This window comes from Amblyomma mixtum, chromosome 4 (assembly GCF_055824585.1).
Source record: "Amblyomma mixtum isolate Tamu chromosome 4, ASM5582458v1, whole genome shotgun sequence".
In the NCBI taxonomy this organism is placed as follows: Eukaryota; Metazoa; Arthropoda; class Arachnida; order Ixodida; family Ixodidae; genus Amblyomma; species Amblyomma mixtum.
In genome coordinates this window covers 78,235,715-78,298,553 of record NC_143015.1, presented here as the reverse complement: position 1 = coordinate 78,298,553, position 62,839 = coordinate 78,235,715, and the positions used below count along the sequence as shown (strand labels likewise).

General features: G+C 47.2%; 1 protein-coding gene and 1 pseudogene across 1 annotated transcript; one reads left to right on the top strand and one right to left on the bottom strand.

The window, feature by feature from the left end:
• Window positions 1-26,720: 26,720 nt before the first annotated feature.
• On the bottom strand, window positions 26,721-55,794 carry LOC149347138 (uncharacterized). The gene is made up of 5 exons (XM_089541500.1): window positions 55,687-55,794; window positions 48,935-49,089; window positions 48,744-48,835; window positions 42,526-42,613; window positions 26,721-26,838 (listed from the first exon to the last, which is right to left on the bottom strand). Exons 1-5 carry the CDS (start codon window positions 55,792-55,794, stop codon window positions 26,721-26,723), a joined length of 561 nt encoding a protein of 186 aa, XP_089397626.1.
• On the top strand, window positions 36,019-41,072 carry LOC149347139 (uncharacterized; annotated as a pseudogene).
• Window positions 55,795-62,839: the final 7,045 nt, after the last annotated feature.

Genomic DNA, 62,839 nt, shown 5'->3' with positions numbered 1-62,839 from the left:
CGTGTCCACTGGCGGCGCCGTTGCGGCAATCTTTGCTTTGGCGCAGGCATGCTTTCTCCTACCTGAAGTAAAGTAGCCAATCATTCTGATTACCTGGCTTATTTATTCAAGAGCACCGAGCCAAGCAGCACTAAGGTACTGCGGCACTTTGGTACACTTTGATGCCGGCTGTGCGCGTAGCTTAAACGGAGCTATGCAGCGGTACCTTCCGGCGGTTACGTCCGCGCTTGCTCCATGCCACTGAACAGATTTCGACGTACCGTGCAGCGCATGGCAATAGTTTTTTTAGTGTGTTTCCCGCTTTACAAAAATCATGATATTGTCTCGTTGGACCCGACGCGCTGGCAATAACTGGCTACCGCGCTCGTTTACTGAGCCGGAGTTCCCGGTTCGAACCCTGCCATGGCGGCCGCGTTTCGATGATGGCGAAACACAAAAGGCGCCCATGTGCTGTCCGATGTCTGTGCAGGTTAAAGATCCCCCGGCGGTCAGAATTACTACGGAGCTTTCCACTACGGCGCATCCCTTCTCCTAATCCCCCTAGCCCTTCCCTTACGACGCAGTTCAGGTGTCCGCCGAGGTGTGAGACAGATACTGCGCCATTTACTTTCTTCAAAAGTCTAAAAAAGCCTTCTCAATGGAAAATGACTCCTGCTCATCCTGCAGAAAATATTACCTCCGGAGGTTGTCGTAAATGGTAAAGGGTGGGGTGGGGGGCGGGGGGGTAATTGGTGCCCTAGAAAGCTCTTAAGCAGATGATATGACGTCAGGACTTTTTACCTACCGTCAATTACTTATCCGGCAACTAACATTCGCACGAAATCATATGATGCCAGGCATAACATTCTATTCGGGAGGACAATAATGGCGTTGTGTAAATTACACAATTGCGGAAACCTTGTCAATTTGGTCGCCATATTAAGAAATCTACGGAGCTGCCAAAAACCTTTTACTAACCTTTTGAGATAAGACGATTGAATAAGGCAATATTCTGAAATAACATGGGTGCATTGGACAGAGGTGATGACTGCGTAGCAGTCAGTTGTTATGAGGCATTTCTCCTGTTGTAGGCGTCAACTTACTGTCGACTACGATTAGCTAGAAACAGAAACTTGAAGCACCGGCTCACATATCAAAGGAAATTTGTTGAGAAACAGGAGGACTGTTTACAAGTGATACCGCAATGAACCTTTATTGTTCTCAAAAACGTGTTAGGACTGCAGATTCTTGAATTAGTCTTTTGGTTTTGGTACTATTCGCTTCGAAAGCAATTCCACGCTTAACAAAGGTAAGGTCACTGCCATCGATCATGATAGCGGACACCTCACAGCGCCGGCGTTGCTCCCCACATATGCAGGAACGCGAGTTCCACTATTAGGTCAAGAACATGGGTCGTATAAGCAATTCGCCTTTAAGACCGTGTAGCCTGTGTGCGAATTCTTTGACACCGAATTGCTCGGTTCTTGGATTTTCTGTCTAGGAATAGTTAGTTTTGTGTTTGATAACGAAGTTGACGAATGATATCTTTTGATAACCAACAGCAGTGCCGTCACAGGCTGTAGTGACATAGCAACGATAACAACTAAGCCAACATGGCGACAGGAGCATTTTAAGAATTCTTGATCATTTTTCAGCATGGACACGCTAACTACGGCGATTTCATGCAAATACGATGCGTTGATTTGGAATATTGCAAAAACAGATGAAAACAGCGCTTACTTGCACTCAGATGATGGCTGCTAGCATATAAAAGGAAGAAGCCAGCCGGAGCAGCCAGGACAGAAGCCAGGGCAGCATAAAATATGGCCGCTAACAGCCGGGGTGTCCACCGCCATGCAAGGCGGAAGGTGCTAGAAGAAATGCGTTGTTCTTTCAAGCAGCCGCAGTAACGTGATATGCCGCAGAACACATAAATCGTACCATCCTGTCAATACGCTAGTTTAGTCAGCACGCCTTCATGCATGTGAAGCACACTTTGAGAGCCGGCTGCTTGCTCCGCCATACGCTATGTAGTGGAACATTTTCACAACAAATAAAAATGTCCGTGACGGGCGCTGCTTATCACGGAGAGTCATTATGCAATCAGCAGTTCGTGATCTAAGATCCATGCATAAAATACAATTGGAAAACCAGTCAACAATAAGGACCCAATCGTGCTGGTGAGATACCGCAACGGTGTGAAAAAAACTCATTTTTTCCCAAAACACTTTCCTCATTTTTAAAAAGGCAAATAATGGTTCGAGGCGAAGGCAATTAGCTTTGTTTGCTTGTTGTCAGACAACATCGACGATGTCACTCCGAGAGGCCGCGGTGCACAGCGGTCGCAGTGAGTACGTCCGGTCAAAGTCACAGTGACAGATGCTGTTTGTAAGGACACGCTGCATTTCCATGGCACAAAGGGGAAAGGCGAAAAGCAAAGCAAGATAGGCTGCATGCCCTGTGAGGCGTTGTTTGTCACTGTGTACGCGTAATCAGATCACCAGGCATTCGCTCTCCTATGATTGTTGCAGTAATTTCAATCACGCATTGCGCTTTCCTGACGTGGTGTAGAATAGTTTTAGAGCTTTCGCCCGCTGCTTGATAACTCTGATTGACTAAGAACCGGCTCGAAATTACTGACATTGTCTCCCTTTCCTGTTCCTATCCTTTTGGTTTCTCGTTCACAGAAATTGGCGATTACGTTGCTGCAGTTCTATACGGCAATATTAACGGTGTTGCTTACGTAAACAAAAATTTCTTCAACAGAAATGGCCTGCTGTGATTTCCCTATCTGCACATTCTGTGAATAATCCTGAATGAGCGAGGCTTGTCTTTTCAAGCAATCAATATTGTTTGTGTACGGCGCCTTTTGTTACCCAATGGCAGCTTCGGTACATCAAAACCCCCAAAACACACCGACAAGTTTGGAGTGCGGCAGAGTACCTAACGTAAAAAGTCACTAAAACACACCGACAAGTTTGGAGTGCGGTAGAGTACCTAACGTAAAAAGTCACTAAAACACACTGAGATATACGCGAAAAATGCAGCGAAAAAGACCAAAGCTAAATATGAAGTTTAGAGATGAAAGAAACGGTGACTTCAAGCATTTTTTTTTCCTGTGACAACGAGTTTGCCATCTGGGGTAAGCAGCGAGTTCTCTGTCTGCGGTAGGCGGTTAGCAAATTCACGGCGAAAGCTACGAGATGGAAGCCGATGACACAACAGCGATTTGAAAATGAGTAGCAGCAACCGAGCTATATGTAATGGAATGGTTAATCAGGCATATTGTGAGGTAATCACGTGGTCTAAGATAAATGCGCGTTAATAAGGTGTTCGAAGCAGCACATTTCCGCGTATGAATTTGCGCATCTCTACCGTGAACTTATCACCACGTATCCGCATTAACCGCGCCCTTAATATAGCTTCAAATGTTGAAGCGAAGGTTGCACTTCGCTGGGAACAGCCATGCAGCCTGTACAGCTCTCAAGTTACTGACCAGAAACGTTTGGGAAGCACCGCGGTTGTATTGCTCCGTTGTAAAGGGCGTCTCACTTTAAGATACACCCCTGTGGTGAATGAATCAGGCTTGAAAGTACATGCCAATAAAATCGAGTCTGCCTAAAATCACATCCCAGAAATATTAATTGACAGGCATCAGTTTGAGATCAGCGCGATTGAGGGCAGATTATGCTCCCACACGGTTTCTACGGCAACGTATTCGGATTTTTGCGTTTAAGCTCTGCATTTGCTGCCTACGGGTTGCTCGAGCCGGATGCTTTCGTTTTTCGAAGATTTTAGGACGGGATTAAAACCCCCGCATTTTCACGGGGAAGAAAAATTATTCGATGATTAATTATTCTAATGCCGTAGTACAGAATCCATGCGACTTCTAGAGTTCGGTATGTCTGATGCAGAAAAACAAATTACTTGTGAACGAATATAACGCCGCTGCAATAGCCCAGGAGGGGCACCTCCCGTTGCATGACACTATGTAAAGTGCGCTGTTTTCAGCAACGAGAGAAACTCCTAGACTTAACGCTGGTGATGAATTCCTACTTATCGTTTACGTCTTGCAATGAACTGGTATTGCTGACGTGCATTTAGCGCGATGTGGCTACCACGTACGTTCGGAGAAAAAGCCGAGTGTGTTCTAACATTGATCCAGGACTGGACGAGACGGTTGTGATGTTACAAGCTGAGCTCTCAATTAAATATGATTAAAACTCGATATAAATTAGGACAATGAGGTCGTAGCATGACTGAAATCTACTTGTGACGTATAGAAGGTAATGTAATCTAATTATGCCGAAAATAAAAACGGAAAATTATTTCGCAATCGAACTCATGGTCCTCGGGTCGCGAGTGAGACATTGTACCCTTGTCCCACTGAGACATTCTCGTTCGTATTGGTTGTTTGTCTTGTGGTGTATCAGGTGGCGTATATGCCTATGTTGTATGCTAATGAGAGTGTGTAGTTAGAAACAGGTATTAATTTAAAAAGCAAGCAATTAACCAATAACGCTGTCTTGTTGCAGATTATATGGGGTTCAGCAGTAGATAGGAGCCCTGCAGAATATAGATATATAATAACCACAGCTTAAATACATGACCGAGGCCAACAGTCACCGATGCAAAGGTGCATAGGTATTGTTTTTATTTTTTGTTGTATTCATCAATAAGATATAAACACGGTAAGTATTCAAACATAATCGATTAGAAAAGCAGAAGAAAAAACAAACACATGCACCAGATGGGATCCGAAACCACGATTTCACAATTTCGCGGCCGGTGTTTCATCAGTTGAGATTCGGAGACGACTGTCCAGTCTTCTTCTTTCGGGGGTATTTATGTGCAGCGTAACCGAACCTTGGCAGCGTTCACCAGCGCCACCTTCGATTACAGCGCCAGACGAAGTACGTCCTGCATTACCGCGAGTTCCACGAGTCCCTGCTTTATAACCAATTATTTTGAATAAATTACCCAATAGTCTCCAGTGATGAGCACTACAAAATAAAAAAAAAATCCACTCTGCTCCTTTTTTCGTTGACTCTTGGCTTCCATCATGTATGCCTTAAAGAGCACCTCTTTTTCATTCTCTTGCCTGCTCCACATATTGAACAAAGCATTCAGTTTTTTTCAATTGTCGAACCCAGAGTATGAGGCAGATAGTGGGAGTTGGTTTGCGCTGCAAGATATTATTCGAGCCGAGTGCTTTGTTGATGCCTAAAACCTTCTGAACCGTATCTACTTACCGGATTTCATCTGAAATTTAAGAAAAAAAAATGCTTACAACAATTTTTCTGTTTGAAAAGCGGGAAATCTGAATTTACAGCATTTTCATTACGCACAATGAGTAGGTAAACGCCCAGAGGAAATGTCTGTGACCACTGCTCAGTTACTCGCAGCCTCTTGGCTGTTTTGTCTTGAAGCAAATAGTAGATGATTCTGTAAAGTGTAGTCACTAAAAACATCAATAATAAGACATGAAGGGAGGAGCAAGTGTTAGAAAAGGTTGAATTCGGCGCAATTGTGGTTGCAAGGCAAGAGCACGCAACGAGCTTTTTCTTAATGCATCCAAATTTCTCTGTAAGCTTAAGGGCAAGTTACGCGGCCAGCCAGGACTGACTACACCACGGTATCGCGTCTTTGGTAACAATGGTCCCTCCGTCGCTTTATGCACTCGCCGGCATGTGCAGCATTTTTTGTAGGAATGACCGATTGTTAATTCGCTCGATGCTCAAAGCGATCGAAATGAAACGCAAGGAGTTTCCGGTGCGTGGACGTTTTTTATTGTTTTTCAATTTCGCGCGTATTTAAGCATATGACGGTTCAGATAGCTCTCCTTACTGGACAAAGATGTAACTGGACCGTACCTCTACCTAGTCGCTGGTGTCGCAAAACCTAGTTTGGTTTGGTTTTTTGTGGAAGGAAATGGCGCAGCATCTGTCTCACATATCTAGGTGGACACCTGAACCACGCCGCAAGAGAAGGGATAAAGGAGGGATTGAGAAATGAAAGGAAGCATCGATTATCAGAAAAATGCGATGTAAGGACATGAGGCTCATAATGGTCAGAGATATTGTTCGGTGGCGGCCAGCCGAAAAATAAGACAAGATGATTGATGACAATAAGTCTATTTCAATGGCCACCGGCCTAGCTCGAGCGCTCCGTCCTGCGCTCCTGCCAGCATCGTCTTCATGACACTACCCGAGACTACCAAATGATCATCCCGGTGGATCACAAACGGACGCGCGAAATGGTGATGTGCTTGAGAGGATGGTAGAACTGTTATGACAAAGTGGTGAAGATCTAGCCGCAACGAAGAAAGTGATGAGCGAATGATTCCTGGTGTCACGAAGAAGACGAAGTGGCGTGGGACGAAGCGCTCGCGCTAGACCGGAGGCCATTAAAATCTTCTTACTTCCATCTCATCCTTACTTATTCGTCTGATCCTGAGGCTGGTCGCCATGTACCATCTTGTCTGAGGTGCGGTGAATCATCCCCATCCTGGTCACGAAGCTTCGGCGTACTGCGTCTGCCGCGGTCGTCGGCCGTATGTTCCTTGACCGCACAGCCAGCCTTAGCCCAGGCCACCTGACCAGAACCTACCCCACCGCTCGCCCCAGCCCCGTTCCTTGCCCCGACTAGAAGACGCGACCGACTGATCATGCCGTTATGACTATACTCTACAAATCCACCAATCCGAAACTCATGATCAGTGGATCATGATCGGCTCCAGGTAACCCGTGGCCCGAAAGCTCTCTGGGCCAGGGCTCCTCCGATCATCTTCACAAACACCATGGCGGCATGCCCTTCACCTTCTTCTCTTCCCTGCTCATCACTTCTGGCACACCCATCGTCTATCCCTGTGTTGCATCGTCAAAGCCATTCTCCTCGTTCACGAGATGGGGACGATCGCTCGGTGCCCCGGGTCGCGTCACGGACTAGCAAACGACGAAGTGGGCAGTGACGCTGGCGGGAACACTCGTGCAGGCCGTTCACTATTACATCCATAGCAACTGGTCATACCCTCCTCTCTTCATCGGCTTGCCGCCACATATCATTATGATGGAACATGAACTGAGTAGCAACGATGGTGATCACAAGAAGCTATGCCACTTTACAGGAATGGCTAAGATAAAACTGAATTTCAACAAATACGATTCACTTCCTGATTGTTAGTGGACTGGGAGAGCGGCGACTACTAATGCATTGTATCCAGCATGCGTGGAATCAATTTCCCCTCAGCTGAGTGGGTGGACCTGACACTTGGGCAGCCATGCAGAGAACCTATGCGGCGGCCAGGAATTATGAAGGTTGGCGGTTGTTGTACTCTTACTAGTATTTAAGCTCCTCCGTTTTGGGGCTTAGTCTAATCTCGAAATTAGGGGTTTAAAAATTGGGTACCATTTGTTGAGGTCGAGTTCAGGGGAAAATCGGGTTATTAAAGTGAAAATTTAAACATTCGGCTTTAATTGGACTATTGTATCTTAGCAAGGATAAATTATTATAAGCTCTCTTTTCAGTGTGTGATAGGAGATTCTTCATTTTCGCCCATGCTAGAGGCAACATTTGCGATTAGCATTGCATTATGTGAAAGCATTTATCCTTCAAGTCAGTGGGCATTTTGAACACACACGAGCTTTCTGGAAGGTATCGTACGCGGGGTGCGCTGACTGCAAGAATGCCTCACTGTCTGTAGCAGTAATGTGCCCTCTCGCTGATGAAGTGGCTTCTGCGTACTTATGCTGAGGCTGAACAACACTCTAGAGTTATCAAATCATCAACATTTCACTTAGAGCGTCACTATAACATAAATACAAGGCATCGACTGTTCTCGGTCCGGGACCTTCAGTTGGTTTAAATGTACCTTTTTCTAGGCTAGATGGTGAAGCATTCTCTAATGAAAGGTAAAAACAGCGCTATTTTAACACAAACCACAGAGCGCCCATGCTTCCCGCCTTTATGTGTGGTGTGTGCTTAGTTAGCGCTGTTTTTACCTTTTATTCGATGGCGCCTTTAGCCTTGCGTACTACCAAACTGCATTTTTTTTTGCAGTTAGATGCCGGAAGCAAAATCTAGTTTAACCTGATTTTCCACATCATTGATGCTCCATTCAGGAAAATATTCCTTTCCCCGCCGACTGGAGGAGTAAATTTGTTATAAAAGCAATTTTTAAAGAATTTTAGGAAACTTTGGACACCGAAATTCTCTGTCTTCAAATTATCGGAATTTTTAAGTTGCTGGAAGAGATAGGGGCTTGAATAAGTAGCTTCCATGTGTATGAAATTGTCAGTCTGAGAACGTAAGATCAGAACGTAGAGGGTGCAAATAATGGGTCAATTCGGGTTTTATAAGGAAAAGGGGGGCACTACATTGTGTATTTATTGTACAAAAATGGTTTTTAGTCGACTGCGTCCTTAGTCATGAAAATCCCGCTAGTGCCCGAAGATAACCGCCGATAACGAGGTGTTATACACCAGCTGACCATAAGTACGTCAGACATTTTGTGTCAGTGTCAAGTTTTGATATCAACCCCATGGCTTGAAACATGCAGGCAGTCGAGAAATGTTGTGCAAAAAATGGTGAAGGACGACTACAAAGAATTCGTAAATAGTGGTGCACAAATGTCCAACATAATTTTCCACCCTCTATCACTTTGATTTGTAACAAATGAAAGGCAGAGCCCAGCTTTTTTCTGAGTACACAACGCAGTCTTAAAGTGACTTCGTGGTACACAACCATAAATTCTGTGCGACGGGTGTCGGGGGATGATGCAGACATAATTATTAAGACAAAGCTCGCAGCCTTCCCATGCGAAGGAGCACATTTGTCAAGCAGAGTTTACAAAAGACGGTCTATTTTAAATGGAGAGTTTTGAAATAATTCAGTGGGAAGACTCACCTTGAATGCCGCTGTCTGTCACAAAGAAAGCAAATAAGTACATTTACAGCTCGCCCAATCTTATAGTACACACTAACGTAGTCATTTGTCACGGAATGTAGTACGTGCCATAATATAGGGACAGTTGTCGAAACACCGTTTTTCTGTCTTCTATTTATTGCTCAGTTTTCTGCCTAAGGTCTTTTGTTCCTCTCATTTTGCTGTTTAAGCCACTGAAGCATTGGACTCATTCGAAGTAAAATAATGTTTTATTTTCATTTAGGTATGGAATTATATAATAATTATGAGACAGCTGCCCCCATCTCTAGAGCTAGCTTCCTTAGGATCATAGGTCGTTTCTATAACTATTTTCGCAACCGTGGTCAGTATGAATACAGTAGTGTACCATACACAGCCGGCAAATTTCAGAATAGGCTCCTATCGTTTGGTACTTTGTACATTTAATCCCTTGCCCAAATTCTGCTTTAGCTAGGCACCGACGCGGTGGCTCAGTGGTTATGGTTCTCGGCTGCTGACCCGAAAGACGCGGGTTCGATACCAGCCGTGGCGGTTGAATTTCTTTGGAGGAGAAATTCTAGAGGCCCGTGTACTGTGCGATGTCAGTTTACGTTAAAGAACCACAGGTGGTCGAAATTTCCGGAGCCCTCCACTACGACGTCTCTCATAGCCTTAGTCGCTTTGGGACGTTAAACCCCATAAAACCTAAAACCAATCTGCTTTAGCTAGGAAACTAGGAGCATCACTACGCATTGCAATGACGGATCAATGTGCGCTTGAAACAACTCGGGCAAAGAACTGCCTTGTAAAACTGAACCCCGCCAAGTGTGGCACATTATTTTTAGTAACATTTTCTCCTACTGCTGCGGCAGCATTGTAATGCAGGAAAATGCAAGGGTTTCTTTTCCGCCATTACAACCTGGAAGTCGAAAACTGAAGCATGCAGGTGGTTGGTTAGCACCTTCTGCGTGCTCTTCAGTACAGTTGTCTTGACTATACAGCCACAAAAATCATGCACATAATGTGTGACAAATGGGTGGTCGCGTGGCGGTTAGGACGCTATCTGTTCTTCTGGTCTAGTCAGCAGGCTTTACCTGTCTTTTTTCCCCATTTCCAGAGTTGTTATGACATGCGATGTAGGCGGCCAGTAGGTCGACCTCATTAGCATCATATTTTTCCATCCAGAGGAAGATTTATTTCTAATTGAAAAGACGTATTGATTGCGAACTTTCAAATACAGTAAATATAAATCATTCGAATCCGAAAGAACAACCTATTTTATTAAGTTACGCTGAATTCGAAATAAACGAAGCCTGGCGGGAGCGCCAAGCACATGTCCAATGTTGAGTGTGAAACGGTATCAGTTGCGCTCATGCGCGTGTAGTATTTTTGTAGCGAAACAGTGCCCTAAGCGCGGAGGGAAAGCGACGCATCTGCAATAGCCTTGTGCGTTGCTCGTAGCCACGCCGATGCCACGAAGTTGCCGCTTCATTTCGATAGCCAAATTCTGTACCAGCGCGCGCCGACGAACGCCATTACTAATAGGAAAATAATATATGGCTCATAGGCAACGAAACACGGCGGCGTTCACCATGAGTGGTACTAAAACCTCACGACGCCATTAATAGTTATAGTAATAATGGTAGCTTTGGAATACCAAATGAGGCTATTAAATAATGAAGGCCATTAATGACAACGCTAATGACAAAAGGCTTTTAGATTCAAGGTCTTTTGGTAAAGACCTTAAAGTTCAAGTCAATGCCCTTTAGAGTGAAGACTTTCGAGTAAGTGGCCTTTGGAGTTAAGGACTTCTAGGTAAATGCTTTCAGTGTACAGCACTTCAGTGTAAAGGCCTTTCGGTCTAAGAATGCTTTTTGCTTATTGCCCCAGAAGAATGTGTGTAAAGCACACTGAGCAGAGTAAAGACGCTTGGTCTGAAAGTACAGGCTAAGCCTAAGGAGATAATAGTCTAGCTCAGCATCAGGATCATCACATAACCGACAGGAATAACGAAAGCAGCCACGGATGTCTTCCTGCCAGGTCTATGTTGCCTCAGCTGCCAGGGTGATGGGAAAGCGTAGTGTTGGAAGCTGCACTACTTCCCACTGAATAAACCCGCGTGGGACGCAGCAGCAACTATGTGATAGACGCGTTGAGATACTGCTCAGCAGTTGTTCTGACCAGGAAAAATATAACCCAACTGAAGAAGGCGAGGAGGTATTGTGTTGCAGGGGACTCTATCTGCCAAGGCATACAGGTGAACTGGACGCATATCACGTTTCAAAGCAGTCCAAAAAGTTCCTAATTAACCCACGCAATGCGCATGAGCTTAGAACCCAAGAGAGTAATTACTCAATGCCGTCCACCGAAGCGCAGCCGTACAGCTCCAACGAAAAGGACGAACTACGAATTTTCTGAGAAAGCTGTGTAGCTTTCCTTTGTGGCCATATGGCTGCGTTTTAATGCATGCCAGTGAGTAATTACTCCAGTATTACAAATCTGCTGAAACTTCGGAGATTATCCTAAACATTTGACCTCACCGCTTGCCTTTAAAAAATAGCTGACATTCCGTTATCTGTTATGACGTCACTGCAAGTGGCACCGTGAAACATTTTCTGCGAAAAGGCTAGTTTCTGCATAGACGCGGTGACGTTTAAGCGGATATATAACCGCACAGGAAACAAATGGTCGTAGGGTATGATCGAAGGCATGTATTTCATGACGGCAGTTTCATTCGGTGAAGGCCTATGTTGACAAGCGCCTTTAGGCTGGTCCTTCGAAATTATCCAGGATTGTATAGGAAATTTATAGAGGCTTGAATCTTATTAAAACTTGACAAAACTTCTATTCGAACAGGCATCTGCGTGCTGATGACCTCAAATAACTTTTTGCTCAAAGTGCAGAACAGGTTGGCGAGTGCTTTTTTTTTTTGCCACTCCAAAATTTTGAGTTTGCCAAGCTGCGCCTAAAGTTAAGTATTCGTTAAAGCTCTAGATTTTCAAACTGCATGGGAAATTGAGTCTTGTTTATTTCACATAGCAATTTGTATTCTTAGTTTTTGCTTTCCGGCTGGTATGTTTGTTGGAACTCGCCGCAAGCCTAAACATAGAAAAAAGACCTTCCCTTTTCGCTATCAGTCGGCTGGAATAAAACCAATGAAAATAGCCAAGCCTCTTTTCACTGCACAAAATCTCTTTAGCACAGTACTTTGTGTTATGCTAACACTTTACCTTCACATAATCGAGGAAAACTCTGATGTTCACGTGTGGAAATTGTTAGCTGGCAAAATTTCTACATTGGGGCCACAGCGATTGCTAAAGGAGTGCTTGAAAATATTACGAAAAAAAGCAGCAGACAAACGGAGGGAGTCAGGCAACAAAGGGGCGTGCACGAGGAGGAGGTGCTTGCAGTGCCAACGTGGCGTATAAGCTTCGGTATATAGCGTAGTGGCCAAACGTATAAGTAGAGTTCCCGGTGCTAAACTGCCTCACCCATCTTTTCCATCATGTGATAGCAGAAGGTGAGAAAAAATTTCGTGTTTAAAAAGACCGTCATACCAGTTAGGCTTGCTATACCAAGGGGATGGCGTACAGTCCATTGTACAGGGTAAATTAAGTGAATGATAAGTGCATCATCGAGTGCCTCACTAACGCCAGCCTTAAAACTGCAGCGTGTGCGCTCACTCATGCACATCCATCAGCCCTAGGTGGTGTGTATCGTACCGCATGTTATGCTGAGCGAGTGGGCACCTGGTGCCAGCGGCCTCAATTTCATGGTGGAAGAAGCATGACTGGAGGATTCAAACTATACGGCTTATCGCCACCTGTTCCGACTTGCACAGCTGAAGCTGTACTTCTTCTCTCAAAATGGAGTCCGCAACACAACACGAATGCCTCCTGCATACTGCGAGTATACAAATTAGATACCAATGATGCCAGCAGTCAGTGAGGCCTATTTAAGTCTTGACAGTGAAAGCGCTCAAAAGTACAAGGACGACAGAAAGGGAAAGACATACAAACATGTCTTTCCTGTATGTCTTTGTATGTCTTTCCTTTTCTGTCGTCCTTGTCCTTTTGAGCGCTTTCACTGTCAAGATGGAAAACCAACTCGCCCACTCAATTCCATTATTCAATTATCCTATTTAAGTGTTGCTTGGAGCTTCTGTAGCACGATTCGAAGGAACTTTCTAGGCAGGTGGTGCGACTCCAGTGCCGCTAAACCGGCCACTTACCTTCGGGGTCCGGGTCCACTGGAAAAAAGACGGAACAAGGTGTCCCTATTATAAAAGCCATAATAATACTATGAGGCTTGTACTCCTAAACGGCCATAGGAATGAAATTTTTCTTTCCCACAAACTACTCTATATACTCTGAGTACATCATGAAACTAACCGTTTCACAGCTCTATGCTTTTCAGAGAGCCAGTTCTGTTTTCAACATTTCAAACACTCTATAGCACGATCCGTTCACCTGCAGCATATCCCAGCTGTTAATCAGCTTGCCGGAATTTACGTAGATATAGACCAATGAGAACTTCCCTCAACCGGACCTATTGGGAGTGAAGAAATTGAGGACGCAAGGTTTGAGAGGCAAGTGGCTTAAATTCGGCGTGGTGGCATTGCAGCTCTACCGTGATACTCTGCAAACTTTTAGCCGATGTTACCGTGGCGAAGCGCCGTGTAGACATCGGGGGCATGAACGCCCACGCTACACATGAAATCTCACGCCGTATGCATTTTATAATTACGGTAAACTGCAAAATTTGTGCGGCATGCGGCGATCTCTTTTCTTCCATGTGCCCTTCTGGTGAGGTCGATGCCTAGATTTGTCAACCGTTATCAAAAGTCCGCCTGGGTAAACGCACAGGTTTCTGTTTTTGCTTCCACGCGTGCGCATCTGCATTCATAATGTATCTTGAAATGATGCAACGCTTCAGGACATTGGATACCTAACATACATGACAATTCGTTGTGTCACAAAATTCAGCGCAAATTCGTAACACCGGCGCCACGCAGAAGAAATCTCGCCAGCGAGCGCCCGTAGCACAGCGGAGAAATAAAACCCGGAGAGCGCATAACCTTGCGTGCGTTAGGGCCCTCTTCACTTCGCTCGCCGTGTGCGCCACCACAGTAATTACGTCAGAGTGCGTCGTAAATTATTACAGAATGTTTGAGTGACTTCTGTTCATTTCTGATGGAGAGAGCCTATTCTTGATTATGCTAAGTGTTACCCTGTCCCCTTCACTCCTACGGCTGCGGCAGCGCAACGCAAGAAAGATCTGGAAGCTTCTCGAAGCCAGTCTCCGCGCCTGATCAATGGGGACGTGCGCCCGGCCCGAAATGGAAAGCGAAATTGCACAGCTGTGTGAATGTGCGCGACCGCCTTGACGCGATGAACGAACAGACGCGGAGCGCGCCTATAAATGAAAGGGTGTTGACCGCTCAGCCCCAGCTACCGTACAAACTTCAGAAAAGTGAGGCTGCTCGAGCCCCGGGACACCACCACTCGCCCAGCCAAGGACCTGCGGGACGGCTCCGTCGAGAATCCCTGATCGTCGGACTGTCGCAGTCCCGGTGAACAAAGTGTGTTTTGTTTCTTTATGCCTCGCTTGTGTTAGCACAAGTTTGGTGCAATATTTCCTTTGCATTGTATCTTCTCTCGAGTGTAACTTCGCACGAGTTGCATTGTTTTGTAATCCCTTTGTATCTGCTCGTACGAGTGATTGTGAAATCCTCTGTATCGTCTCTTTGCTGTATAAAGTTTGTTTTGTTTGTGAACCTTTGGCTCCGACCCATTCTCTCGCTTGCGACCGGAGAAAGCCGGGTACCAAGCGACCACTGATCTTGTCACTTGGTAGCTGCTCTCTCGCTGAGCTTGCCACGCTGAGTCCAGGGCATCTCTTTTGATACCGAGACCGCTACCCCCATACACTCTAAGGGTGTCGGGAACGCACGCTAATGTTCGCGATGTGGTGACACGTGCATATGATAGAAAGAGGGTGTGAACATGGTTATTGATAATCACATAGTAAACAAGAGAGGGTAAAGCCCCAGGGTGCTTGCCAATTCATTCCGACAACGCGACTAGTGTTTGTCTGGAATGAACATAAGTCCAGGCGAAGACAAGTCCTCCTGTTGAAACGATGGCTCGCACCCTGACTCCTCCCCCCCCCCTTTGTGCTTGTGTTCTATAGTTGCAAAGTGGTAATCTTCACTGAGCGCATTTGGCGTATCACTCATGTACAATGCCTAGCTGTTTGCGAGGTGCTCGGCACACTTTGTTTTTTTTTTCCTCATAATAGTTGCCCACTGTGACACTGTATCATTTTCAAGTGTGCTGCTTGTTGGTGTTCTGTTAACGCGTATTATTCTGTAATTTTTACTTGTAAATTTGCTCTTTTTTGTTTCTTTTTTGCCTGCGACCATCATCAATCCTGTTCCATTCAAAACCGCCATTGAAGACCATCTGTGTTCATATTAACTCTTTTGTTTGCCCACCCCTCATGTAATGTCCCCTGTGGACCCTTGAGGAAACAATAAATAAATAAAAATTCCCCTCTCCACCGAAGGTCTTTTCTTATACACTGGCAGTATTGCGAAAATAAATAAAAAAAGGCTAATTCTGATATTATTGCTGGGAATGCGCGTGTACGAAAAGGACATGTTTCGAGCCGTAAGCGAGCCGCAAATTGCGCAAGTGCACTCTCCTGAACACAGTTCGGCTGTGCATACACTTCATCGGGAGGCGAAATGCTACACTACAGCTTTGGTACGAAAGCCTCAGCTGAACATTCGAAGCCTGCTCACCTTGTTTTTCTCGTCGAATGGAAAGAGTCTGTATAACAAGGTAACCACGTGGACTAGTTGGTGTGTTAATGATGTGTTAATGACCAGGCTCGCGAACATAACAATTCTCTGAAAAATTCGTCTTATCAAATTAATCTCCCACTGTTAGAGTTGTAAAAACTGTGTTCCGGCTTTTGACAACATTTCAGTACTCAGAAAAGAAAAAAAATAGGGAGGAGCGGGAAATTCTTGAGGCCTACCATATTAGGTTCCAAGGAGTGACAAATGCGTCCGTGCACCGTCTTTGCATCTCAATAACAAGGAAGACCATTTCCTAACAGAAGTGTGCGCGTGCAAGTTGAATAGGTAAAATATCTGTCTTTTGTTGTTTGTCAGTGTCGGAGCGTGTATCCTCTCCTTGGTGATTGGCCACATATGTATTTGTTTGTTTTTAGTGTGGTTGATACGCATGCGTCTTCTGGTGACCTAGGTTGGCCGTTTCTCGATTAAGCTTCAGTTCTTAGTCCAGCGTTCTCCTGTGTTCTTCTTCTGGTGTCTCGGGCTTTCGCTGGTGAAGCTATGTCTGAGTCTGAATAAAACGCCAGTTTTGTGGCCTTTTATCGCACCTTTTTTTTTAATTTGCCCACTCAGACAGCGCCTGCATCAGAACACAGCACTGTTTTACACGGGCTCTCTTCTACGTTCCCAGACACGTCTTCACGGAAGTCACATTACAGAAGAAAGGTGCGGAGAGTCGAACGGGAGGTTTACACCTTTCTTTTTCATAGAGTTGAACGTAAGAAGTAGGAAGAACGAAGCTTTGCAAAACCTGAATTTTTTACCTAAATTGCGCTTTTCTCATGTTGCAGCGATTCTTCTGTGCGTATTCATAATCTGGCGGACATTTTACTAAAGAGGCACTTTCTTTGTATATATTTAGCACTCGAACCACTCAAAAAAATTGACACACGTTACGACTGTCGGAAATGCGAAGGTCCCGCTCAGCTCTTCACACTCCACCTGCCAGTGCTGGCAGGTGCCACGTCACCCTGCTAACCACCTTTCCGGAGCTTCCGTTGGTAGTCATTTTCCAGTTGTCCATTCCTTCGCGCTCCCCGTGGAAGGTGGCGTTTGGCTCTGCTACTACCTGCCACCTGCGACCTGTCAGGTGACATGGTGCCTTGTGACCTGTCAGATGATGTGTTCGCATGTGACGTGCAAGGCTGCTAGCTATCCTCCGAGATCTTCCTGTACGAGCCATCTGCCAGGTGGCGTTTCGCTCTACTACTACCTGCAACCTGGGACCTGTCAGGTGACAATGTGCCTTGTGACCTGTCAGATGACGTGTTCGCTGGTGACGTGCAAGGCTGCTAGCTATCCTCCGAGATCTTCCTCTACGAGCCATCTGCCAGGTGGCGTTTGGCTCTGCTACTACCTGCAACCTGGGACCTGTCAGGTGACATGGTGCCTTGTGACCTGTCAGATGACGTGTTCGCAGGTGACGTGCAAGGCTGCTAGCTATCACCGAGATCTTCCTGTACGAGCCATCTGCCAGGTGGCGTATTCGCTCTACTACTACCTGCAACCTGGGACCTGTCAGGTGACATGGTGCCTTGTGACCTGTCAGATGACGTGTTCGCAGGTGACGTGCAAGGCTGCTAGCTATCCTCCGAGATCTTCCCGTACGAGCCATCTACCAGGTGGCGTTTCGCTCTACTACTACCTGCAACCTGGGACCTGTCAGGTGACATGGTGCCTTGTGACCTGTCAGATGACGTGTTCGCAGGTGACGTGCAATGCTCCTAGCTATCCTCCGAGATCTTTCCGTGACAGCCATCTTCTAGGTGGCTTTTCGCTTTGCTACTACCTGTCAACTGTGACCGGTCAGGTGACATGGTGTCTTGTGACCTGTCAGGTGACGTTTTCGCAGGTGACGTGCAAGGCTCCTAGCTATCCTCCGAGATCTTTCCGTGACAGCCATCTTCTAGGTGGTTTTTCGCTTTGCTACTACCTGTCAACTGTGACCGGTCAGGTGACATGGTGTCTTGTGACCTGTCAGGTGACGTTTTCGCAGGTGACGTGCAAGGCTGCTACCTATCCTCCGAGATCTTTCCGTGAGAGCCATATACTAGGTGGCGTTTCGCTTTGCTACTACCTGCCAACTGTGACCTGTTAGGCGACACGGTGCCTTGTGACCTGTCCGGTGACGTGTTCGCAGGTGGCGAGCAAGGCTGCTAGCTATCCTCTGAGATCTTGTTGTGCCAGCCATCTGCCAGGTGGCGTTTCGCTTTGCTACTACCTGCCACCTGTGACCTCTCAGGTGACATGGTGCCTTCTGACCTGTCAGATGACCTGTTCGCAGGTGACGTGCAAGGCTGCAAGCTATCCTCCGAGATTTTCCCGTGCCAGCCATCTGCCAGGTGGCGTTTCGCTTTGCTACTACCTGCCACCTGGGACCTGTCAGGCGACATGGTGCCCTCTGACCTGTCCGGTGGCGTGTTCGCAGGTGGCGTGCAAGGCTGCTAGCTATCCTCTGAGATCTTGTTGTGCCAGCCATCTGCCAGGTGGCGTTTCGCTTTGCTACTACCTGCCACCTGTGACCTCTCAGGTGACATGGTGCCTTGTGACCTTTCAGATGACATGTTCGCAGGTGACTTGCAAGGCTGCTAGCTATCCTACGAGATCTTCCCGCGCCAGCCATCTGCCAGGTGGCGTTTCGCTTTGCTACTACCTGCCACGTGTGACTTGTCAGGTGACATGGTGCCTTGTGACCTGTGAGATGACGTTTTCGCAGGTGACGTGCAAGGCTGCTAGCTATCCTCCGAGATCTCTCCGTGACAGCCATATCCTAGGTGGCGTTTCGCTTTGCTACTACCTGCTAACTGTGACCTGTCAGGTGACATGTTGCCTTGTGACCTGTCAGATGACGTGTTCGCAGGTTACGTGCAAGGCTGCTAGCTATCCTCCGAGATCTTCCCGTGCCAGCCATCTGCCAGGCGGCGTTTTGCTTTGCTACTAAGTGCCACCTGTGACCTCTCAGGTGACATGGTGCCTTGTGACCTGTCAGATGACGTGTTCGCAGGTGACGTGCAAGGCTGCTAGCTATCCTCCGAGATCTTCCCGTGCCAGCCATCTGCCAGGTGGCGTCTCGCTTTGCTACTACCTGCCACCTGTGACCTCTCAGGTGACATGGTGCTTTGTGACCTGTCAGATGACGTGTTCGCAAGTGACGTGCAAGGCTGCTAGCTATCCTCCGAGATCTTCCCGAGCCAGGCATCTGCCAGGTGGCGTTTCGCTTTGCTACTACCTGCCACCTGTGACCTCTCAGGTGACATGGTGCCTTCTGACCTGTCAGATGACCTGTTCGCAGGTGACGTGCAAGGCTGCAAGCTATCCTCCGAGATCTCCCCGTGCCAGCCATCTGCCAGGTAGCGTTTCGTTTTGCTACTACCTGCCACCTGGGACCTGTCAGGCGACATGGTGCCCATTGACCTGTCTGGTGACGTGTTCGCAGGTGACGTGCAAGGCTGCTAGCTATCCTCTGAGATCTTCGCGTGCCAGCCATCTGCCAGGTGGCGTTTCGCTTTCCTACTACCTGCCACCTGGGACCTGTCAGGCGACATGGTGCCCTCTGACCTGTCAGATGACGTGTTCGCAGGTGACGTGCAAGGCTGCTAGCTATCTTCCGAGATCTTCGCGTGCCAGCCATCTGCTAGGTGGCGTTTCGCTTCGCTACTACGTGCCACCTGGGACCTGTCAGGTGACATGGTGTCTTGGGACCTGTCAGTTGACGTGTTGGCAGGTGACGTGCAAGGCTGCTAGCTCTCCTTTGAGATCTTCCCGTGCCAGCCATCTGCCAGGTGGCGTTTTGCTTTTCTACCTGCCATCTGGGACCTATCAGGTGACATGGTGCCTTGTGACCTGTCAGATGACGTGTTCGCAGGTGATGTGCAAGGCTGCTAGCTATCCTCCGAGATCTTCCCGTGCCAGCCATCTGCCAGGTGGCGTTTCGCTTTGCTTCTACCTGCCACCTGGGACCTGTCAGGCGACATGGTGTCTTGTGACCTGTCCGGTGACGTGTTGGCATGTGACGTGCAAGGCTGCTAGCTATCCTCCGAGATCTTCCCGTGCCAGCCATCTGCCAGGCGGCGTTTCGCTTTCCTACTACCTGCCACCTGGGACCTGTCAGGCGACATGGTGCCCTCTGACCTGTCCAGTGACGTGTTCGCAGGTGACGTGCAAGGCTGCTAGCTATCCTCCGAGATCTTCGCGTGCCAGCCATCTGCCAGGTGGCGTTTCGCTCTGCTACATGGGCAACTAATTACAGCGACAACGCCGGCGCCGACAACGACGAGGAGCTCAGAAACCGGCGCCTAGCAACTTCTCTCTAAAAAGGACAACATCCGAAAATTTAATGTAGCCACCTAACATAAATTTATCATTTTCTCACAGCGCTCTAAACGGCACCGCAAGTCATTCTGTCACCAGCTTTAAAGAGACTTAACGGTCGGTCTTTGAATTCATTGCATAATTTTATGCGCCACACGCATGTAGCGAATCGATTTCATTACGCCTCAGTTGTTAAAGCGACATGTCGCCAGGTTAGCCAGAGAAAAAAAAGAAAGTAATCAAGCCCAGCATTTTTCGGCAAAAATTTTGATTGTTGGAAAATATTAAGGTACTAGTGTAGCGATATGGAAGATAACGGTTCATTATTTCTAAATTAGCAAAATATTTTCTCAAGTTTTTCTATTGTTCTCACGATACAATTAAGACTGACATAAAAAAACAAAGCGAAACGCTTTTTACAATCAGAAAACGTTAATAAAAAAATGAAAACTTGTAGACGCGAGATGTGCGGATATACATGTTAAGGCGAAATCGTACAACATGAAAAAATTGCGTTCATAAACCCTTTCTGTACAAAAAGGCTTTTGTTCAGAAATTTTGAGTATGTTTATGGGACGTTGACAAGGGAAATACGCTTTAACTAGTAGAGTTACACGTCTCCATTTCTATACTTCCAGTGTACTTATTTTTCCATGAAAAGGGGCACTTTAAGAGAAGGTTCTACGAGCAGGTGTCGCCACGAGAGGGGAAGAAATATCAACGGTAAGTTAACTTTTCCGGCGAGAGATGTTCATGCCAAAATGAGACCAACTGACGCTTAATACGGCTATGCTTGAACTATTTTAAAGGTTCAGCTGCTTTCGAAGCAATGTTCAGCTCAGCTTTGACTGCAACGAATACAAGATAAGTTAGTTTTCTGAGAAGTTCACAACGCTAGGCGGCTTTCATGCGTGGGTTCCGCATTGCCACCTATCTGCTTTCTTATGGTCTATTTCTCTACAGCTAAGAAATACTCAGACGCTGTGACTAGTCGAAACTAAGCGTCAATGTTCGCCGCTACTCGAGCAGGTTAGCAGTGAGCTCAGCCTTCCTGCAATTTCAGGGCGTTGTGGTTTCAATTCAGCCTGCGGTAGGCGTCGAGAAATTTCAGTTAGAATGCAAGACATGGGCAGTGAGTACTTACATTGAGCCGTCGCTGACATCTGCAGCTCTGTAAAGACAAGACTGAGTCAATTCGAACAAAATAAAACACGCTAGCAAGAACTGCGGAAAGTTATACAATCCCCCAACCGCGTTCAAAATAATGAATCACTGTAGCAAGGTTTACCGCGCTGTTTACTAGTGGGACGTTCATTTTTCTTATATGCTCAGTACACCACAGACCGTCAGCCTGGCCCATTCACGCAGCTTGCGGTGATCTTCCATGTGCGAACTGGACCGTATGTAATCCCATTGGGTGAGAAAGGGGGAGGGAAGAGATGACTGTCGGATTTATATGGCATGCCCACGTGCTGCGCAATAGGGAAGAGTAGTCATTAAATCGTGGGCATATGGTCCATAATGTGGGGTTCCGAGCCCCTGCGGTGCAGAGCATTGCTGTTCGTATATGTTTTCTTATCTACATGATGATGGTAACACTCCAAGGGAAACTTTTTAAGCCTCATTCAAGCAGGCAGGCAACGAAAATGAAGGGGTGGTCAGAAATCACGGCTGCCTAAGTGGGTTAACTATCAAAACAATAATTATCGTACACAGAACCAGTGTAGCTTCATCTCGTTCTCTCATTTCCACAACCTCTTCGCTTTTATTGTAAACTTTCAAGAAATGAAATAAAATAAACAAAAATTGGAGAGGAAGCCCGCACCCAACCAGAGGTTATCGCAGGCGGTCCAAATAAAAATAAAAGAAAAGGGGCCAACGCCCAAGAGAAAATTTAAGAAAAACCAATTACAAGAGAAGAAAAAAAAAAGAGGCACAAATGATGGTCGGGGACTTAACGCAAAAGTGACTTAACGCAAGACGCCCCTGAAGGATTAAGGAGGACGAAATGAACATGAAACCAGGATGGGTCTGTACACTTCTGCCCATAAACCTGCTGCTGTCTGCAAAAATTTCTTTCTGACATGTGATGTCACAGAAAGGTAAATAAAATCCGCTTTCGAAATTAACGAGCAACCCGGTCTGTCTAATGTCCCATGTGCAGCTCTGGAAAGGTAAGCTCCAAGTCCACATATCATACCTAAAGGTTCACTCACTGTCTGCGGTAGTCCTCGTCTGATTTCGGAGTTCACGGTGATAATGCTTGTGGCCTCCTGGATACGGTGAGCACGAAGCGTGCCTCTCGGCGGCTGTAGAAACAGTACGCGAACTGAAGAATATGCGTTCTTCTACTTCGTCGTGCATTTCTCGGATGCGCGTGCAGAGCCAGGCTCGAAGAATGATTGCGTTCTATCGACAGGACCCTCCCAGCGGATTGCATTGAATACTATGGCCACTCCTTTTGTATAAGGGGAGCATTATTAAATGCCCAGGCGCGGTAAATTAAAAAGATTGGCCACAAATACGAAAAACATGTGCCACACACATGCACACATACACTAACACTCGAATGCGTAGAACATAGCACCAATATCATTGACGCACCCAAATGCAATAAGTGATGCAACGTGTCAAAACATAACACTGGTACCGTATTTACTCGCATATAGGTCGACCACGAATATAGGTCGACCCCTATACATTGGGCTCGCCGAAAAATAAAAAAAAAATTATTCGAATATATGTCGACCCATATAAGTCGACCCATTGAACTAGTACTTTTGCTAGATTTTAACTGACGCAGATTTTTCCTTTTTAATATATGTGTTATGCGCGACTACGGCTTCGACATGCATGCCTTAGCTTTCGTTTTGATCACGACCGCTCTATGAACTACGAACTATAATACACTGGCTTTGGTACCAATTTAAATGCCAAAATATACTGCTTCCTAAGCTGCCTACCACGATAAGACCACAGAAATGAGCGAAAGAGCAACGCGGGTGTACACAGCAATTCGCTATGTGCACCTGAATGATGATGATGAAGACTGCGGCTTCGGGCGCCATCCATGGACGGCACTTGGAAGCTCCTGCGCGCCTACGTGGCCTCCGCGAACAGGCGCTCAAGCGCACCGTTGCTCGCAGCCGGAGCTGATCGCAGAGGACACGGCGCGTGCATTTAGAAGGCTATTGCCACCTGGGTCACGGAAAGTTCGGGTGCGCAGCTTACAAAAATTTATTTTTTTAAACATTTCCTTCGGGAACATGGGGAGCGGCCCATACACGGGCGCGGGCCCTTACACGCGTTTATATGGTAGTTCCGAACGTTTTTATTAGTCTTGCGAACACTAATTTTCCCTTTATTTTACGTGTATTTACTGCGACCATACAAAGTATAGTAGCAGTGTAGCCGGCGCTGCTTGAAACGGCGGGCGTGACAACAGAATTCCATTAGCTCGCTACTTTTGCTCTCTTTGGTCACGAATATAGGTCGAGGTTCTTTGGTCACGAATATAGGTCGATAACCAATTATGGGCAACATTTCTGAAAAAAAAAAGAGATCGATCTATGTGCGAGTAAATGCGGCATATTATTAGTCCACTAGTGCCAATGAGTCACTGCCCACCATATGGTTAGCCATTTAACATTTTATGTGATTCGCCTGCTGATAGATTTGGCTGCGCCTTCAGGCAGGCAGAAAGCAAATGCCTATTCTAACGTGGTGCATTTCGTCGCAGTTAGCCAGGGGCCCGTGCCGTGATTTACCATTTAGGTATTGCTTTCACGTCCCTTACACAGTTTACTCGTGATGCTTGGGTTGAGGTGCTGGCGGCTGGCCAGATTTCGTAGAATCATTTCCATGCCGCACGCTCTCTCCTGTGTAGAGGAGCGGAAAAGTGAATCGTAGCGGAGTGTGTGTTCTCTTTAGTATGGGCATATGTCCCAAAAGCGATAGAGTCCACAATCGGTTTTCGAGTTGCAAGAGGGTGCCGTAGGCCTGCGCAGGAGGATTTGTAGGGTGTGTGGACGAATGTTCAATACTGGGAATATTGTCGTTCTTGTGTCCCGACACCACGGTAATGAGGGGTTCTCTTGTGGGCGCGGTGACGAGTATGAGGGCGACCATTTTCAGAACCGAACCGAAGGAAGTGTCTGTAGTCCCTCTGAGAGTTAATGTATGCGGTTGTAATAGTACTTTTATTCGCACTGGCTGTAGCCGAATGATAGGTTTCCGGTGCTTGGGCAAAGCAAACAGTAGCTGCTGGGTCCATGGTGCAGATGGAGGTTTCCGTCTTAAGAGTAGGTTGTTAAATCGATTTTGGGCTCTGGGCGGTGGTGATAGTGCCGTGGCGTACCATGTCTTTGTATAGGACATGCTGCCTGTTTCCCTATCGACGGGTGAGGTTTTCAGCCTGGGCACATCAGCTTCTAGCCCATAAACTAAAAGTGTTACTGCCTTTGACAGTAGCGTAACGTTGTTGGTGTATGGTTATGCGGCTGCCTAAGAGCTGCCAGAAACTTTTCAGCTGTATGGAGTATGTATCTAAAGACACTACGGCTCGGATATTTATGTCGTCACGTTCGTGCTGCTCAAGAAAGTGCCATTTGTCATCCTCGGGATGAGCCTTAGTTTCTTGGGTTGCCTATGTGGTTTTGAATATCACTTGCTTAGATGCCCATATACTGCATATTAGTTCTTCATTAAAGTGTGGGGCCGCGCTGCAGCATGTTTCTGTAATTTTTTCTAGATTTTTTATATATTGAGCATCATTCTTTAGCCAGGTGAACTGTTCCACTGATTAGCCTCCTGGATTTTTGTTTGTTGCCTTTTAATTTTTGGGCTTTCCACATATTAGAAGCCTGTTGTAAAATCCAGTCTACCACCGCCTATGTTGTGAGGAAAATTTGAAATAAACTGTCGCATCCCGTGAAACAGCCTCTATCGGAACGCCCCTTGTAAATAGAGCGTGGATAGCATTGGCGAGATTCTGTCTCCCTGCTATCTCGCAAAGCTTATTTCTCCAGAAACGCCATTAGCTCTCCACGAATATTCCGTCTAAGTTTCTCAGAGGTTTGTGAAAAAAGTAAAGTGCGTTAATGATTGCAGATTAATTGCTATTTAATCGACATAAAATACTTAAAGAACCCCAGGTGGTCGAAATTTCCGGAGCCCTCCACTACGGCGTCTCTCATAGCCTTAGTCGCTTTGGGACGTTAAACCCCATAAACCAAACCATAAACCAAACCTTTTATGTATTTATATTTTATTAGAGTAGTTAAATTAAAGATGACAAGTACAATAGACCGAAAGACGCGGGTTCGATCCCGGCTGCGGCGGCTGAATTTCGATGGAGGCGAAATTCTAGAGGCCAGTGTGCTGTGCAAAGTCAGTGCACGTTAATGTACCCCAGGTGGTCGACATTTCCGGAGCCCTTCACTACGGCGTCCCTCATAGCCACAGTCGCTTTGGGACGTTAAACGCCAATAAACCAAAAATGCAATGATAAGTTATATTTGAGAATAGGTGATTAGAATAAGTATCACGGCCTGTGGTTAACAAGTCTAATGTATTTTATCTTCAAAAAGCGAACATTATAGGCTGCATTATTGACAGTGTAAAAAAAAGGTGAATACATGTATATATGATGTCAGGAGTACTGCTAGAAGCGCTGCTACGTGAAAGGCTAGACCAGTTACGTTGAAAAAATTGAAATCAGGGCAATAAAAGAGCATAAACATTCTGCAATTTTAAACACACAGCGCTTAGCGTGAGATGAGGCTCCCTGCAGAAACGGATACCATTTGAGGGCGAACTACGGCGAGCACAAAAAACAAGTATTTGGTATTCAGTCATAATCTGGGCACACTAAATCTTCGGTTCAGTGGAAATATCCATGGAATCATTCAAATCAATTAATTTCGTACATTTTGAGCGGTGGGCAATACAAGGAAAATGAAAGGCTTTATTCCACGAGATGTTCATGTTGCGCAAGTTCTCTACTGTTTTAGTATAGCCTTCGAAATCCAAAATGTGTGATCCACTAACGCTTGCTGCAGCTGCGAGGCCCACTCGTTCCTCCTTTTCAAACATGTTTCAAAGCCCACGCTGCAGCAGAGTAGGCAGACAGCTGCAAACGCGAAAGCATGACATATTTCGGGAGCTTTGTTCCCCCCAGGCAAAAACATTCACTAATGCAGCACTTCTCTGAAAAACATTTTTTTTTCAAAATTCAAATATAAAAGCAACATTAAATGTTTTTGCTTGATTCGTCAATAATATTTCTTGCTTTACGAATTTGCGGCGTTTCACCGAGAGCATTTGTTCAACAGAACTGTGTTACTGAGCTCCTCAAAAACTAAGACTATTTTCGTAGCCCTTAAATATCTCCCCAGTAATATTTTATTGAAATGCTCGCAAAACCAATATATTTAAAAGAATGCAATTTTTCAGAATGCTGTTGAAAACAGATGACCTCGGCAATAACAATTTCAAGCCTGTATTTTTTCGTAGAGAGTAAAAAATCCTTACGAGGCACGCTTACCAAATTCCTAATATCAGTCAGCGTGCGTGCAATACACGCCGAAATTTCTTGAACACAGTGCGACCACGCCGTGAAGCTGTGAATTATTGCAAGTCACGACTAGAAAAACGTGGAAGGTCTTGGTCAACAGTTCTTAGAAATATGGTACTTTGGGGAAGTTCCGCAGAGCATGTCGTAAACAAACTCGCAGCATCGTTCTTCCTTGTTTATCTTGCTTTCGGGCTTCCAAAGGGTGCAGCCTGTTCACGAGAAATAGTCGAGAAAACAATATGTTCAAGTTTTCTTCCAAACAATAATTGCCAAAGTTAGTGCTACGTCTTCTAAGGTAAGGTAGAACACAAACCAATCAAAGTGTAGCGTAGCATAAAAAAACTATTGGGTTATCCTCGGTGGATCGTTAAATTTTTTAACAGCAAAACGACCGAGGAAACGGCAGTGGAAGGTCGTTCACATTCGTGTTGGGGTCTATGTTTAGAAAACGATGTCGTCTTTGTAGAGGTATCACTGGGGCAGAGTACGCATACCTCTATGGTTTGTCGGTGCCATGCTGTTCTTCGCCTTCGCAGCGACTTAGGACGGTTACCTGGACACGGTTTTCGGTAATTTTTCGTGATAATTGTGAAACTCCTGCACCACTCTCAGATAATGTTGCTCCAATTGCCTCAGTGTGCAGCAGCTTCATCGACTGCAGTAACTTAAGTTACATAGACCACATAAGGTGCGTTACCCAAGTACTTATTATTGGCTCAAAAGATATTATACAACATTGTAATTAAGGTGGCATATAGTCCTCACATGCTACAAAGCATCGCCTTGGATATTTCATGTTATATTTTGTAGCGTTCGAAAAGAGAACGCTGTATACTCTGCAGATATAACATTTTGCTAAACCAAAAAAAAAATATTTTGTAAACACGTACTACCGGCGCGGTGCATACCGAAATTCGCGTTATTACTTCCATGCAGCAGTCGCTGGTAATATGAAGCCAAGTTTCGCAATAGGCTCTCAATTCCGATCCAAGCGTTCTCTTCGGTAGGGCATTGATGAATCACTCGCTCGTGATTCATCAATACAATTGACCTGTTAATTTCTTCAAGCCTTTTGTAATTGATGTTGAGGCTTCGTCGCGTCAAGCACCATTTGCCAACTCAAAGGGAAACGGTCACTGAGCCTCAGTGTTGCAATAACATGTGCTGTGCATTGTGTGGTCTTCAGTCTTTCTGAAAAAAACATTCATGAGGTGGCATTGACCGCATATATCTATACAAAGGCGTACTATGCTTCACTGGAAATAGTAGAGAATTTTAAAAGATTTTTTTTAGCTAAAAGCGCATTTTCTTCGTTACAGTGGTGTCCCATGCGCCAAACGTAAGAAAACAATAAGGTGTTGTGAACCTCGTTCACCAATAGCTGTTAAGTGGTATCAACCAACACCAGTAGGGTAATAAAAACAAAAAGTATATGCAAAAATATAAAATGGGCGTAGATGTAAATCTAAGCTTTCAGCTCTGTACTTAAAACATGGCGGCTTCTAGAACCCTAGAGAGCGAAAGATACAACCATTACTGCCAGATATTTCTGTTATGTACACGGTCGTCCACTTCTACCTTGAACACCGCTCTGCGTGGCCAGCGCTCCGCGAAGCGCCTCTCGCGGGCGCCTAGGGAACTAGCGCGCAAGCGCAGTGACAGCTGTAGGTGGGGCCTCCGCTGAGTCGTCTGCTAGCGCGGCGGCTCCGCCAAGGCGAGCTTGCTTTGCGGTGAAGCTAACCTTGCTCTCGCTATGCTTGCTATGCGCACGACAATCGAGAGTCCGGCACGGTTCCTGAGAGGCGCAGCAACGGCTCTTGGTTCTGTGCAGCACATGGTGTATCGTGGGCAGTTGCTTCTCGTGTTTTATTTTTTTATGCGCTCACAAAAGTAAAGGCTGTCACGGGAAAAACTTGCTCGATGCCTGAACCAAGTCTCCAAGCTGCGATGACACTTCCACAACTTAGTTGCTCGGCTACTTCGTGCCGAGCAGCCAGAATATTCTCGCGGCTCATGCGATTGTTTTCATCAGCCCAGTTGGGCGCCGCAAAGCCAGGGAAGAGTTTATGGTGCGGCCTAACTTTAGAGCTTTCAATTTGCGAAACTTTCGATTCGTTACTAGCCTGACAACAAGAATATGAATAACTTGCGAATTTCAGGAAAAAAATCTCATAGAATACGGGTTTTACCCGCACCACGGCCTTTATGCGCTAGGGAATTTAACTCGTCTAAGTGCCGCCCTAAACTGCTACTCATTTTCAAAAATTTTCTTCGTGCTATTCATGCCAACCGATAAAAAAAACGTTCTAATTGAATGTTTAGTTAAGTTCATACCGGGTAATCGGTACACCTTACAATCAGCGTGGAGTAATTTTAACACGCTGTAGGATGGCGATGAGTATATTTTACAACTCAGAAGGCAGTTATAGCATTACAGCTAATTTGACACCGAACTGAGTGCAGTCAGCTCGCCTTGTGGTCTTGAACGGATTAGAAGACTTTTTCTTGAGCCACTCAAACACCTTCAAATATCTGAATGTGTCTGGTGTCGTCCCGACTGATGAGTGTTCCTGCTGCAAGCAGGCGCTGAATGAAAAATCAATCTCTTTTTATCGCCGCGCGGCAGAAGGCCCGTATATCGGTTGTGCGTCATATCTTTTTTAGCTGAAAGCTAAGAACGGCCCTGAAAGTTACCGCTTTTGTCAAGTAGCAGCAAAGGTGACTGCGATTCTAACGCTGGGCATCCTGCGGTTCTTTTCCGAAGTCGCCGAATAGACGAAAGTGTACGGTATCAATCGTGCTATCTTGCCCATAAACACTTCGTCATCAGCAGTTCGCAGCGGTATGATTTTTTTTTTCATCTTTGCACGATAGCGTGGCTGAATATTTTCTGCAGCACTTTATTCCTTTCTTCGCTCACGACTGAACCACGATGCCGAAAGTGCCGGAAGATGAAAGAAGGCGTATTGTGGATCTCTGTTTAAGAGAATTTTCTCAGCGTGCTATCGCTGCCATTACCAAACGTCCTCTTGCTACAGTAAACCGCATAATTCAGGCGTACAGGAACGAAGGACGCATTGAAGACGCCCCTCGGCAACCCCGTCGCCGGGTGACTACAGCAGACCAGGATATGCAGATTGTAGCAGCTGTAGCAGACCAGCCGACCACTTCAGTCCGGGAAGTGAAGGCTGAGCTCGGACTTGACAATGTTTCGGTGACTACAGTCAAGCGACGTCTCTATGAGGCAGGACTGAAAAGTAGAACGGCTGCTAGGAAGCCACTTCTGCGTGCGGAGAACAAGGCGAAGCGGCTCCAGTTCGCTCAAGAGCACGCTGACTGGTCTGCGGCTGACTGGAAGCGTGTGGTTTTCACAGACGAGTCAACGTTCACTACACGGTGGGATCAAAGAACACGAGTTTGGCGCCCCATCAACACGCGTTACGTATAGGCATGATCGTAACCCTCCCAGAAAAAATTCGCTTGCATGTGAATTTCAGTCGCTACATTTCGCAGCACCAGCTAGCCCTGATGTTAGTTTGGAGTTCGATATTGTAGTCGAGCTCAAGCGGGGGATGTAACTGTGTACTTAACTGCTATTATCGAAGGGCGGTAGTTGGAGAATTATCTCCGTCATGTTCGCGAAAAATAGAAAAAGTATTTTATCCAGTAGCATTAGAAGCCGCGTACTCAGGAAAAAGCGGCGTCCGTCCATGTCACGAAAATTGCTGATTGGTCGCAAAGATAGCGTGACCGTGTGACGTCATCACAGCTAGATTCCTGATTGGTCGATTGAGGCCACATGACCTTGTGACGTTCTCACAAACTTTCGATTGGTGCACAGGGGTCATGTGGCCTTGTTACATCATCATAACCTGCCAACCAAGGCATGAGGCAAGTTGCGCGCAGGGTATGAGTAATATGCCTTCGGTTGCGAGTGACACTCCCAGAATCATCTTCTGCAACATCATTGGACTCAAGCCAGTAACGAAAGGCCAATTGGGCGTGTAGAGAGTCCCTAGCCAAGAGAGTAATGCACGCGCGCGAGGGATCTTTAATCCTGTGGAATTATACTCTTAACGGTACGTTAAGCGTCCGCCAAGATTTTTTTTAACATTTCCCATCTTGCTGGCATCTGTTAATTTATAGGGGTCCAAATAATTCACACAGGTTTAAAAATCGGCGCATTACTGACATATTGAGCCACCGCGGTGGCTGAGCGGTTATGGCGTACGGCTGCTGGCCCGAAAGACACGGGTAGATCCCGGCCGCGGCGGTCGAATTTCGACGGAGGCGAAATTTTGGAGGCCCGTGTACTGTGCGATGTCAGTGCACGTTAAAGAACACCAGGTGGTCGAAATTTCCGCAACCCTTCACTACGGCGTCTCTCATAGCATGAGTCGCTTTGGCACGTTAGACTCCCATAAAGCCATAAATCCAAATCCGATTACTGACATATATTATTCGCATAACCGCTCTTAGGCCTTACAGCTGAAGTTATTCGTCAATGAAAGAATTCCTTGAGCGCTCAGCTGTATATGAAAACAATACGCTTCGACGATTACATATATATATATATTCGCTAAATTTGACTTTAAAATTTTCTCGCAAGGTCATGTTGACATAAACCCAGAAAGGACGTATATTTTGAACTGAATGAACGTGCAGGCGTGCTACCAAGGTCCATGCCTGAAAATTCACGTAGACGAGACGCTGGCTACCTGCGAAACTATCAGCCGGTGTCGACAGTGCCGGTGTCGAGACCGGCACTGAACAAATTGTCTTCGAACATGGTCTTTGAAACATTGGTGCTCCTTTCGCACGGCTGTCGGTTTACCTACTTTAAACCCATAGCAGGTTTTGCCCTCAGTGTGCCTTTAATAAACCACCAAACCTATAATGAACTAGAAGCTATGAGTAGTACCAATGAGCAGGCTATGCTGCTGGGCAAGCTGGTTTGATATACTCAGAGTGGCGGCGCTGGCAGACCACGGACGACGAAAGGACGAGACATACAGTCAGCGCAACTCTGTCTCGTGCAATTTTGTCCGTCGTCTGCCAGCCCCGTGACTCTGAGTAGTCACAATGATTTTTTCTGTCTCAGTGCTTATTCCTATTGTGACCAGCGCGAACAGAAGGCAATTACCTATACTTCTTCCTTTCCCGCAGGTATATGCCACGACTCATGCAGAGAGTAGCCGCCAGTGGGCGGAGTTCAGTGACTGTTTGGGGGGCAGTCACGAAAGATGGCCTCGGACCTCTCGTGAGGATTGATGGCAGATTCACGACCGCGAGCTACTGCTCCATTCTGGATGATGTGGCGTTGCCATTCCTTGTGGGGGAAGTATACCCACAGCAGGATTTCATCCTCCAGCAAGATCGCTCTCCTATACACACGTCCAGGCTGGCTTCCTCTCTCCTGCAGGAGCGTGGAGTTGCCGCGCTGGACTGGCCTCCCCAATCCCCGGATTTAAATATTATTGAAAACTTGTGGGGGAACATAAAAGTAGCTTTGTGCTCCCGCAGCCTGCACGGCTTGTCGTCAGACAATCTCTGGTCTGCCGTGCAAGAGCGCTGGGAGGAACTTAGGGCGAACGCTGATCTCTGCAACGCCCTGTACGGTTCTCTCCCAGATAGGATGAGGGCGGTAATTGAAGTTGGCGGAGATGCCACCCGCTTTTAGGCGATTGATAGCAGCGCAAAGTCAGCGCTTTCGTTTTCATCCCGGCTGTTTGCCACGGCCATTCTTCTTTAACTACCTAATTTAATTTAAAAAGCACATTTCTAACCATCCCTTCTCTTCTTTTGTCTTTAGAATTTCTCATTTTTTGTCCACATGAACAATAAAACATGTCTATTTTGTTCTCTGTCAACTTTTTCCCAATTTTCGCCGTTGAAGCCGGCGCACTGCTACAGCGTTCATACTCGCTTTCCATCAATGTCTACGACATTATGCATTCATCAGTGGCTTGGCGGAGCACAACTTTAGCTGATCAAAACAATCGTATGAGCCGCGAGAATATTCTGGCTGTTCGACACGAAGCAGCCGAGCAACTAAGTTGTGGAAGTGTCATCGCAGCTTGGAGACTTGGTTCAGGCATCGAGCAAGTTTTTCCCTTGACAGCCTTTACTTTTGTGAGCGCATAAAAAAATAAAACACGAGAAGCAACTGCCCCCGATATACCATGTGCTGCACAGAACCAAGCGCCGTTGCTGCGCCTCTCGGGAACCGTGCCGGACTCTCGATTGTCGTGCGCATAGCAAGCATAGCAAGAGCAAGGTTAGCTTCACCGCAAAGCAAGCTCAACTTGGCGGAGCCGCCGCGCTAGCAGACGACGCAGCGGAGGCCCCACCTACAGCTGTCACTGCGCTTGCGCGCTAGTTCCCCAGGCGCCCGCGAGAGGCGCTCCGCGGAGCGCTGGCCACGCAGAGCGGTGTTCAAGGTAGAAGTGGACGACCGTGTACTTGCGCAACCATTTTAACAAAAAGCAGCCCGTTCCTATACAACACCTCTTGGCTTCTGCTACCGTTGAGAATGTTGACAATGACAAATGGGAGCAAACCTGGTTTTAGCTCTTAACAATATTTTAAATTACTACCGTATTTTAGTCAGCACCAAGAAGTTCTTTTGTTAAGCTCGGGCTCGCATGAGGCGCCTCAGAAAAGAGCTTCGGAACACGTCAAGTTTGACATGTCAGCTAGCTTTATAACGTTATGAGGCACATAGCCTGCACGAATGAAGAGAAAATAAAGCTCTGTTCTTGTTCTAAAAGAACTACGAATTCAGTTACACCTTCACACAAGAGCACAAATCGTGATGTCAGCGTTCCGTTCTTTTCAGCGGCAGATAGAACATTTTAAGGCGCTTGCGAGCGCTTTATTGCCATAGGCAGCGATGACATGTGTCACTCCTTTAACTAGATCTAGCGCCCGCCGGCGTTGTAGAGAAGAAACAGATGCTAACGTTTGAGATCAAGGCAACTGCCAAAGCTAAATGTATCCGAAATTTCACGCCAATCTACAGCATTCAGAAGAGTTTCGGCAACGAATTTAATCAAAAGTATTTTTTCCAACTAACAAAGAAATCTATTCGCGAGCCTTCATGCCTTGCCGACGGCTTATATTTCACTTTTCAGGCCACGTTGATCAGGAAGCTGCCATTTTTCTCTGCACGAATAAATGTTAATACATGCGTCCGTTTCCAATTTTGTTTACTGAAATGAATTAGAGGAGATGTACCTAAGACTAAGTTAACTCAAATTGTGATGATGATTCATTTGGTTATTCGCGATGCTTCTAGGAGCGTAGCGAAGGAAAGACGCGGTCTTTATTGCCAGATATTTATGTTAGGTATTTGATTAGACATCCTGACAATTACCGCTACTTCGTTTTCAAATTGCCGCAAGCTTTTAGACCCGGTGTCTGCTTAGTTTCACCGGATTCTCCCTTCCTGTCTAAAAAAAAAGAAAATTAATGCTTATTTGACAATGCACTCTCCATAACGTAGTTTTATGAGCATTCCTTATTACACAAAAAAAAAAAAACATATGAAGCAGCCGTTGATCGCTTCCATTATCTGGACAGGATGCGGAATCAGCCTGCCCGAGTCCTCTTCTGTGTCCAGTTTTCAATGACCTTTAAAAACATGCAATTTTAGTTTTCCACCTTGCAAGTGGTTCAGTTTAAAAAGGTTCTACGGATATTAGAGAAAAAAATTGATTGCATCTCGTTCGTCTGTGTTGATGTTTTTAGAGCGAAGCATTTCTCAAAATAAAATATTTCAGAATTTGACATCCTTTTTCTGACACTCTTTTGGAATTCCTGACATCGACACCGAAAGGGCTCAGTGGAAGTTATTGCTGTGTAGCCTAGCATGAAGGATCCCTGCGCCAAGAATAAATGCCCTGGCGCAGCGACATGTGACCATTGGCTCTAACACAGTTTTGTCATTTTCTAGCCTAACACAGCTCCATTTTCATTGGGAGAAGCTTCTTTGTAATTTTAAAGTGGCAATATATCGATACGGAGTAATTTCATTTTTTCTTTCAGATCTCCTTTGAAGATAGCAATGTAGACTAGGTCATTGAAGCTGTATTAAAGTTCCTTGAATGGACAGTAGCAAACCTCTGAATTGACGTTTTTGTAGCCCCTTTAAATGGAAGTAGCGAAATTCATATGTATTGCTAGGTATAAATCAGCATGCCGATGAAGTTGCTGTAGAGTTGCAAAGCCTCACCAGCACGCCATAGATCTTGGAAGTTTTAAAACAACATTCCAGACATCCGTACAAAGGCTTCTAGATAAATATTATCCATTTGTATTTTACAAATAAGTCGTATAGAAAGAGACTGGAAAATACACGCTCACAGCTCTGTACACATAGTAAGGTCTGCCGTAGTAACGTGTACAATTTGACGCTTAACTTGTGGGGATACACATGAATCCCCTGCCCCATTGTAACGGCCGCGCGTAATTATCACGCGATGCTATGCGCGCGCCGTTCGGGAGGTTTTGCGAGGGAGGGCACTCTCGCCACCCCCGCTTCCTTTCGCTCCCCGCCGCGACGCCGCGGCGGCGGCTTTCCCTCTTTCCTCTCTTACAACGGAGAGACCTCCTCTCCACAGCCCGGGAAGAAGGCGCGTTTCTCCCGACGCTCGCTCGTCTACTGGCGGGAGCCGTGCACACGCACGGATCAGAGATCTGCCACGGAGACCGCTGCCCTTATCGCCCGGCCACCGTGTGTGACTTGACCGCCGCGGGCCGTGAGCGAGGAGCCACGCGAGGTGAGCGGAACCTACTTCCCCCACATTTTTGCGTGCGTTCCTTCCTTTGTGTTTTTCACCCCCGTACGCGAACGGAACACCCTCGCTCGTTACGGCGGTTGTATTGTAGCTGCTGCATTGTATTGCTCGGGAGCAATAAACGCTCCTCCGAGTAGCATACTCGTGTTTGTCCCCTCTGGCCCGAACCCGCCGCGGTTGCGACTCACCGCACCGCGGGTTGGGGGTCACAGCTCTGACTGCTAGGGCTGGCACGCTGGTGCTAGAAAGCGACAACTGCTTCTAGCCCTTTGAGCGTTACTACAAGAATAAACCCCCATATTCTTGGCGCCCAACGTGGGGCCAGAGGTGTGACAAACGAGTGTCTGTGTGAGCGACTGCCGACACACAGACTAGCCATGGCGGCGAGCGGGATTGACATCCAGTCCCTGCTGTGGTTGTCCAATACGGCTTCTCAGCAGCAACATCTTGGCACGGCAGTAACAACTACTGCAGGTGTGTTCCCAGAGGCTGACGCTAGCTCCTGTGATCTTATATCGTTTGAGCCGAGCGGTGCTTCACACGACACACAGGCTCAGACGAGCGGCGACGCTAGGCACTTCTCGCCAAGCGCTATGCCGCCAGGTAGGGAGAGCATGGCGCGACATGTGCAATCTTGCTCACCCCACGCGGGCCCTCAGCCAGAACTACCTGGCCAGGCCCAAGAGGCTGTGTTGCGCAACGCCTTGCGCCTCATAGAGAGCCTCACGGGTATCGTGCAGAACAACCTGCAAACACCCGCTCCAGCGGCGAGTCCGAGGCTAAGGGTGGACCTTCCCAGCTACGGCGGCTATCACGATCTTGTCAGTGCCAACGAGTACCTTGAGCGCATGCTGACCTACCAGCAGGCGACAGGGCTTTCCGATGGCGAGATTCTGGTGCGTGTCGTGCCAATCTCACTGACTGATCAGGCTGCCCGCTGGTTCCGCCTTACTGGCCATCGGTCTCGCACGATGGAGGAGTTCCGAGCGAGGTTTCGCGAGGAGTTCTTGCCCGCAGATTCCGACCGTCGTCTGCGGCGCGAGTTGGAGCTGCGTACTCAGCATCCGGACGAATCGTTGCTTGAGTACGTGAGGGCGATGGACGAACTCTATCGTTTTGCAGACCCCTCAGCTTCGAACGGCGAGAAGGTAGAGCGTGTTACGCGACAAGCGCACCCTACCTTCGCAGCCTACCTACGAGGCGTACCGTTCAGGGACTTGGACGAACTCGCCTCGGCAGCCAAGCGCATACAGGCGGACATACTCGCCTCCCGCGCGTATCGGCCACCCCCGCCGGCGTCGCAGGCACTTGAGCCGCGATGCGCCTGGAATGGAGACACTTTTCGAAACCGTTCCCGGGGAGCCGAAATGGTTGCATTCAGTGACGGGCAATTGAGGGTTGGGAACTGTCAGACCGAGCTCTCGACCCGTACACGTATGCTATGCGGTCAGCACACGCTGCGCGTGACCAAGGTATGCAGAATCGGGACCGACATACCGACCCGAGGACGCTAGACCAAAGGGCAACTTCGACGGTAGGCCCGGCAGGGAGGAACGGTCAGCCGGCGGGAGGCGACAACTGCCCCGCCCGGCAATGGCCGAATACCCTCTGCTACCGGTGCAACCAACGAGGGCACTACGCCCGGGAGTGCAGACGCCCCGTGAACCGAGAACACGCGCTTTCGGGAAACGAACGCGGCCGCCGGTGAGCAACGCTTCGCAACCGGCGGCGTCAACAGCGGTGCTCAGTGAGTCACACGAACTCCTAGACCCGCTGGCTTGTCGTTTGGAACCACCCAGCGACACGCCAGTACCGCTTATTGAGCTTACAGTGGCACAACGTAAGTTCATGGCATTGCTAGACACAGGAGCGAGCGCATCCCTGTTTGGCGACGAGGTATGTGAGCATCTCCGTCGGAACGGACTCCGACTGCGAGCGAGCAACCTCACGTTCCGATTAGCCAGCGGCACTGCACACGCGAGCGGTGCCGCGCGGCTTGTGGTGCGGTGGGAGAAGAGTGAGGCGCCAGCGCTTCGCTCACCTCCCCGGCCTATCGGTTCCAATTATTCTTGGTAGAGACTTCCTCGCCAAGACGGGCATTGTTATTGACGTCTGCAACGGAGGATATAGGGAGCGAGCATGTGGCACCCTGAAACCTTTCGTTCAACCCCAAAAAGCGTCGAAAGCACATTCGCTTTCCGATGCTTCGCGCGCAGACGTACGCAACGATCGCCCGAAAAAGAGCCTCGAAACGCCTTCGGCCCGGCTGAACAACCAGCCTGTCGACCGCGCCGAGAGGAAAAGCGCGGAAGGGAACCTCTCCCCTCCCGCGCGACCCCCTGTCCCCCCTGCGGTTGCACTCTGTGCCGCGGCGGCATGCAGGCCTCCCCACCCGCTGCTGGACAACTCAGACAGCTTGTCGGGGGAGGAAAAAGCGCGTTTGTCTCTGCTCCTAAACGAGTACGACGCCGTATTCACGGAGCGGCCTGGCTGCACTACGCTGGTTAGGCACAAAATTGAGACAGGCGACGCTGTTCCATGGAAGTGCAATCCTCGGCCAGTCAGCTTGGCTAAGAGGAAAGCGCTCGATAACGCATTGGACGAGCTTCTCGATACAGGCGTTGTGGAACGATCAAACAGCCCCTGGGGGATTCCAGTGGTGCTGGTGCCCAAAAAGGATGGAACAACCCGCCTTTGTGTGGACTATCGACGCCTGAACGAGGTGACACGGAAGGACGCATACCCACTTCCGAGCATTCCCTCGATAGTGTCCAATGTTGGTGGAGCGAAGTACTTCACTACGCTCGATGCTAGCAGAGGATACTTTCAGGTGGAGATGACCCCCCGTGATCGAGAGAAAACTGCCTTCACTTGTCACAGGGGACTTTTCCAGTTTACCCGAATGCCGTTCGGCCTGGTCGGCGCGCCCGCGACGTACCAGCGTCTGATGGACCGTGTCCTAGGCGATGCAAGGTGGCACCACGCTCTTGCTTACCTGGATGACATTGTCGTGTATTCGGAAACCTTTGATGAGCACTTACGCCATCTCAGGGATGTACTGGAAAGGCTGAGGTCTGCGGGAATCACTCTGAACCCGAACAAGACCCAGATAGCGGCGACCCGAATAACACTGTTGGGGTTTACGCTAGACAAAGGACGCCTTCTGCCGTGCGAAGACAAGCTGCGGGCTATTTTGCAGTTCCCGTCGCCGGCAGATATAGGCGGACTAAGACGCTTTCTGGGGCTGGCGAACTTTTATCGACAGTTTATCCCAGATTGCGCAGCTCTGCAAGCCCCCTTAACAGCGCTGTTAAGGAAAGGTGTGAAGTGGCATTGGGGACCCGAGCAAGAGGCGGCACTACGCCATCTCACTTGCGCGCTCGCGGAAACCACAGAGCTAAGGCTGCCTGACCTGAACAGGGAATTTGTGATCCACACGGACGCTTGTGACCTGGGCTTAGGAGCAGTCCTGCTTCAAGAGCACGGAGGTAGCCTGAGACCGGTGGCGTTCGCCAGCCGCTCATTAACTCCCGCAGAGAGAAACTATTCCGTGACAGAAAAAGAATGTCTCGCGATTATCTTCGCTCTGCGGAAGTTCGACTACTATGTCGATGGAGTCGCTTTCGTGATTGAGACTGATCACATGGCACTCACTTGGCTGAGACGCCTAGGCGAGCCGTCCGGACGCCTAGCGCGATGGGCGCTACTCCTCCAGCGTTACGACTTTACCGTGCGCTACAGGAGGGGCAAGAACAACGTGGTGGCGGACGCACTTTCGCGCGCGCCTGTTGACGCCTTGGGAAGTAACAACACAGCCCATTCCGCCGCGCCCGACAGCCAGAGCAGCGCGACTGCCGCGCAGCTCACACAACGCCCCGAGGGAAGGGACACCCCGCCTTCCCAGGGCCAAAGCGTAAACCACTTTGAAGGCCTCAGTTCAGTGGTGAGCGTTTTCAGCAGAAGGGAGCTGTTGGAGGCACAGCGGGAGGATCCATTTTGTCGAAAAGTGTTCGACGGGCTCAGGGAGCCGGGCGGCGCGGCCGCGGCGCACATGGAGGCAACTGGTATTGTTGTCCGTGCGGGGCGCTCGAACACAGCTGGTAATGCTGTGAGCGCGATGGATTCCTATCTGCTCGACTCCGATGGCATCCTGCTGAGATATATCCCCTCCGAGAAGGATACACACGAGTCCTTCAAGGTGGTGATTCCACGCACGTTGAGAGGAGCACTTTTACGCTACTTTCATGACACGTGCATCGCTGGGCATGCGAGTGGCCCTAAGACTTACCTCAAGTTGTGCCGCCTCGCTACCTGGCCTGGCATGAAGCGGGATGCGATACGCTACGCCCGCTCGTGCGACGTGTGCCAAAGGGTCAAGCCACGTGGTGGACGCCCACCTGGGCTCATGCAGCCGATCAATAGCCAGGGTCCTTGGCAAATTGCGGCTTGTGACGTCATGGGACCTTACCCCAGGACTCCGAGTGGAAACCAATATCTGCTCGTTGTCACAGACCATTTCAGCAAATGGGTGGAACTTTTCCCACTTCGAAAGCTGACGGCACGCGTAATCATGGAGAAGCTGATCGAGGTGTTCACACGATTCGGCTACCCCGGGCATTTGATAACGGACAATGCATCGTACTTCACTGCCAAACTTTTCGTGGACTCCTGTGCGGCCCTTGGCATTAAGCACAGGAGAACAACCACGTACCACGCCCAGGCGAATCCCACGGAACGCGTGAACCGCAACATCAAGCACATGCTCGTTGCATTTGCGGAGACGCACATCGACTGGGACACCTGTCTCCCCAAGATTGGGTTTGCTCTCAGGTCGACCGTGAACCGCTCGACTGGGTACACACCTGCCGCTCTCAACCTTGGCAGGGAGCTGCCGAACCCGTTAGAACTTACTCTACAGGTTCGCAGCGACAACCCGATTGCTTGGTCGGCACGCGCCGACTATGCGACCGGGCTGCGCGCGAGGATGACGGAGGCTTTGGACAAAGCACGCCGGAATCTGAGCACTGCTCGGGCCCAGCAGAAAGCGCAGTATGACCGCTCTCACCGGGAAGTTCACTACAAACCGGGTGACCTGGTGTTGAGGCGCAGTCACGTTCTGAGCGATGCCAGTAAGCGGTTTTCTGCTTCTCTGGCGCCGAAATGGACGGGACCATATGTAGTTCGGGAGAAACTTTCCTCTCTCGTCTACAGGCTGGCGGACTTGACGCTAAGACCGACCGGCAGGCCAGTGCATGTCTGTGATCTCAAACCCTACTTTGACAGAGGGAACGAGTGGCCTGTGGAGAACACCCTCCCCCGCCAGCAGGCAGCCGCACCGAGACGCAAGGCTCGACAACAGAGCCCGGCGCCTCGTTACAACTTGCGCCCACGGCAGAAAGAACTGTGACCAACGCGCAGAGAGTAATTTCTCCTGCTTAATATGGACGGAACACCCCTTCCATATTTCGCACCGTGGTTTCCGGAGCAAGCACACGCTTTCTCTTCGGAAAAGACCGAGCGGGGTTAGCCTAACTGAAAGAAAAAAAAATGTGTGTAAATCGTTAAAAGTAACAAAAAGAAAAGACAGCTTTGCAGCCGCAGGCCAGCTTTCACAGCGTGCCCAGAGGAGAGCCAGCGGACGCCGTAACGACCGTTGCAGCTTCGAACACCGAGAGCCAGGCCGCTTGGAAGGCGGCCGCATTCCGGAGCCAAGAGCCCGCTGTCGCCACCAAGTTGCGCAGAAGAAGAACAGCTTCTGGTCGGCCGCGGGACGAGCGAACGAGAATTCGGAGAATCCGGGGCCTGTGTCTACCATGGCGAAAACTGCAGCAGAGAGGCCGCCTTGGAGTCCCCCTGTCCCCGCGGCAGCGGCTTCGCCCGCAAGAGAAGCTTGGTGCCCCGCTGGGCCCGCCTCGCAAGTCCTCTGCGGCAGAGGGAAAATGGGTCGGCGCGCCTTTGTCGCCCCCCAACGAGAGGAAAAGAGGGCGAGCCAAGAGCAAGCGGTTCATCCAGCTGAGTGGGGGCCTGCCGTACGCTACGACACGGTGCGTAATTGCCCTGAGCCTGCCTGCCGCCCGCGCGTCCCGGCAAAGCTGCCCTGGCCGACTCACGGGACCTGCGGTCATCGACCCCCTTCAACCCTGGGCTCCACAGTCGTCCATGGCGGTCGTCTACACTGCCTTCCTGCCCTGGCGTCCACGACCTTCGACGACGGCACTGCTGGCTGTGAGCTCAATCTTTTCTTTATTGGCTTTTAAAGTTAAACGGTGTTTCGCCGGCCCCACTCGGTATAACCTTTTGTGTGAACGCGGTCACTTCTCGGCGGTAGCGCAGTTTTAAGGAGGGGGGGATGTGGGGATACACATGAATCCCCTGCCCCATTGTAACGGCCGCGCGTAATTATCACGCGATGCTATGCGCGCGCCGTTCGGGAGGTTTTGCGAGGGAGGGCACTCTCGCCACCCCCGCTTCCTTTCGCTCCCCGCCGCGACGCCGCGGCGGCGGCTTTCCCTCTTTCCTCTCTTACAACGGAGAGACCTCCTCTCCACAGCCCGGGAAGAAGGCGCGTTTCTCCCGAGGCTCGCTCGTCTTCTGGCGGGAGCCGTGCACACGCACGGATCAGAGATCTGCCACGGAGACCGCTGCCCTTATCACCCGGCCACCGTGTGTGACTTGACCGCCGCGGGCCGTGAGCGAGGAGCCACGCGAGGTGAGCGGAACCTACTTCCCCCACATTTTTGCGTGCGTTCCTTCCTTTGTGTTTTTCACCCCCGTGCGCGAACGGAACACCCTCGCTCGTTACGGCGGTTGTATTGTTGCTGCTGCATTGTATTGCTCGGGAGCAATAAACGCTCCTCCGAGTAGCATACTCGTGTTTGTCCCCTCTGGCCCGAACCCGCCGCGGTTGCGACTCACCGCACCGCGGGTTGGGGGTCACAGCTCTGACTGGTAGGGCTGGCACGCTGGTGCTAGAAAGCGACAACTGCTTCTAGCCCTTTGAGCGTTACTACAAGAATAAACCCCCATAAACTTCAACTAAAAACACAGCTGTGGCGAGTGCACACGGTGGGTCTAACTATGCGATTGCTTTGGCGTCATATTTACCTCCGTCAATGTAGCTTTGATGAAACACTCTGCAGTTGTTGCACTCAATATAGGCCGCTGTCATAGTGAAGTTGATCTGTGGTTCTGCAGAAAATAATAAACAATTTTGTTAATTATTAACTTCGTGTACTCTGCGTTAAGGTCTGCGTTGCAGTAATGCTGACTTGCTTCGTATACAACCGATTGCTGTATGCATTATGCGCTTACAAAGAAAGCTTACACGCATTTTCTAATCTTCACACAGAATCTCTTCCCTCACTATTACCTTACTGATTCAAGCACATGAAAAAATTCCTAGGCACCATTAGTACAGAGAAGAGGAGCAAAAAATGGTAGACTTCAACATTTCCCTTAGCGAAAAAGAGGATGTGCTAAAAATGCATTTCAAACGTATTGTATTAATTTCATATTTATTTCGCATTTTTTGTCCCTATGCTTAAACTGCAATACGAATGCTTTCTAAGTATACTAGGAATAATATTTTAAACGTTCTTAAAAATACGTGAAAAGTACATTTTTGCCCGCTTAGCACATTTATAATGCATTAAAAATATAATAAAAATATACATTAGAAATATACTAAAAATATACATTTAATACATTAAAAATGTGTTTACTCGGGCTTAAAAAAAGTCTACTGGGCGGCTCCATGGAATGACACGGGTTAATTCATCAACTGGAGAACAAATCGTACACGGGTATTGATCATTAATCAACAGGAGTCTGATATTATAAGGTCACGTGATTGAATGGGAACGGCAGATACCTACATGCAGCATACCAAGACGACAGCGACACAGCAAATCCTACAAATCCTACAAGCGCTATACTTGGCTTCCCGTATATATACCCAGCGAAAGCGACGCACTATTTTGCACGGTGATGCCTTTTTTTGCGCAAATACTGTGGGCTTCCAAATTATCGCAGAAGTACCCTACTGGTCGCGTTCGAATCTGGGATTAATTGAGAACGGAATTGCTAGTTGAAACTTGCGTCAGGCACAGGTCAGGAGTCGAACTGTCAACCAACAGATACATGGGCGTGTAAGGGAGCCGGTCTGCCCTGCCACACGGGGTCCTTTCCGCTGGCTTATTCGGACTCAGAAGTACCCAAGGCGCTTTTGCTGGTATAATGCTATCACGTTCTCACACGGAAATGTTCGAATGACATTGAGTGGAATGGCATTCGAGAATAGGAATGACATTCGGACTCGATGGACTGCCGCGGTGCTGCACGACACTTTCGAAACGCATTCGAAAGCCTCAGCTCGTTTTCAGTGTACAGCGACGACGACGACGGCGGTCACACTAGTCCGACAACGACAGTATATATCACGCTGAACAACAGCATGTAATTATAGTGAAATATCTAGTTTACTATAATATGATTCTAGAGGGACACGTTTTTCAGGCCAACGACACCGACGAATCCGGTCGGCGGACGGTCAGCCTTCTCGGCGGCTGAGCGAGAGCACGGTGATGAGGCGGCGGTGTGTGTATGCTCGCGCTTCTAAATGAGCGAAACGAACGGCTATATTTCACGTGTGCATACCTGAACACTCACCAGCGATAAGCGCTTGCCAAATCAGTTTCAATCGACGACGGCTCTGTTTCCTTCCGCGACGACTAGGCCGAGCGAGTTCGCAGGGTTGGATCTGTGATTTCGGAGGTTGTGAAGAGCGAATCACAAGCTTTAGCGAATGCAAATGGTCACCAGGTGTAGTTTTGGCAACAGTGACCTGAAATCAACTATTGCTTACATCGCAGGGCACGCGTACGATGAACGGGAATCGCCGGTGTGACCCAGACTGCCGAGCCGTGCTTTACGGCCAGCAGCAGTCGTCGCCGTCGCTAGCTTGTGGATAACAAGTTAGGCCGTTTCAGTTAAAGCGAACAGTCGCCATACATACTTCTGGATAAAGTAGTTTAAAAAAAAGTACTGGTCACGTCGGAGAAAGCCGGGACAAGAAGCGAGAAGCGCCAGTCCTGCGCGATGCCAACAACCCGGCTTTCTCAGGCGTGCGATCGCATCATCGCTTCCCACACATTGTAGCACTGCGTAAACAATCACGAGTACAACCAGTAAAAAAGAAAACAGATTGTTTATTAGAACCAAAGCGCAGATTGCGTTTTATGTTATGTAAACAAGCGATGTAAACAACAGTATGAGTGCAGTCGTCCTCATCGGCGCACTCCCGGGGAAATTTCATGCTGACGCGGTTAGTATTCATTGGCGTAATATTATCTTCAAGCACTCCCTTAGACAGAACACGTGTAGCATCGTTAGATGACATTCGGCTGGAAGGCATTCGAAGCGCCCGTGTAGCAGGGGTATAAGTGGTGATCACCTTCCTGCTAGAAGTTACCATAAACGAAAGGATGACAAGAAAGGGAAAGTTTTCACTCTTCGCTGAAACGTCATTTAGAGCCCTAGATTGTTCCACGGTAGCTTGAAGTGTAATGCAAATATGTTTACGCGGACAACCCATTTGTTAGAATTTAAATATACTTCAGACGGATTAATTGCGTATTTACGAAAGTACACTTTAAATAGATGGCCAGCACCAAAATGCGATGTCCCGAAACTCGATTTTGAGCATTAGATTGCTCAACGACAGCTTGTAGTGCGCTGCAAATATGCTAATGCGGACTGCCAATTTGCTAGAATTTCAGTGTTCTTTGGACGAATTAATTACGTATTTACGGAAGTACACTTCAAATACATTGAAGACATGCAAATGCCATTTCCCGAAACACGATTTCGAGCACTCGACTGTTCATGGCAGCTAGAAGTGTGCAAAGACGTTTAAAAGGACTGCCCGTTTGTTAGGATTGAAATATATTTCGGATGAATTAATTTCTTATTTACGAAAGTTCACTTTTAATACATTGACAAGATGCTAAAACTGCATACAGATACGTTTACAAGGTCTGCCCGTTTTCTAGAATTGAAGTATACTTTCGATGAATTAATTTCATATTTCCGAAAATACACTTTTAATACACTGACAAGATGCTAAAACGGCATGCATATTTTTTCATGTATTTGAAAAGTGCTCGAAGTATGCTTTAAGTGAGGTATTTTTGGCACATTTTAAAAATATATTTCGAATACCAAGCATGAAATTTCAGAAACGTATTTCCTACATATTTTTAGTGCATTCATGAATACAAAATATGTATAAAATACATTTTAAATAGACCTCCGTATATTCCAAACGTATTAGTTTTTGCTAAGGGTACCCAGGTATTAAATTAAATTTATACAAAAAATATGCAGACAATCCCCATTGTTACTGATATACACACTTCAAAATGCATACACAAGCTTAAACGCACCCTTAAGAGACTAGTAATTATAATGTCATAGCTGCACTATGCAGATAAAGAAGGCAATGTACCGAAAAATAAAACATTACGAAGAAATAACCCAAAAGAGAACGTTGCATATGGCTCAGTATTGTTGAATGAAAGTGGTTTTGGTAGCTGCCTGTGTGCCAGCGTTTAGAATCTTACTTTAAAACTTAAGGAACAATGTACTGCTGGGCGAGTTTAAAAGTAGTGCCGTATCCTTATCTATCTTTCTTTAGGATGACAATAGTGTGGAGATAATTAGAGGTTATTGCAAGAATTGTTTTTTTTTTTAAATTGACAAAGAATGTTAGGCTTAAGCCGATATTTGCAAGGTGCTCTGTTTGAATCTTCGGGCTCTGCAAATAGTCTCGGTACGTCGCCTGGACTTTATAGAGGTCTGAGCGAAATACTTAGCTATATTTGTGTTATTCTTTCGTTGAACAAATTTAAAACGCATTTTTTTTTCTGCAACAGTTCGTCACCGTTTATTTGACTGTTTAACCATGCATGCTCACTGCCTTTTCTATTGTTTTACTGACAGAAGGCTGAGGCGGTGCTGTGGGCGTTACTGCATCGGCAGCGCTTCTACCAGCAAAATTGTTTCCGGATATCTGTGACTGATATCACCGGTTATTTTTGATCAGTAACATCTTTAATGCACCATTAGTCATCTAAACTGTAATTTGGAACAAATCTCTTCATCTCGATTAATGTAACTCCATTATCGACACTGCACGCCGCCTAGGCAATGCGACAGTGGTCACATCATAGTTTGCAGTGGTAAATTTATATACTGTCGCAGATGAGGGTGTGTTTTCCAGCGGTGTATAATTATCGTAGGAATCGCCCAGTGCGTAATTACCCTGAAGGGAGGAGAAGGGTTGCTGTTGAAGGAGGGGAGCATGGCGAGCGCATAGGATGGCTAGCCGAAAGGGGGTTACCGTAAATGCCCGAGGATGTGCAGAGAGTGAAGCAATTGCCAAGCGCAGAATATTTACTGCCGGAGGAAGAAGGTATACAGCGAGAAAACATAAAATTTTAACAGGGGGACATGTGACCGTTGAAGGAGGAAGATATGGCCAATTCTTAACGTTTAAGCAGAGGGCGGCTGAACTGGAACCACCTGGAGGTGACCCTGGAAAGCGGAGGGTGAGGGTTATATTGTAAAGAAAATTTGCGCAATAATGGAGACTAAGGACAAAGGAGAGGATACATACGAAGATTAATAAGCGCGATTAACAAGGAGGGGTATGGTACGGTAAGGAAGGAGGATGGTATGGTGAGAGCTTAAGGGTGCTTAACCGGACGCTGGTCACCACAGGAACCATCCGGACGAGGTAACTGCAGAAGTTCACCACATAACTGAGTGAAGCATACTGAAACTTTTAGGCCCTCTTGTATCAAATGTATTCCTTAGACTCTGCAGTTTGCTTAGATTGGAAGACTTTTGAACATAAATTGGGTCTTGACGCATGCGTTTCAGATCCTGCATATGTGGATGGACTTCCTTTCATTTCATCTGCATAGTTTTTTTTTGGTATACTTCATCAGAAAAAAGCTCAGAATCATCTTTCCACGAGCGTTTCTCGCCTCACAAAGGTGCGCTTTTCACCGGGAGCACAAGTGCATAATTTCCTACAAAGAGGATTTGTAATAAGTAAAGAATAAACAAAGTAGGTGTATCGCACTCACCTCTCCCTGGAGCCTCTTTGTCTCTCATTGAGATCAATGCAAGGTAACCTTACTTATTACATGTTAGAGCAACGTAATGACGAAGTAGATGAATTGCTGAACTGCAGTAGTTGTGACCCAATTTAACAGCTGTATATTGGCAGTTAATGATACTACCGCCTGTACATGAAAGCGGATGGGGCTGTGGTATCAAGTGCTGCTTAGGCTAGCGCTCTCATGCACATTAGGTAAGGCCGCCCTCAGTTAAGAAAACGCAGGAAGTAAACTACTCAAAAAGTTCTTATGTTTTTCGCCTACGCTCAGTGGAGAATTATTATCATTATCAGCCTCCCTATCACCTCTGCAGGGCAAAGGATTCTCCAATAATACCTTTGCAATTAACCCTGTTCCGTGACAGCTGCGGCCACCGGATACCCGCAAACTTCTTAATCTCAACCTGAGATATGCCTTGATCGATCATCTAAACTGTCTTCATGGCAGTTCAATCTGGGTAGGGTTCCATAAATAAAGGGAAACAGATTTTCTATGTACTGATTGATGATTGTGGATCAACATCTGGAACATGGACCGAGGCAGTTCTACTGCTGTGCGGAAAGCAGAGGTGCGTTGAGACGCGCCTTCTGTGGCTCTGTTTGCGCCGGGACCATGGCGCAATCCTGAATTCTTAAACGTTGTCGCCCCAACTTTCCCTCTGTGTTGCCTACCTTGAATTATACAAGGTTTCTATAGGTCCAATAGCTACCCTTGTAACACAACAAGAACGCCAAGTGCGCCAATATTTTTCAGTATGTCGAGAAAGCCCTTGACTGGGAAAGAAGAAGTACAATTTTAACAGAACATATGTACTGCCATGACAATCTTCGATCCGCATGGTTCATGACTGTGCGCACGTATGCCATCTGGGCCAGTATTTCTACTTCGAAAAAATTATTTGGTGACTCGCTGATTTTGGAAAGTCTTAAGATCAGGCACAGCTAAATCTGAATACCCAGTTCATTCCCAACGTTCGCGAATGTGACGACGGCTGTGAACCGAAACCGCGCATGAAAATCCGATGTCAGTGGTCCCTTCCCGTGCAACTCCTTGAAGTGCCTTCCAACAATTTGTGTGCCACGAAAGCTTCATTACTGTCAGCGTCTGTGTCGCACTGGAGTACTTACGTTTCGTACCTTGCAGCCATGGTACGGGCTCTACATTTGTCACCACAACCAGATTCTTCACTGGGTATCCAGGCGTCGAAGTAAAGCGGCACTGGCCATACCTGAAAGGGGCGTCATATTTATCGGGCGTCAGTAAAACAAGACAAACGGAATATGTAGGGAAAGCCTGCAACAAGAAAAATGTTCCGCCCCTAACTCACCACTGCTCTTTACCCTTTTCCACAGTCATGACGGACGTCGTCTCCTCATCGAAGCCGATTTGAGTTGCGTTGGCACAATACGTGCTGTCCCCGTAGTATGGATCCAATTCGTAATTTCTATACACCATGTACCAAGGTTCGTTCCAAGTGGTGCACTACAAAAAGAAAAATTGTTAATTATAATTGGCATTTCAAATAGTTTTGCTTTGTGGATTTCATTGATTACACGAACAGAAGAGCAGAGAGCGTTGGTACACCAATTTCACTTTTGAAATGCAGCTGAGCCCACGTATAGCGGCCGCAGATATAGGGAACTCTCGCTTATTATGCACGCCTGCTGTGCTAGAGTGAAAATGGGCATTAAGGCAATGGTACTTCGACTGAGATACAACGAGCAATTGTGGCTGCATCACTCGGTTATAGCCGGCGAGTAGTCGCCGTAAACACGGCTCCGAAGGTAAAACATACGCGCATCCGGGAAGCGCGGCGGTCGGAGAGCGTCTCCCAGCCCCCGCGACTCCTAACCGTAAAGAACACAGCCTTAAAAAAAAGTGACACACTATATAACTCCGTTAGGCCAAGAGCGGCTTATGTGTGCTAGCAGTAGTTGTTGCGCTTAGTTTTATTAGGTTATTCATTTGAATTCTATTTTAAATTCATAAATCGCTGGGAGTCATGCCACTCGTCGTGAAGTGGTGCATCGGTTAAGTTTGTTTTATTTGGGTTTAACGTCCCAAAGCGACTCAGGCTATGAGAGACGCCGTAGTGAAGGGCTCCGGAAATTTCGACCTCCATAGATTCTTTAACGGGAACTCACATCGCACAGTACACGGGCCTCTAGATTTTCGCCTCCATCGAAATTTAGCCGCCGCGGCCGGGATTGAACCCGCGTCTTTCGGGCCAGCAGCCGAGTGCCGTAACCACTGAGCCACCGCGGCGGGTCGATCGGTTAAGTGATGCGTCACTGCCCTTCGATGGCAGGTGGTTCCGGCAGTGGGGCTTGTGAGATCGAGGTTGTTCTTCGCGAGCAGCCTCTCGCGACAAATCATTAAATCCCACTTATTATGAACTTCCCCTTACTACGAACATCGGATGCAACAGGCACAATGCTCGTCACCGTCACGTTCGATATAAGTGGCTGTACCTAGTTATTGTTTGAGCAGACAACGACAAGGAATTGGGGGCTCCTTACGGTATACATATCAAGGAAGCCAAAAGACAGCGCAAAGAGCCGTTTGTACCAAGATGAATGGTAAGTTCTTTTAGTGCGCAGCTATTAAGCGCTGGTTGGTCGGTTGAGCCGCGTCACCGCCTTTGGCGTAACATCGCCGTACCTTAAATTAATGAATAAATAAAAATAAAGATTGCGTGAGTGGCATTCGAACCCGCGGCGCCACAAACAGATCAGCTTTGCTGGCCACTGCACGAGAGCTGTAGGCTATCGCCACAGCTGATCAGGAAGTGATAAACTGCAATACACTGTCCCGCTGTGCATTGCACACCACCGTCTTCTTCAACCAATACTTCTATAGGACAAATATATACAATCTCGCACGTTGTGCATTACACATCGTCCTCTTTATCAACTAATACTACTATCGAACTAATATCGTCGCCAGATGTCTCGACGAAGAACCAATGCGAAACAATGGGACCAAAGATCCTTAGACACCGACAGAGCTGCGCTCAAATTTCGCATTAGGGAGAATCTCAATCGTGCTTAGACTTGTTTTTATTCTTTGTCGTAGATTAATGGGAAATAAATAGCGTAAATACTTTATCGATGAAAGATAGTGGACCAGACAGGGGGGAAAAGAGGCAATCACATGCTACCGTTGGGATCCGAACCCACAGCATCCTAATTTTTCACCCGACGTTCTACCATCTCAGCGAGGGTGGCTGTCCAATCTCATACTTAGGGAGTATTTATGCTGCGTGGAACTTAATCTTGAGAGTGCTCACCAGCGCCAACCTCGTCCACAGTGGCGGGCGTAGTACGTGCTGCATTACCCTAATGCCACGTCCAGCATCATCGAACAATGAGGGCGGAAGCTGTGTGAGAACCCTCATATGGTGTTTTGTCATAAAAACGGACAGAACCCTTGTTCTCGATAAGCTATTGCAGAGACAAGGGAAGTCATAGGAGGCCTCATTATGACATGCATATGAATGAAGCCAACAGTCACCGAAACGAAGGGGTATCGGGGAGTGTATCGACTCTATACGCTGCGCATGATACTCCTGGTAATACAAGACGTACTACGTCTACCGCTCTGTATGAGGGTGGCGCTGGTGAACACTCTCTAGGTTATTTTACAAGCAACATCATCAATATCATAGTCAGCCTGACTACGTCCCTGGCAGGACAAAGGCCTCTCCCATGTCTCTCCAATTAACCCTGTCCTTCGCCAGTTGCGGCCACCGTATTCCCGCAAATTTCTTAATCTCATCCGCCCACCTAACGTTCTGCAGCCCCCTACTACGCTTGTCTTCTCTTCGAATCAAGTCCGTTACTCTTAACGGTCTTTGGTTACCTTTCCTTCGCATTACATGCCCTGCAGAAGCCCATATTTCTTATTGATTTCGCTAGAGTGTCCTTAACCTGCGTTTGTTCCCTTACCTGCTATGCCCTCTTCCTGTCCTATAACGTTAAACTTACTATTTTGCTTTCCATAGCTCACTGCGTTCTCCTGAGTTTAAGTTGAATCCTCTTTCTTAGCCTCCACTTTACTGCCCTAGGTAAGAGTACCGGTAAGATACACCTCTTACATACTTTTATCTTGAAGAATATTGGTAAGCTGCCATTTTGATCTGAGAGAACGGCCGATTTCTCTCCACACCGTTGTTATTCATCAAGTTATTTCACTCTCATGTTCCGGATGAGCAGAAATACGCAAAATATATACTCTGAAAGTGTTAGATTGGACAGGCACCGCAGTTACATAGGTGGTGCAGTACCGGGTGTCAGATTCGGAGGTCGTAGGTTAAAATCCGACCAGCGTCATGCTGATTTGTTTTCTTTTTCTTTGTTATCAATTCTCTTTCTGTGACAAACTAATTGCATTATCAGCTTCCCATTGTTCAGCACCACAAATTTTATTACACCGGAATATTCGTCATTACTGCTTTCTTTTTCTAGAGGAACTGTTGGCACGCTTTATTGTTAGTGCTTATTATTCACCTTAACTTGTCGCCCATAAATACGAAGCATTGAATTATGCGGTCGTGAAACTCAAGAAATGCAGTGCGGGTACACGAACAGACACGAGGTTGCGATATCGTTTCTTTAATCATTTGAACGCAATGGAGATTTCAGAGACATGGTGGTGTGTGGGGGGGGGGGGGGGGTGGATGAGGGAACGAGTTGTTAGTGACAGGAAGAGTAAGGCTCAGAGAGTGCATCTGAATGCAAAACTAATCCAGCATAAGACGAAAGACAGGTTATTGCAATGGCTTACGAATTCTACTAGGGCATAGGATCGCAGCTGCCGCAGGACAAGTGTATTTTCATATCAATAGGGGAGCCTTTTGGGGAGCAGTTATTGCAAAGGGGCTGATGATGGTCATCTCACTAAAACAAATGTTCTCTTAGCATGAAGCCTAAACGTAACGCTCTATTGAATTTTTCGTTGCAGGTAGGGGGTGGGAGGGGGGGAGGGGGCGGGTAGTAGAGAGGTTTATCTTCAAATCAATATAGACTCAAGACCTTGCCACCAGCTGGTCGCATTTTGCTTCTACAGTATCTTTACAAATTAAATTTTTCAGCTCTTCTTTTAGGTAAATCAGCGTAAAACCATCAATGTGATTTTCGTTTTCCCTTGAGCTGAAACGATCGTACCACTTTGCAAACTTATGCAAAGGCGAGCACTGAGAGGGAACTGGTCTGCTACCAGCTTCCTCTGTTGTTCACGCCGCTGGTTCTCCGGACGAGCCTGCAGTTCTTCGGTTCCTCGCTATGTCCTTCGCCAACGCGCCTTGTCGACGTTATTGACCGTAAGAATAATGAGGTTCACTTAGCCGTCTATGATACACAGCCGATGCAATGGTTCCAGCGCGCCTCTTCCGTGGCTATCTTCGAGCGACAAGCAATGCTTCCTTCTATTTGTTATCTTATCAGATGAACGGCAAGCCACGTGATTCAGCGCAGCTGGTAGGTAGGTGTTTCATTACGTTGTTCAATGCAGTTGCCAATGCAGTTGCCCGCTCAGCGCGCGCCAGAGCTGTGCCGAGGCGCGCCGAGTCACTTGTATGACGTCACAGCCAAACACCACTCGGCCGTTTGAAGGTCATTGTTCGCAGTGCCATGATCTTGAGGTTTCGCATGGGAGAAGTAGAGCTATCCCTCTCAAATTAGTTCAACATTAGTCCCCTATAGACAACGCAGGTTTTCTGCCCTTCTGAGTGCGTTTTAAAGTTTCGTACGTCACCGCAGGATTGATTCCGTGCACAGTGCATTATAACGTGTTATCATTATATTAATTCACGCTCGGTACCACGCGTGCGTGTTCACCTCATACGTATAATGCCAGCATCTCTAATCTTTCAGCTCTTTCTTCCAGGGTTGTTCTACCAGTAATTTCTCGCTCACTGCCATCCCCTACACAGAATAGCAGCTGTTATAAAGGGTGTTTCACGTAACTTGAAACAAGGATTTAAAAAAGCGGTAAACCACAGACCGCTGAAACCAACGACACATTGTTTTCTATCATGTGGTGCTCCTCATAATATTTTTTTGCGTTTAATTAGTTAATTAACTGAGATGAATTATACAATTTTTCGAAAATTCATTTCAGTGCCAAGACCGTTACCTTAGGCTGTAGAGCAGGTTTACGAACAACCGATCCAATTTATTGTAGCAATGTATTTCCTACGGGATTCTTTTTTCCGGCATCTAAAGGAAGCTCGCGAAATATGAAAAAATACCACGTGACTGCGCTCGTGCGCTACCAAATTACACCGGGCACAATCAATTTGCTCGAAACGCCGCTGACAGCCGTGCAATTTGGTAGCGCACGGGCGTAGTCACGTGGCATTTTTCCATATTTCGCGGGCTTTCTTTAGGTGCCGGAAAAAAGACCCCCGTAGGAGATACGATGTCACAATAAACTTGATCGGTTGTTTATAAACCTGCTCTACAACCTCACGTAACGGTCCTGGCACTAAAATGAATATTTGAAAATTTCATTATTCATCTCAGTTAATTAATTAATTAAGCGCAATAAAAAATATTCTGAGGAGCGCCACATGATGGTAAACAATGTATCGTTGGTTTCAGTGGGCTGCGGTTTATCGCTTTTTTAAAGTCATTGGTTCAAGTTACGTGAAACAACCTGTATAGTTAAAATTTCACACGACGATTGGCACTTAGTAGGGCCATATTCAACGACAACTTTTGAGGTATTACTCTCCGTCTTCAACCCCCGGTAACCACTCACAAAGTTCTTCCCCAGGCAACTACCCTCCCCCTACGCATTCTTCTGCTCTCCCCTTACACTCCTGCTTCCCGGGCAGCCGCCCTCCGAATGGTTACCACAGCAACCACCTTCCGATTACGAACTCCACTATCACCACACACTCTTTCCACGGCAACCCACCTCCTTACAAGGTGATCGTCATGCTGGCGGTTCCCTTGGCAATTTATCTCCGTGCCAGCGCTCTCGCTACACCCTCCCCTTTCTGCCATTACCATCCGCAGTGTGGTTCCTGTGGTAGTTACCTTCTGGTTACGCATTCTACCTCTCTTATCAGGCTCTGCTGCTTCCGCAACAGCAACTCTCCCAGTGGTTTCCACGGAAACCCTCACCGCTCACTCTGGCAACTGCTACTGCTACTGGTACTGCCGCCGCGGTGGCTCAGTGGTTACGGCGCTCGGCTGGTGACCCGAAAGACGCGACTTCGATCCCGGCCGTGGCGGTCAAATTCCGATGGAGGCGAAATTCTAAAGGTCCGAGTGTTGTGCGATGTCAGTGCACGTTAGAGAACATAAGGCGGTCGAAATTTCCGGAGCCCTTCACTACTGCGTCCCTCTTAGCCTGAGTCGCTTTGACCAATTGATCTCCCATTATCCATAAACCAAACCAAGCTACTGCTACTACACCTACTGGAAATCCAGGAAAGGCGCTGAACGCCTGTCTCTGTAAAATTTTCTTTCCGCAGCAAAATATAACGTAATGGTAAATGAAAAGATGGAGGGCAATAAATCCGGGAAATTTAAAACGATGCACTTTTCTGCACCTGTATGATGTGTAGGTAGCAAATCATTAATTTACTTAATTACTTCTTTGATATCGTTTAAAAGAGATCGAAAAGTGATCGATGTCAATACAGTGCTGTTGTTTCAAGTGTAGAGGGATTAGGGTGGATGCCAACACCTGCTGAACGAATATAACAAAGGAGGCAAAAACTGCTGGCAATTTTAAATGTCGGTAGTTTACTTTACCAGCACGCTATTTAGAACTTGAGTTGTCCCTTTAGACACAGGTATCCACCATGTCACTGGATAAGAGACGAGTTAAATTGCCGTGGTATCCCGACAAGAAAAAGCAATTCCTTGCATTGGTCGGAGACAAAGGTTTTCTCCAAGGGTTTTGTTGTTGCTGCATTATCTCGGCGGGCCGCTCTTCTGTATGCCCTGGGCTCTCTTGGAATATATTTTTTTTTGCTTAATGTGATTTTCAAGCACTTTCATTCGAAGCCTGAGAAATAGTGATACTTTATCAGAAATTGGAAAAAAAATTGCACTTGCGTCTCACCTGACCTTCGTCCTGGTACTTGCCGAGCTCTGGGTTGTAGTCTAGGGAAGCACGAGCCGTGTGCAAGAGCAAAGATGCGACCAAAGCTGCCGTCGCTACACGCGCCATGCGTACGCAGGTCATTGCACTCTCACCGCTAAGGGCTCAGATTGGTGTAGGACTAAGGGTAGAAACCGTTTGCTAACGTGGAGCGGCATCCACGTGCTTTATACTCTTCCTAATGTCATTTTTTTTCTTTTTTTTTCCTCAACGTATGACGTGCTATTATTTTGAGCGCAGCCGGCGCCTGCATGTTTTTTTTTACTGCAGCCTGTGCACTGCGGGATTGTGTTCTATTAGTGTTACTTCCTTGTTTGCTGCTTTTGTCGATCCAAAGATGACCAAACCGCTCAATTCCAACTTGGTGTAGAGGGTCAACTGCGCTGTAACATGACGGACATTTTGTACGAAAAAACTTTTTTTCTTATTATTCCTTTGCGCCGTTTCCTAAGTACACATTCCTGATGCTCAGAATATATTGTCACGAATATTACACGGCACACAGTTAGAGACACAAGAACTTTTTATATGTTTGTTTTATATGTTATATGTTTGTAATTAATTTTTGTTATGCCTGCAATTTTCTTTGAAACTGAATTGCATGGATCCCAACTAGCTTTCAGCTAGGGATCCAGATGTTTTCACAAGCATGCCTTGTATGAATGTTGAGCAATAAAAATTGAATCAATCAATCAATCAATCAACTGTTCCAGTCTGCCGAGCGGTCACCAGCAAGAAGACGAACCACTTCTTCTTCCTCGTCACAAGCGAGATGGCGAAGCACTTCTTCTTCGTCCACTTCTGAGCTGTATCAATATTGGGTGCACTGCGTCATGGGCAAACTCCTAAATGTAGTCGAACGCAGAAAAATATCCGTGAGCTGCGTGGTGGATTGGAATGTTGAACTGTAGCCCTGTCAGAGTCCGTCTGCATATGAAGAAACCTCTGATTAGATAAGCGGTTATTTTATTCCTGACGATCTGAAGTGGATTGTAAGCGAACCTTTGCGACTGCCAAGAAAAGCGGTCTTCTCACTAGACCTTTGTAGCCAGAGTTCAAGAGGGCAATGGTTTATGCGGTTTAACGTCCCAAAGCGACTCTTGTTATTAGCGATCCCGTAGGATAGGGCTCCGGATAATTTCGAGCACCTGGGGTCCTTTAACATGCACTGAAGTCGCACAGCACACGGACCTCGAGCTTTTATCCTCTATCGCATTGGGAGTACTACAATCAGGAAGAAATCCGCGCCTTTCGGGTCAGAATGCGGGCACCACAACCACTGAGCCACCGCAGCTCATTCTTAGTAAACAAAGACTTGAATATATCAATACAAATTGAGAAAAGTATGACGTAGGTCTCGACTAATGCAAAAAGGCGCTGCAGAAAATGTCGCAGGTGATATTTCGTAAAGAATGACAAAAGGGTGGTTTGATCTTCAAGTTACTACCTTAGTAGTAATACATTCCTCGCGTCTGGTTTGCAAGCATAGTTACTTATTTTGAGTCATTCACGTCTAAGTCGTCCTTCATCAGTGATTACAATTATCACTGCTAATTATCATTATTCCTACTTCAACGCCACATGCATAATTTTCCCAGTCGCTACCATCTAGGCTCTCGAATAAAAATCAGCATAAAAAATCGGTTCCCTAGAAACAACCCAGTTTTTGTGCCCCTCTCAGCACATTTGAAACTTTCGTAAGTCCCTAGAGGAAACATTTCGTGCACAGTGAGTTTCAATATATTATCATTATATTAATTTACGGCCGGTAGCACGCATGATTGTTCGTCCCATATTTATAACCCAATTGTCTTCTTTTTTTCCAGTGTTGTGCTACCACATATTTATTTCTTCAGTGTCTTCCCCTAATAGAGTAGCAGCTATCATATAATTTTAGCGAAGAGAATTGCACTTGTGTCTGTATATGTTTCCCTCCCTGTAATGACCCTCATGCAGAGGGTTAACAGTATGAATAAATAAAATAAATAATTAAAAATATCGCATTAAGGTTACCCATTTTTATTGAAATATTGAATGACAGCTCCTGAGGTATTACTCTGCCTATTATTTCCCTGGTAACCACTCTCCGAGTTCTTGGTAGTTTGGTTTGGTTTATGGGGTTTAATGTCCCAAACCGACTAAGGCTATGAGAGACGCCGTAGTGGAGGGCTCAGGAAATTTCGACCACCTGGGGTTCTTTAACGTGCACTGACATCGCACAGTACACGGGCCTCTAGAATTTCTCCTCCAAAGAAATTCAGCCGCCGCAGCCGGGTTCGAGCCCGCGTCTTTCGGGTCAGCAGCCGAGTACCATAATCACTGAGCCACCGCGGCGGCTCTCCGAGTTGTTCCGCTCGAAAGTACCCTGTAGATGCGCATTCCTCTTCTCTCGCCACACGCTCCTCATTACACGGTAGCCGTCCTCCGAATGATTCCCTCAGTATCCACCTTCCGAATACGCACTCAGTTCTCGCCATACTGTCCATCTCCATTTCAGTAGCACGCACACTCAGGTTACGCTTTATTGTCTTCACGACATCGGGAACCAGCCTCTAGTTACGCAATCCTCCTCTCTGGTCAGGACATCCTCCAGTGGTCTCCTTGGCAACGACAACGACAACCGTAACACTGACTACAGGTATTTCTACTACGGCGACACGAAATACGAGAGAGGGCCTAAGCTCCTGTCGCTGTAGAATATTCTTTGTGGTGTAAGTGTAACGTAATGGTAAGCAAATATAAGAAGGGGGCAAAAACTGTCGGCACATTGAAATGGCGAACTTTTCTTTGCCTCTAGGCTGTTTAGATGGTTAGTGAATAATTATTTAATTTGTTTCATCATCAGAAACTCTAAACGAGATCGAAAAGTGACCAATATTAATACAGTGCTGTTATATGATGTGTATGAGAAGTGGGCAAGAGGCAAACAATGAGTCAGCACTTTTTTGCTTTTTTGGCTGCCTCCAGGGCAACAAATATTGCAGAAATAAAATACATTAAATTTGACTTGCGCCTGTTGCCTCCTGCACTATTTCACTGGATTAAGCGAGGAGTAAAACAGTCATGGTAGCCTGCCAAGCGAAACCAATTCCTTGCAGATACGGAAAATAAATATTTTCTCCAAAGGTTTTCCTCTTGCCACATTTTCTCGGTGGTCGATCTAATGTGCGGCGCAGAAATGTTTTGCAATATTTTTTTTCCTTAATATGGTTTTGTGCACCTTCACTAAATGCCTGCGAAATTGTAATATTTGATCGGAGATTGAAACAAAAATTTCAGCTCCGTCTTAGCTGACTTTCGTCCTGCTACTTGCCGACCTATGGGTTATAGTCTAGGGAAGCAAGAGCCGTGTGCAAGAGCGAACAAACGACAACACCTGCCGTCGCCACCCGCGCCATGCGCACCCAGCTCATAGCACTCGGACCTGTTAGCGCTCGAATTGGTATAGGACTAAGGGTAGAAACCGTTTCCTAAAGTGGAGCAGCATTCACTTGCTTTCCACTCTTCCTAATGTCATTTTTCTTTGTTTTTATTTGCCCTACCGTATGATGTACTACAATTTAGCGCACAGCCGGCATCCCGGTTTAATTTTTTCCGCTGCAGCATGCGAACTGTGTGAACTATCCTTTTTTGTGACCACTGCCTGGTCTGCTCCTTTTGTCGATCAAACAATGACCCTTATATGAATCATTTTTTTTATCCCAACGTGGGGCTAGAATGACCGATGCGGGACTAGATTACCAACTGGACAGTAAAGTGTCGGACGTATTTTACGATAAAAACAGGATGCAGTTTGTATTTTTCCGCCTTTTGAGTGCGCCTTTTTCACAGCACGCTTTATCTGCTCCTCACACTAAGACACGCGCACTGCATTATAGGCACAGTGATGAGTGCACTCAAATGCTGAAAAATATCGGTAGTGCTGCGCTGCGGCTTGAAGTAATAAATGTAGTCCTTTCGTAGTAAATACTCTCCGGGACATGTTGGTTCATAGCTGGCAAGAATTAAAGCGCAACAAGACGACACAAACCAGAATAAAAAACTACAGGACACGCGCTACAGAACAGGATAGCGCCTGTCCTGTCGTAGTCTTTCTGCATGTAAAATTTGAAATGACGACTTATCCTTATTCGGTCAAATTTAAGTGAAGTGCGGTAGTGCTTCAGTTCAGATGCGGTTTAAGGTTCCGATTTCAAGGTCAAGCAAGCTTCACACAAAATTTGGCGAAAGCAGTTAGTCGGGCCTTAGTGCTGGCACTCTTGAACTGAAGGAGCACATAAGGTTCACCTCAAGGGTATGACGCGTAGTCTTAATAGGCGAATGACCTTCTATGGGGAAATGCAACTTTACATTTACAGATCTCTGAGAGTCCCCATACCACTCCCGGCGTAGTGGTGTAGGAATTAAACAATGCGTGATAGCCCTGTAAAGACAGGTGCTGTCATTGCTGCAGCTTGTGGGCCCCAGGTTGCTCTTCCCGAACCACCTCTCGCGACCAAAGTCCCATGGTGGTCTATTTGTTCCCACTCCTGTGGGCAGGTTGTGATGATGGTAGAAGGTTACGTAACTTTGATTAGCCTGGCAGACATTGACGAAATCGATGAGCCGGGGTCTAAGTGTCAGCATACAAATGCTTCCAAATGAACAATCATTGAACTTATTTCTTGCAATCGGAAGTAGAATGTAAGCATCCGGATCTCTAGAGCTGGACTTCAAGAATTGCAGTAAAATTCTTTGTAAATATAGAGGGGTCTAGCTTTTTCTTGAAGTGTGAGCGCATGTAAAGGATTAAACCAAATTTGTGTGTTCCCCGACGGAAAGGTGAGGAACCAATTTGAATGCTCGTATATACAGGTCACTCGTTATGCAGAAGTGGATAGCTGGTCAAGAAATCTAAGAAGGAATCAGCGATACGACTATACAAACCAAGAACACAAATGGGCCATAGCGTACATAAAGCAACATGGTAATGGGAATTTCATGGTCATGAAAATTAGTTCGTGAGCAAGGCCGTCTGCAAGGACAATTAGCTAAAATGCGATTGATGACAACACTTTAAAATAAACGTGCTGCATAGTAGAGATCTTCGAAAGACATACATACGACAATAATGGGGGTGATCAACTCACCTAGCGACCTGGATCACTTCGAACTTTTTAGAGGCCATATAGGTTGCAGCTCGACAGTTCTTTGCTGTGGTATGAAGCTGGGGTTCGAATGAAGCCCTTCTGAGAAGGGTTTATTCCCACGACTGAAGCTTTTCATGGATAAGAGAATCGCTTTCCGCTTAGTCCAATAAAACTCTACCGATGACGAAATAGTGGACGCGAAGAAACTTATCCGGATGTTCCTGGACAGCTGCTCTTTGTTGCAGGGAAAAGTTTTCTCTTGCTTAATCTTCTTCTGCGTAAGCACAATTTTGGCGAATTTCGGTGGATGTAAACGCGAATGCTAAAGAAAACAGTGATTATACTGAGGCCAGGCAACAAACGCGGAATGGCATCCTACTTGAAAGCGATAAGAAGGACCAGGCTTGGTTCTTGGGAAAAAAAAGCGCTAAGACGAAGGAGAAAGAAAAGATGACAACAGGACCGGCGCCGGTCCTGTGGTCCTCTTTTTTTTGTCCTTCGTCTTAGCGCTGTTTTTTCCAAGAAACATGTACCAACTAGCTCAACTCTCCGTTTTACTGACTGGACTTGGGTAGAGCATGTGATGCAAAGGCAAGGCAAGGGACCGGTAGTCGTTAAGGGTAACGGACTTGGTGTCAAGAGAAGGCAATCGTAGCAGGGAACGGCTGTAAGTTAGCTGGGTGGGTGAAATTATTAAGTTTTCGGGGATAACTTAACCGAAGCTGGCAAATGACACAGTTAATTAGAAAAGCACGGGAGAGGCCTTTGTCCTACAGTGGGCGTAGCCAAGATCATCATGGCGCCGACATTGAACATCTGCTAACGGTCGGGGCAAAGTTGGCACCGGAAGAAATTCCGAAACTGACGTCGAAAGAGGAGCTTCAGTTTCCTTCTGTTTATGACATAATAGAAAAAGTTTAAACATACAGCTGTACTTCATCTGACTGTATCGATCAAAGCAGCCACCGCAGCAGGACATCTTGGAACGTTCTCCTATCACCACACCCTCACGTGCATGCCCTCTGCCAGATATAGCGACGGCACGTCATGCATGCTATACGCTATGCTTCAATAGTTGTTTCGGAAACAGTGGAAGAACTAGCTGATAGTATTTTAAAATTAGGGCACTTACAAGGTTATTGAAGCTACCAAATTCTTAGGCGCCGGGGCTAGGGCGCACCTGACTGAGAAGCAGCGGCGTGCTCACTCTGTCGCATGCAAACGATCAATGCTGGCGGTGTTCTTTACTAAGACTGAAGGAGAGGGCGTGCACCGCTCTGAACGCTTGTAGTACATGTGGGCTGGGATATCTCCCACCGTTGGTAGGCGTCATTTAAGCCATCAGCACAACAACTACACGAAAAAAGGCTTATTTAAACTCGGAAGCTTGCAGTATCAACGAAACGGCACAATGAGCTCCTTTACCGTCCTTCACAAGGCGTTAAATATTATCGCCATTGCGTCACGGCATTGCAATGAGACCGACACCACTGACGGATTTTCAAGGGGATCACATCAAGGCTCACTACGACAGTTTTAACACACACCGCAAAAAGCTCGAAGCATAATAAAGAAACTACAGGAAAGCAATGATTTTCGTTCGTGCCGAGATGACTCCTTAAGGTAGCAAATGTTCAATGGTAAGAATTCCCTCACGTCGGCAGTGGCAGTTTAAACGATTCTATTCCTGCGATACTGTGCGACACAGAATCGAACACAGCTCACTTACCTCGGCGTGGATCATGGTTTGTCCATTTCAGTGCAAAAGGTCGTCCACATTTGATGATTACAGACTGCATCAAAAAATCTTTAAGGTTTCCTTCGTCACCGCGTCTTAGTTCAGGACACTTCCGCATTTGCTAATTGTATCAAGAGCTCGGATATTCGAGAAAATCTGTGCTGCGGAAACTGCGATAAATGCTCACTTCGGAGAGTTTGCCCGCAATATTCTTTTTTAGCGGCTCTTCGCAACCCTGGGAGTGTTC

Coding starts and splice junctions, on each gene's coding strand:
- LOC149347138 (XM_089541500.1), bottom strand. CDS start 55,794: ATGGCGCGTGTAGCGACGGCAGCTTTGGTCGCATCTTTGCTCTTGCAC. Junction 42,614..48,743: donor GCCCGTACCATGGCTGCAAG/GTACGAAACGTA, acceptor TATTTTCTGCAG/AACCACAGATCAACTTCACT. Junction 26,839..42,525: donor AGCTACATTGACGGAGGTAA/ATATGACGCCAA, acceptor TTTCTCGTGAAC/AGGCTGCACCCTTTGGAAGC.